General features: G+C 40.0%; 2 protein-coding genes and 2 long non-coding RNA genes across 5 annotated transcripts; 1 reads left to right on the top strand and 3 right to left on the bottom strand.

Moving 5' to 3' along the window:
• Positions 1-908: 908 nt before the first annotated feature.
• Positions 909-2,664, bottom strand: LOC146978245 (uncharacterized). The gene is made up of 3 exons (XM_085790572.1): positions 2,555-2,664; positions 1,800-2,078; positions 909-1,175 (listed from the first exon to the last, which is right to left on the bottom strand). The coding sequence occupies exons 1-3, from the start codon at positions 2,640-2,642 to the stop codon at positions 928-930; spliced, it is 615 nt and encodes a 204-aa protein (XP_085646698.1). The 5' UTR covers positions 2,643-2,664; the 3' UTR covers positions 909-927.
• Positions 2,665-11,644: 8,980 nt separating this feature from the next.
• LOC146978244 (uncharacterized) lies at positions 11,645-12,716 on the bottom strand. The gene is made up of 3 exons (XR_015036959.1): positions 12,653-12,716; positions 12,214-12,547; positions 11,645-11,744 (listed from the first exon to the last, which is right to left on the bottom strand). It is a non-coding gene; the product is annotated as an uncharacterized LOC146978244 (long non-coding RNA).
• A 12,517-nt stretch (positions 12,717-25,233) lies between these two features.
• LOC146978243 (uncharacterized) lies at positions 25,234-26,849 on the bottom strand. Its single transcript, XR_015036958.1, has 3 exons — positions 26,739-26,849; positions 26,289-26,573; positions 25,234-25,296 (listed from the first exon to the last, which is right to left on the bottom strand). It is a non-coding gene; the product is annotated as an uncharacterized LOC146978243 (long non-coding RNA).
• A 2,386-nt stretch (positions 26,850-29,235) lies between these two features.
• Positions 29,236-49,610, top strand: atf6b (activating transcription factor 6 beta). Of its 2 annotated transcripts, none has more exons than XM_085790936.1 (17): positions 29,236-29,545; positions 35,272-35,351; positions 37,248-37,332; positions 38,481-38,540; positions 38,637-38,716; positions 39,064-39,274; positions 40,550-40,711; positions 41,706-41,878; positions 42,300-42,479; positions 43,640-43,722; positions 44,346-44,534; positions 45,437-45,544; positions 46,094-46,193; positions 46,348-46,415; positions 46,774-46,873; positions 47,081-47,165; positions 47,912-49,610. In XM_085790936.1, the coding sequence occupies exons 1-17, from the start codon at positions 29,473-29,475 to the stop codon at positions 48,241-48,243; spliced, it is 2,169 nt and encodes a 722-aa protein (XP_085647062.1). In that variant the 5' UTR covers positions 29,236-29,472; the 3' UTR covers positions 48,244-49,610. The 2 variants fall into 2 exon arrangements, with proteins under 2 accessions (XP_085647062.1, XP_085647061.1); XM_085790935.1 differs by having other exon boundaries at positions 46,345-46,415.
• Positions 49,611-69,225: the final 19,615 nt, after the last annotated feature.

Below are 69,225 nucleotides of genomic sequence, written 5' to 3'. Positions count from 1 at the left end.
CTGTCTCTTCTCCAGGGCCACCAATCTGACCAGGGCAGTAGACTCCCTGAATTTGTCAGCTGGTGTGATGACAGCTTCCTTGACTTAAATGTGTCAAAGGAACAAATTGTGCAAACGTACAAGTATCTATACATGTTTTGACTCGAAACTGAAATTTAGTGACAAGACTGATAGCATCATTTGCTGAGGAAACTCAGCTCATTGGTCTGTAAGGATATTTCTTATGTACCTTTTTCCAAACTTTTTAACATTTTCTTCAATTTCTGTGCAAAGTTGACCTTGGACCTCTGAGTTTGAACTATCTAAACTGCTGCAGCACAACCTGTAGGTGCCATTTAGCAAGGATATGTGTGTGGCTCCCTCTAAAGCTCAGGAACAGTGTTGCACTGCATACCAATTGATTTCCCCTCAATATGGTACATGTGCACTAAGAGCATGTAGTCTGCTTTGGGCATAGCGCCTCCCTGTGGACATTCATTCAGCTCTGCATGTTTTACAGTTCATACAAGTCCACTCTGTACCGACCACATGTCATCAACATTTGGGAAACTGAACAAAGTACTGTATGTAACACAGGTCTTGTTAACTGTAGACATTGTAATATGTGGAAAGTACACACAAGTACACAAGTGTATTTCAGAAAACATGGTTTATTAGCATATTGATACATTCATTCATAATTTATATAATTAATATACTTATTAACAAATAACAATAATAATAGTAATAATAATTATAACTCTTACTGTTGAAAGGAAAAAAGACAAAACTATTCATTTACATTAAACACATTTTGATACATTAATGTGATAATAAAATAATTGCATGCAATAGTTAAAAGTTACAGCATTTTCATATCATATGTAGCTTTTAAAAGTTGAAGCTTCATTTGCCTGTTCTGCAGGTGCACAATAATGAGCAAGTAGACTATTGCCATCGTGCAGGCGGCTCATCTCTGGTCACATTCAGATAAATGAGTGGTATCCCCTCACAGCTGTACAGCCCGGCGTCACTCAGCTGCACATTTGGTATACTCAGGCTCGACCTGTTGCTGAAAATAAGAGAGCTTTTCCCACCAAAGTCTCTGCTCCACTTGAAAACATCAGATCCTTTGACGTCAGGAGGGCACATAAGATTGAAGTCACTCCTCTCCTTCACAGTCATCACGTCTGTCTCTGTGCACAAGGGACACATTAAGTGATTAGTGACAATACGTGTTTTATAATGCACACAAGAGTCTACTCTCAATTCAAATTTCCCATACAACATATGCTGTATGCCCCTATTAACAATGATGTTGCTAAATACGTCACAAATGTTATCATATATGCATCCAATGGATATACAAAGATACAAATATTTGATATAACATGAGAAAATCCCATAGTACAATGTGTATATTAACCCCTTAACACACACTGGCCTGTACAGGGCCCAGCAGGTCCAGCATTAAATGATTAAATGTGAATAATTCAATTAAATACTCTGCTGTATTCAAATGAATTAAAATAACTTTTAAAAATGTTTTTAAAATGATCAATGCTAGCAGAAAATGAATCATCACAGTTACTCACAGTGCTAACAGTTACCATCACGTCATTATTTTTATGCCAAATGCAATGAGGCCTTTGACAGTTTCTAGACAACACCTGTCACTTTTTTTGGTAACCGTAAAATGAAATCACATTTGCATTAAACAAGTATATGTGTCCATTATTACACATGAATTACTCATCTCTTTTAGGGTAGTTTTGAACAAATTAATTTGCAGTGGACAACAACAACTACTCTGATGTTACCTGATGGGATCACTGTCACCATGCTGGCAAGTTGATCATTGCAGTAGTATCTTCCACTGAGTGAGGTATGGGCCTTGAAAATGTGCAGCGACTTATCTGCTAACGAGCTGTATGGTTTGGATCGGTAATGAATGTGTCTTATGTCATTGTCACCCTTAATTGAAAGTATGTTGACTCTGTGTCGACCATTCTCTCTGCTCCATACGACATCGCCCTCATGAGGGTGAGGACAGGGCAAAACAGTGGATTCCCCCTTCCGGATGATCTGATTGTTTATCTCTGGAAAAGATGATGCTGTTTGTGATACTGTGAGAAAGAAAAACATTTACCAATCAAAAATTAGGAGCTTACAATTAATACAGAAACAGAAAATAATATCATGGAATTTAACCAAAAGTTCTTGAACAACAATTATAACATCATATAATTTAGGTAACTTTTTGGTTCCTTTTCCTTTTTAGAAAGCTGTAACTGTCCGCATGGTTATTTGTAACATTTTCAGAATATTAAAGGGATAGATCAACATTTTGGAAAATTTGCCCATTGCCATAATCCCTATAGTCATAGCAGTAGGTTCATTACCTTTATTTGTCAGTGGAAGCTATTTTTAGAACTCGCACCGACAAATAAGGGTAACAAACCTACTCCTAAAATTATAGAGATTATGGCGATGGGCCAATTTGTCAAAATGTTGAACTATCCCTGTAAGTTGCCGAAACAAGAATCTTATAATTGAAATTCTTTGGAATTGTTACCCGCAGTAGCAGTAGAGGCCAGAACCAATGTGAACAGGCAGCTGTAGATCATCATCCCCATCTTGTTGTAGACTGACCTTGGCACCATCTGAACAGTAACTGTTGAAGTGTCTTAATAAAGTCCCACAGAATGGAGAAGTCACAACCACAACATAACTTTTTATGGTCATTGTCATGGTGATCCTTTCCCTTGAATTGTGTAAGTGTCACTAACAACAAATAATGTAATAATGCAACTATTGTACATTATCATATATAATTTCCCACATGACATCATGTAGCCCTAAAATAGCAGCCTTTTGCTGGACAGCTCATTGACTGGTGACATGTAGTTGAATCCCACTGGTTCCAGGACATCCCCCAGCACTGGTTCATGGTTTTCATTTATAAGACATTTTCATATTTGTGTTTTGTTCACTTTGTATCTGAACATTTCTTTCATTGTTATTTTCATCATTCAATTTGTCTATAGCCTATTTGTTGTGTTGTTGATTTATCCTTTGTAACGTCTGATCTTGATATGTGCCATATAAATTAACTTGCTTGTGTTGCTCGTTCAGTTCCTATTTTACAGGAAATGTTATATCATTTGTTTATTTTAAGTAACTGTCTGACATTGTCATTGGGCATCTCACTTTGTCGCTACAATATTGCTAATTCAATTTCACCCCAGGACTAATAAAGAACTGACTCATGACAAGTCATGGTGCTGCTGCTTACCAATATTAGATTCATATGATTCAGTAAGGTTCAGGAAAGTGTTGAAATCATTATGTAATAATTAGGAGTGAATGAATGAATGAATGAATCAATCAATCAATCAATCAATCAATCAACTTTATTTATATTGGCACTTTTCAAATTAGACTTAAAAGTGCTTTTTAACACACAACAAATTAAAAGCAACAGAGAAGGGATCCCTCATGTGGAAAAGACTCCAAGTGCTTAGATATGGGTGTCCACTTTGTCTGAGCCAAGAATAATGACCTCATTTTTATTCATGTTTAACTTAAGAAAGTTCTGGATCATCCAGCTTTTGAGGTTGTTAATAGAGCTATGTCTTTACAGTTTGTGATCTGAATTGTTGTGGTTAAGAGATGTCACAAACTGGCTCAGTGAATGTGACAAAGAACACACAAAGTTAAACTTAGAACAAAACATTTATTGTAACTAACCAACTAAACATACAATGAGGTGTAGAAGTATGTAAGATTTAACATGAATGCAGTGCATGAATGAGTGGTCTTTGTGCTGTGGAGGTGTTGTATAGGTGCAGAACTAAAACTGAAAGGATGTCAGCAGGTGGGAGGCAGAGAGCGTGAAAGCACATGGCCCAGTTTTCATGTGGGGGCATCTGACGACCCTCAAGCCTGCAACCATTGGCTGCAACAACATCTAAGACAGCGCGGAGGTCATCTCAGATATTACTGGTTGTCTTCCCCAAACAGCAGCATGTAAATGGAAAACAGGGGTGGGCCGAGAATTGATGCCTGAGGTACCCCACACATCAAGTTCACACTGGAAGATTATACATTTCTAATACTAAATAGGAATAAAAACCTTTTTACTGGAATTTCTAAGTCCTTTGTTGGAGGAGAGATATGCATTCTGATGTGAGAGACTCTATTGACTCTATTGAATCCTCAGATTTTTCTGTTGAGGAGGCCATAGCAGTTGTGGGGGACGGCATCACTTAAAAGACTAGATTACTTGGAATAAAACTCTGGGGCGTTTTTTTTTTTTTTTTTTTTTTAAAATAAACTGCTTTCTTAACCTCTGTGTTAAAATTCCTTATAAGTTCTTTCAAATTTCAAGATTTACCATCAGTTTGGAAGCTGTCCATTTCCATTAAAGGGAGGCAGTTTCTATAAGTTGACCATTTTCAGTTACTTGTTAACCAGCACTTTATTAGGCCCTGTTCGTGTCTTTCAGTTCACTTATTGCCACTTTTGGCTTTCTACAGTACTTCTGCCGAATAAACCACTTATTTGTCAGACCTTTTTACATCAGGTTGTTTTTTGTTTTTTTTATGTTTCTTCCTCCCTTCACCTTCCAAACCAAGCCAGGTCAGAGGGGTATGAAAGCATCAGAAAATTAGATTCAAGGGGAGTCAAAGACGGGAGAGCGACCACTGTTTGGCGGCTTATTGCTCCACTGAATGTTTTGCAACACAGACGTAAACATGATGCACTTGTGGTCAGACAGTTTAGATCTATGCCCAGATTGTGGTAGATGTTGAAACACCATATGACTGTGCAAGATTGAAAGTTTGGCCTTTTCAGTGAATTGGCCCAGAGACATTTCTACTGAAATCAAAAATCAGTATATTAATTTATTAAGTTATTTATTGTTAAAGCAGAAGTAAGTGATATATTTGTGTTAATATAAGTCTTAAATAGTTATATCTTCCGACAGCAATCACTTACATAGAGTGTTTGGTCTGAAACACGGGTCTGTCAGTCCCTCTGCTCTGCTCTGAGCCGAGGAGAAAACATTTATCGTATCCTACAGTTTTTATCCAATGAGGAGAGAGAACGGCATGCAGGGCTGTGTGTGCAGCCAAGGGACGCCGTGAATGTGGTGACGTAGGGACGAGGACTGTTATGGTGCGTTCAAGGAAACTCGTAACTCGTGTTTTTCCGACCTGTGAAGTCGTACCAGTTCAATCTGGTTCGAGTTCACGGGTCGGAAGTTATGAGTGGCCGTTATAGTGACTTTCACAGGTAAAACAGGTCGGAAAAACACAAGTGGGTTGCCTGGAACGCTACAAAGTCGTAAGTCGTGACTTGAAGCTGTAATTTACGGTTTCAAAAGCCTGCCTGGAACGCAGCATTACCCAAAACGACCGGATCGCTTACTCCTGCTTTAATTGTTATAGGGACTACAGATGGAAATTAGCTGGGAGCTAAATCTGGTGCAACCATCTTTTCATTTTTTCCTTTAAATGATTAATGTAATTGCACATTGTCCCTTATTAAACTAATAAACTGAACTAAACTAAACTAATCAGTAGTGCAACAAAAATGGTTCAAGACAACATTTTATCCAGCTGTGTCCTTTGTGTGAAGTCTTTATTTAAGAGAAACATCATTATTATCCACATTATTCAGATAACATAAGATCTAATGATCTGAAGCAAATGTGTAGATATGCAAATACAAACAAAGCTTTTTTTTTCTTTTCTTTTTTAACAGTTCTTGTACATGTCCAGTGTGAAATATTAAGGTAAAACAATTTAATGCATTGGTTTTTGTTGTTTCCAGGTGGCTTGGGTTGCATCATGTGGCGAACCTGTGGATTAAGAAAAAAACATTAGGGATATTGACTGACATTCAATATTTGAGTTGTTTTTTTCAATGAAAGTTTTACTATTTCCCTCTAGTAACAAGGTATCTCAAAGGTGACATGGAGAACTGATGATTAAAGTCACCTTTGTTATTTTTTCCAGGCAGGGTGGCCGATAACAGAATATGGAGGTGCCATTTGATTTGGAGGAACGCCTGTAAGAGGAATCAAAGTACAAGTGACATATACTGCAAACAATCTGTGTTTAAGAACATAATTTGTTCAGTCGTTTGTTGATCAGAGCTTGGACTTTACCACTGTTGTTTCTTGTTTGTGGAGGAGTACCAGAGATGTTGGAATACGTAGGGTTAATAAGGATTGTTCCACCTGTGTATTACCAAAGACAACTTATTAACTTTTGTTTGACTTTGAATTGATATAATGCTTTTACTTTGTAATAGAAAGAATTCTAATGTGAGAAAGAAAGATGAACAATTAGTAAAATCATCCAATGTTTCAACCAGTGGTTCCCAAAATTTAACCAAATGAGCTAAATCTTTTTGTTGTTGGTGGTGGTGGTGTTGGTTTGTCTGGTGTCATATTGGATTTTTTTTTTTTGCAATGCTGATACATACTGTATATCAGCATAACATGTTGTGTGAACACATGTCATGTCTCACCATGTGTGGGCTGACACACAAACCCATCCTTTATCTCATCGTAGACTGGAGGTCTTTCTTCACTTGCTGCTGAAAAAATGTGAACACCACAGTGTAAGGGGTCAGCTGAGTAAATATACAAACAATCTAAATGTTGTTTATATCTCCTATTTCAGGCTTCATGGAGTTTTACTAACAACTGGTCAGTGAGCCAATCAGTGGAGAGGGAAGCTCTCTCTCCTGATTGGCTGAATGGTCTCAGTATTCACATAACATAAAGCAGATTTAGAAAAACACTCAGAAACCTAATCCTCATAGTGGTTCTAACGTTTTGTTGTGACATCACAAAGTTACAGAAATTCTCACAACTTGAGAAGAGAACACACACACACACACACACACACACACAAACAGTATAGCTGCTATATATTGAAACAGACATGGAAATCGTCCTATATAAAATATTAACATGATTTCATCCAATCAATTTGCTATCCATCAAACAAGTTTGTCAGTAGGATGAACATTTTATTTTATGTTAACCGTGTTTTCCAGATAAAAAGTAGGCTACCGCTCACCTTGTTTGTTGCGCCTACATTTGTGCGAGAACACAATGATGATGATGACCATGGCAATGAAGAGAAGGAGGAATGTGGAAGCTATTCCTAATACCAAACTAAGCAACTGTTGGTGGCCTTTGCGAACAAAGGGAAGACAAAAGAAAAAAAAAAATAAAACAGCTTGCAAGAAAAGTTAATAGAGGTAGTGATTACAGTAAATCAAAAAGTGGAAATATTGATTTATCTGATGTTACTCACGTAAGATTGGAAGTCGATCGCTCGTATGGGGATCTGTTGATGATGATCAGACATATATGAAAAAGTATGGTAGAATTTGTTGTCCATTAGCAGTTATTTTACAGTGTTGGATAATGTACAAATGTTAATGTTTTTACTTGTAATCTAAACTCTTAGTTTTCATACCTGTAGTTGGTGTGGATGGTGCAGTCGTCTGTGAAGTTGTTGTAGTTGTTACCGGTCGTCTTTTACCAGATGGGATCACTGTCAGCCGCACAACTGATTGATTGTTACAGAAGTATGTTCCTTCGTCTGACGGTATCAGTTTCAAAATGTGCAGTGACTTATCAGCTATTGTACTGTAATGTTTGTCTGGGTCAGAAATGTGTTTTATTTCTCTGTCATCATAAACTGTAAGGATGTCAACTTTAGTCCCTTTAAACTCTCTGCTCCATGTCACATTACTCTCTACAGGGTGAGGACAAGATATAGTGAAGGGTTCCTTCTCTTTAAGTACGTTATATTCTGTTCCTGTGAAAAAAAGGAAAGAAAATCCCATCATTGACAATAAAATAAGAATGCATTTAAGATACTCAAGACTCATATTGTAATACCGTATGTTAAAAACAAAGGGTCACTGATTAATAAAAATGTTCCTACCTGTAGTGCAGCTGCACCCCAGAACAAGGACTAACAGGCAGCAGTAGATCTCCACCTCCATCCTGATACACACTGAAACCTCATACAAACTTCTCCAACAGGAAACACAGTTTATAACTGGTTTGAAAACAGGAAATCTGTCACTGTTTTCAAAGCAAAGCCCAAGTTCTGCAGATATTTATGTCTCTTTGTGGTTAACAGACACTGATGATGATGTTGATGACGATGATGTTGACGATAAATTCAGTCACAGCCAATACAGTGCTGTTACAAAAGAGACATGACTGACTCAAAAAAACTTATCTTGTCTGTCTGTCTGTCTGTGTGTCTGTCTGTCTGTCTGTCTGTCTGTCTGTCTGTCTGTCTGTCTGTCTGTCTGTCTGTCTGTCTGTCTGTCTGTCTGTCTGTCTGTCTGTCTATCTATCTATCTATCTATCTATCTATCTATCTATCTATCTATCTATCTATCTATCTATCTATCTATCTCACATACAACATGTTAATCTAGATATACACATTTTTTTATAAAGATGATGGATTTTAAGATAACAATAAACAACATAATGTGAAAATCGTGTAGCTATCGTGATTCATTTCTTATTTATTTTAAACCTGTCAGAGTTTTGTTGAGGAAAGACTTCACAATGGACTTCTTGCTGTGAGGGGACGGTGTTAGCCACTGTCCCACAGCAATGCCCAAGTCTGCAACCAACAAACCCAAAAATGGAGAAAAAAAATGTCAATGAGTGAACATTAAGGAAACATTGCAGAAATTACATAGAATTTTAACAGATACAAAAAACCAGACCTGTTACAAAACAAAAACAAAACCACTTCTTGAGGAAGTTCAGGCTGATGTGGGAGTTCTCAGACACCAACCAGACAAACCACGCAAATGACAATGATCATGTTGGAAAACATGATGTCATAATGATACAACGTTAAGGTCTCCTCCCCCAACCTGTGACCCACACTCACACGGGTGAAGCTAGCTAACTGCAACAACAACAGTCTTCTTCTTACTTGGTTTGCCCCTTCAGTTTAAGTTTTGTGTAAATCAGCAAACACAACAATAATGGTTGACATGGACAGGAGAGTATGAAACACAATAACCCCATGTTACTTGGGGTTATTTCAAAACCGGCTGTTGAAGTCTGCAGTCCTTTGTTAGCCTATGTGAACACGGCTCGATTTCGATCCACTCAAACTGCCCGGTGTATGTCACACGGTTGAGCTAAATAGTCTCCTGCAGTTAGCTCCTGCAGCTGCACTTCTAAATCTATCATTTGCAGAGAGTGGTAGATGCACCTGATATAAAATTAAATGACTGGCTCCATTGTAGAGGTTTAGCGTTACTTCTCAAAATTTCATTTTTACAATCACATCCGGTCAGGCGTCATGGAAACACGACGTTCTGCCATTGGTGCAGCGTTTAAACCAGAGTGAAAACAAAAGTGTATCAATTTACATAAAGAAGCAACAGGGAAGTGAAGTTTTGGTCAACGAGAGACAGAGAGACAGAGCAAGAGCAACAGAACAACAGAGACTTTTACCTAGTGCTCGACAAAATGACCAGTCATATTTTGATTTCTGTTATGGTTTTTTGGTTTTGATGTTCTGATAGTATAGTTATTTAAGTTTTACAGTAATAAATACATTATTTAATTTTGAAACAGTGGTCTTATGGTACTGCGCTATATAAAAAAAGATTTGCCCCCTGGTATTTTTTAACCGCCCCCTCAGTTACTTCATCCTGGCGTCGGGCCTGCCCCAGTATTGCCAGACAGTCACTGCAACCAGACAGACTGTTTTCGCAGATATCTGATATTCTGATCTTAATGACGCAGGTTATTAGATATCATGTAGGAGACGTGCACATTTCAGCTCTGAACCATGACATGTCATTTTAGCAGCAGGTGATGCAACAGCAACACGATAACTGTGTTTGTTACTGTAATCAGACTTCTGTTGTGATAAAACAACAGTAAATAAATAAATACATTTCATATAAGATTTGCTTTTTAGATCCTCCCTCCTCCATCCTCTCTCCATATTGTTATCGTCATTACTCTTTATCATTAGTATAGTATTGTTGTTGATATTAATATTACTATTGTAACGTCACTCTTTTTTTTTTATTACCCCCCCCCCTCCCTCATGTGTATTATTAACTACTTATCTATTTTATTTCCCTTTAACCTAATTGAAGTATTACTATTATTATTATCATTACTGTTACCAACCTGCATAGATATCTATCATAGATAGCTTCAAAGCACAAATTAAAAAAAATTATGCAGTCTTGTTTCATGCACTTGAAAATAATATCAAGGAAATAAGACCCTTTTTATCTGCCCATGATCTTAACAGACTTGTCAATGCCTTAAAGCAGAAGTAAGCGGAATATTTGTGTTACAGTAATATCTTAAATAGTTATATCTTCCGACGGCAATCACTTACATAAAGTGTTTGGTCCGAAACATGGGTCTGTCAGTCACTCTGCTCTGCTGTAAGCCGAGGTGAAAACTTTTATTTTATTTCCTTGTATCCTACAAGCTTTATCCAATGAGGAGAGAGAACGGCATGAAGGGCTGTGTGCAGCCAAGGGATGCACGTGAATGTGGCGACGTAGGGACGAGGACCAATAGATCCATGACGAGGGTGGGGGCTGCTAACTCCATCGGCTGACAAGAAGTTAGCCAAAACGACCGGATCGCTTCTGCTTTAACCTCTTAACTACTGTAGATTACTCTGATCCCCTTATTTCTGCATTCAACCAAGCTTCATTACATCGTCTTCAGCCGGTTCAAAATGCTGCTGCTGGAAGACATGAATGCATTACTCTTGTTTTAGCTTCACTTCACTGGTTGCCTGTGAAATTAAGAATTGATTTGAAGATTTTTTTTTTTTTTAACTCATGTTTAAAAGGTGAATTCTGGTCATTTTTGACCCCTAAATCATTTTCATGATGGTCACCCAGTGTTGGGGGGGGGGGGGGGCAAAAAACGCGACAAAAATTGATGCAGGCAAACCAGAGTTACACCATGGCTAGACGGCGCTAGGGATAGCGACAATGCTAAAGTATGGGGGCAATTCTTTCAACAACAACAAACACTCAGAAAACAATCAAATATCTATGGTACATGACTTGAATCCTTATGACACACCACTGAACTCATAAACTGTACAGTATAAACAGTATAACTTTGTGTTTTTGCATGTAGTCAGTCACCTCAGACAGCCTATCTCTGAAACATCCTGGAAAGACATTACTATCCGATCGCAGAGCGCCTGCTCTCCCCGCCACAGAAACAAACACTTTTCCTTGTTGTGATGATTTCTTTACAAAAATAAACGGTCGGAGATATTTTGGACATTACCGCTGCACTGCTCGTGCATGGGCCATGAAATTTTACTTATATCTTTTCATTGGATAGGGCGACATTTTTTACTGTTTTCTCCTCATTTTAAGTGTCTTACAGCACTTTGTAACTTTGTTAAAAAGTCTGAAACATATGTTATATGAATAAAGTGTATTTTAAGTTTATTCTTTTGTTGTGGTGGATCTTCTGTAGAAACATGACAAGTAACTGCAGACCTGATAGACTGAAGAAGCCTTTATTACACATCAGCTTTACAGGAAACAATGATGCAGGAGGGTCATTATTCATACACCACAATGGAAACTTCTTAACTCTAAATTTATATAGTTGCTTTCATGCGCAGGAGGAGGAGTTCGGAGAGGAGGTGCAAGAGATTCTTCAAATGTTTCCTTCTGTATCTGTTGAGCTGCAAAAGACAGAGAACAAACATGGAGATGATGGATGATAGTTTTAATTCACCTCTGTAGCAACTTTTCATCCACTGCACACTCATAAATCAGCACAGTGTCTCTATGTTTGTAGGAGTTGTTAGCAACAGTACCACCAAGTGGCCATTCAAAGAGCTTACGATGTTGGAGTTATGACTCCACAATGATCATTAATAAAACTGCATGATTTTTGCTCTTTGAAAATATCTTACACACAGGAAAGTAAAAGCTTTTGTCAACATCACACAAAGAAATGGGTTGTTGGTCTTTAGTAACAAACAGGAAAAAAAATACATCTTGCAAGGAAAGTTGCAAAGGTAGTAAGCAAAGCAAAAGGTGGAAATATTGATGTAAAGGTTAAAACTTAGGTGTTGTCCATTAGTGGTTACTTTACATATTAATGTTTCCAAGGGTAATTTGTAATCTAAACTCTGTTGGTTGTCGTACCTGTTTGCTGAGGACGGTGTGGTCGTCGGTTGAGCTTTTGCAGTTCGTCTTTTACCTAATGGGATCACTGACAGCCGCACAACTGACTGATCGTTACAGAAGTAGGTTCCATCATCTGACAGAGACAGACTGTGAATGAACAGTGACTTGTCACCTGTTGCACTGTAATTTTTGTCTGGGTCAGGAATGTGTTTTGTCTCTCTGTCACCATCAAATGTAAGGATGTCAACTTTAGTCCCTTTAAACTCCCTGCTCCATGTCACATTACCCTCTACGGGGTGAGGACAAGATATAGTGAAGGGTTGCTTCTCTTTACGCACTTTATATTCCATTCCTGTGACAAAAAGAAAAAATGTAGCCTATAATTGACAGTAAATAAGAATGCCTTTAAGAAGATACTCAAGATTCCAGGGTCACTGATTAATTAAAATGTCCGTACCTGTAGTGGAACTGCACCCCAGAACAAGGACTAACAGGCAGCAGTAGATCTCCAACTCCATCCTGATACACTAACTTCTCCAACAGGAGACACAGTTTTTAACTGTTCTGAAAACAGGAAATCTGTCTCATGTTCTGCTTTTTTTTTTTTGTCTTTTTACTTATGATAATGATTCACAGCCAATGCAGGGCTGTTAGTTTAGTTTATTCGTTTATTATGGACAATCCCAATTAATTGACTAGTAATAGCAATAAAAATGGCAGGTTTAGCCAACATCTTGAATATCCTGCTGTCCCTGGTCCGATGACAATAGGCACCCTAAAAAAAACCATTACAGCACATTAATTTAAAAGAGAGTTTAGACAGGGGATAAACCAGGTAGATCAATAAAGATATAAGAGAACTGTAAAACATCAACTCAATCTTGCAGAGACAGCACGTATATAATCCAAACATACAAAAGCAGCACATACTCTATAATCATGTTAGCCACTGTCCCACAGCAATGCCCAAGCCTGCAACCAACAAACCCAAAAATTGAGAAAAAAAAATGTTACAAATGACATAGAATTTGTTACAAAACAAAAGCAAAACCACTTTATGAGGAAGTTCAGGCTGATGTGGCAGTTCTCGGACACCAACCAGACAAACCACACACATGACAATGATCATATCGGAAAACATGCTGTCATGATAAACAAGTGTTACGATCTGGAGTCATTTGGTGGCTTTTCTTAAAGCTAGTTGGTAAGTCGATGGAATTGCAAGAGATTCTTCAAATGTTTCCTTCTGTATCTGTTGAGCTGCAAAAGGCAGAGAACAAACATGGAGATGATGGATGACCTCTGTAGCAACCTTTCATCCACTGCACAGGCATGAATCAGCACAGTGTCTCTATGTTTGTAGGAGCTGTTAGCAGCACCACTAAGTGGCCATTCAAAGAGCTTACAATGTTGGAGGTATGACTCCACAATGATCATTAATAAAACTGCAAGATTTTTGCTCTTTGAAATATCTTACACACAGGAAGGTAAAAGCTTTTGTCAACATCAAACAAACACACTCTGAGGAACACTCTGACACCGACCTTTACCAAGAACAAAACACAAGACCAGACTAAACCACACTAAATTCTGAGGAAGTTTCAGGCTGATTTCAGAGTTATCAGATGCCAACCAAACCACTGATGATGACAATGTCAGAGTGTTACTAGCTTTCGTCGTCTTTCTTAACTTGACAAACACTAAATGTATGAGTCAATATAAACAGTGGAAGGGAACCACAGATGGTATGACAATAAAAGTGGTGTATTTCCCATTCTAAAGGCTCCATATTGTACATTTTTCCAGGGTTTTGTTCCATCTTGCAAGAGGGATTTGTGAAGTGTGATGTCACATAATAGGAGGTAGGTTTTTATAACCTGCAACGAATATTAAGTAAAGATGAACAAGTTGTGCGTTGATGTGTGTGTATGTGCAAGGAGACATTTAATCAGACTTGTGTTGTGGTGGAGGTTTAATTGATAGATTGCAGGTAACTGCAGACCTGATGACTGTAGAAGCCTTTATTACAGTAATGATGATTTACCAACAACTTTACCAACTGCATCATTATTAAATATTAACTCAGATCATGTCTTACCACATCACTTCAACAGGATACAATGATGCAGGAGAGTCATTATTCACACAATGAAAACTTCCTCACTCTACATTTACATAGTTGCTTTCATCCACAGGAGGAGTTTGGAGAGGAGGTGCAAGAGATTCTTCAAGTTTCTCCTTCTGTATCTGTTGAGCTGCAAGATACAGAGAACAAACATGGAGATGATGGATGATAGTTTTAATTCAACTCTGTTGCAACTTCTCTGTCAGTGCCAAGGGGGCAGTTGTCGGTCTGAGAAGTGAAGCTCACTTCCGCGTTCAAAAAACTGCAATCCCCTCGGCTGTCGCTGGGGGCTGGCTCCAGAAGGGAGCAACTCCAATTGAGCCCCATGTTAAAATAGCCGATTTTACAGCTTAAAAAAACATATTTACAGCCTGGTACATTTTATTTTTTTGGTCTCAACCGATAGTTTCTACCCCCGCACACACTCTGAGGGGGGTGAATTTTTTTTAAGCTCTACTGTTTTACTGTTATTAGGTTTAAAATTCTGGCCAATCAGGACGCGGAAACGTTGAGTGACAGGTCCTGAGACCGCTGCTTCGAGGCCAGTGGGCGGGCCCTCGGCCGGCTAACGGCCGCACCGCTCCTAATATGGCAAGTAGAATCCAACATGGCGCGGTTCAAACCCCCGTAGTAGTGGCACAAAACAGACTCCCCCAAACCAATGGGTGACGTCACGAGTGCTACGTCCATTCCTTTTACAGTCTATGGTCAGTGCACACATAAACAGCAGTGTCTCTATTTTTAGAGTAATTGTTAGCAACAGCACCACCAAGTGGCCGTTTAAAGAACTTGCAGCATTGGAGGTATGACTCCGAGAAGCAGAAAATCTGATGCAACAAACATCAAGTGTCTCTACATTAGTACATTTTAAATTTCAAAATGCATGAAACCAAACACAGGTAAACTGTGTATATTCACCTTTTCTCTGGGTAACGACAATGACGCTGATCATGGTGATAAGGGAGAGTATCACAAGCACTGTAAAAACAGGCATTTGCCACAGGTAACAAGAAGCTGAAGAAGTTGGAGCTGTTGGTGAAAGACATAAACAAAGGAAAGAGACAAATTTACCTTTCTTTATTTTTGCCTAATGCAGTGGACATTGAGTGTGATTTTGGGTTGCCTTCAGGTGGCTGAGTTCAACTGAGCAAATGAAACAGATGTAATCATTATTCACTTTAATATAACATCTTGCAAGGAAAGTTGCAGGTAGTAAGCAAAGCAAAAAGTGGAAATATTGATGTAAAGATTAAAACTTACTAAGCATTGCAATACATAGTGCATCTGTGCAACATTAGCAGCACCAACACCTCATAGGCCATCATCGATCATATTTTCCTCCGTTTTACCTTTGTTTTCTCATTGTAAGAGTGAAATGCTGTCTGCTTCGCTGCCTAACCTGATGGTTATGTTGAACAGCTTGCTGGACCATGTGCATTTCATTAATAAAAAGAACAAACACATACCCCAAAGCAGATAATTACAGAGGTAACTGTGGTATTATGAATGACAGTCAACACGCCACTGTATGGACCACCCTCAGAGAGAGTGATCCATACAATGGCGAGTTGACCAAATATGAAACTGAACAGCTAACTTAACATGCTGCTCTGTGCTTGCTGTTTGTTTTTGCAGGTCAGGAGGGAGGGATTTCCTCTCCTACTTTGACCAATCAATGAGCATCCCTTTCAAATATGTGGGATTCGTCAGAAAGTTTGGCTGAAATGGCAAAGTAAAAGCAGAACAGTAGCAAGTGATAAAAAATGACCTTAGCTATCATACCTGTGGTTGGTGGTGTGGATGGTGCAGTCAGGTACGTTTTTGTAGTTGTTAGCACTAGTCTTTTACCAGATAGGATCACTGACAGCATCACAACTGATTGATTGTTACAAAAGTATGTTCCTTCATCTGACGGGGTCAGTTTGAAAATGAACAGTGACTTATCATCTATTGTACTGTAATGTTTGTCTGGGTCAGGAATGTGTTGTGTTTCTCTGTTGCCATTAACTGTAAGGATGTCAACTTTAGTCCCTTTAAACTCTCTGCTCCATGTCACATTACTCTCTACGGGGTGAGGACAAGGTATAGTGAAGGGTTCATTCTCTTTACGTATTTTAAGTTCTATTCCTGTGAAAAAAAGGAAAGAAAATCCCATCACTGACAGTAAAATAAGAATGCATTTAAGAAGATACTCAAGATTCATATTGCAATATGTTAAAAACAAAGGGTCACTGATTAATTCAGATGTTCTTACCTGTAGTGCAGCTGCACCCCAGAACAAGGACTAACAGGCAGCAGTAGATCTCCACCTCCATCCTGATACACACTGAAACTTCTCCAACAGGAAACACAGTTTTTATCTGGTTTGAAAACAGGAAATCAGTTACTGCTCTCAAAGCAAAGCCCACGTTCTGCAGATATTTATGTCTCTTTGTGGTTAACAGACACTGATGATGATGTTGATGACGATGAGAAAAACGTATCTTGTCTATCTATCTATCTATCTATCTATCTATCTATCTATCTATCTATCTATCTATCTATCTATCTATCTATCTATCTATCTATCTATCTATCTATCTATCTATCTATCTATCTATCTATCTATCTATCTCACATACAAAATATTACAGTAATCTAGATACAATGTGAAAATCCTGTAGCTATGTTTATCATGATTCATTTCTTAACCAAAGAGCTGGTTACTTAGTAAGCAAGCTTGCACACATTGTTACTGTAACTTACATGTGAGTGTGTATGTAAATGTTTTCTGGTTATTACAGTAATATGTGCATGAGTGTGGTTATTAGATGAGGGTGAGGATGGGGAAGGAGATAGTTGGACTGTTGTCTGTGTGCTTGTGTTTGAATGTGTGATGAGAATACTGTAAGAGAGAGTATGTGCTGTTCATTTACTGTAATTCTATTGTGCATTTCATGATTTGGCACTCTTGTTCCCTGCTTTTGCTATAGGCTGTCTATTTTAAAAAATATTTCAGATCATGTCACTTTTATTCAACATTCTTAATATATTGTTATCTGTCTGTTTCTTACCTGCCCAGGGACTACAGGTGGAAATTATCAAATGTTGCTACAACCTGGCTCAAGGCATCTTCTCTTGTTTTACAAGATTAATGTTTTTGTGCATTGTCCCTGTTTTACAGTAAATAAATAAATTCCTAAAATTCCTAAATTCATTTTACGTAAACCTGTCAGAGTTTTGTTGAGGAAAGACTTCACATTGGACTTCTTGCTGTGAGGGGACAGTGTTAGCCACTGTCCCAAAGCAATGCCCAAGCCTGCAACCAACAAACCCAAAAATGGAGAGAAAAAGATGTAAGTGGGCGAACATTAAGGAAACATTGCAGAAATTACATAGAATTTTAACAGATATGAAAAACCAGACCTGTTACAAAACAAAAACAAAACCACATTTTGAGGAAGTTCAGGCTGATGTGGGAGTTAACCAGACAAACCACACACATGACGATGATCATGTTGGAAAACATGCTGTCATGATAAACAAGTGTTACTACCTTGAGTCATTTGGTGGCTTTTCTTAAAGCTACAGTTGGTAAGTCGATGGAATTCCAAGACTTTGTCGGAAATTTCAAAACGATACAACGTTCAGGTCTCCTCCCCCAACCTGAGAGTGACCCACACTCACACGGGTGAAGCTAGCTAACTGCAAACACAACAATAATATAATGGTTGACATGTGTCACAGACAGGAGAGTGTGAAACACCATAACCCCATGTTACTTGGGGTTCTTTCAAAACCAGCTGTTGAAGTCAGTCCTTTGTCAGCCTATGTGAACACGGCAGGATCTCGATCCACTCAAACTGCCCGGTGTATGTCACACGTTTAAGCTAAATAGTCTCCTGTAGTTAGCTCCTGCAGCTGCACTTCTAAATATATCATTTGCAGAGAGTGGTAGATGCACCTGATATAAAATTAAATGACTGGCTCCATTGTAGAGCTTTAGCGTTACTTCTCAAAATTTCATTTTTACAATCACATCTGGTCAGGCGTCATGGAAACACGACGTTCTGCCATTGGTGCAGCGTTTAAACCAGAGTGAAAACAAAAGTGTATCAATTTACAGAAAGAAGCAACAGGCAGCGAAGTGAAGTTGTGGTCAACGAGAGACGGAAAGACAGCACAAGAGCAACAGAACAACAGAGACTTTTACCTAGTGCTCGACAAAATGACCAGTCTTATTTTGATTCTAGAAATGACCACGTTCTGTTATGGTTTTTTGGTTTTGATTTTCTGATAGTATAGTCTGTTAAGTTTGACAGTAATAAATACATTATTTAATTTTGAAACAGTGGTCTTGCTGCGCAATATAAAAAAAGATTTTCCCCCTGGTATTTTTTAACTGCCCCCTCAGTTACTTCATCCTGGCGTCGGGCCTATTGCCAGACAGTCGCTGCAACCAGACAGACTGTTTTCGCAGATATCTGATATTCTGATCAGGTAATGACGCAGGTTATTAGATATCATGTAGGAGACGTGCACATTTCAGCTCTGAACCACGACATGTCATTTTAGCAGCAGGTGATGCAACAGCAACACGATAACTGTGTTTGTTACTGTAATCAGACTGGAAGTTGGAAGTTGTTGTTTTTTAGATAAATTAGTGTAGAAGCATTTACGTTTTTATGATGATTTACCAACATGTGTGTGTATCATTACTAAATATAAACACAGACCATGTTATTACCACCTCAATTCAAGAGGATAATGTTTATTCTTTTGTTGTGGTGGAAGTTCTGAAGAAACATCACAAGTAACTGCAGACATGATAGACTGAAGTGGCCTTTATTAATGATTTAGTAACATTTTAGTTGGTTTACCAACATTTATAACTGTATCATTGTTAAATATAAACTCAGATCATGTTTTTACCACATCACTTAAACAGGATACAGTGATGCAGGAGAGTCATTATTCACACACCACAATGAAAACTTCCTCACTCTACATTTACATAGTTGCTTTCATCCACAGGAGGAGGAGTTTGGAGAGGAGGTGCAAGAGATTCTTCACGTCTCCCCTTCTGTATCTGTTGAGCTGCAAAGGACAGATAACAAACACAGAGATGCTGGATGATAGTTTTAATTCAACTCTGTTGCAACTTCTCTGTCAGTGCACACATAAAACAGCAGTGTCTCTATGTTTAGAGTAGTTGTTAGCAACAGCACCACCAAGTGGTCATTAAAAGAACTCGCAACATTGGAGGTCAGACTCCACAATGATGACATGTGTACATTTTAGATTTTAAAATGCATAAAACCAAACACAGGTAAACTGTGTATATTCACCTTTTCTCTGGGTAATGATAATGATGCTGATCATGGTGATAAGAGAGAGTATCACAAGCACCGTAAAAACAGGCATTTGCCACAGGTAAGAAGAAGCTGGAGAAGCTGGAGCTGTTGGTGATGTTGTCGTCGCGGAAAGAGACAAACAAAGGAAAGAGACAAATTTACCTTTCTTCATTTTTTGTAGGTAAATAAACATGTTCATGTCTAACGCAGTGAGATGACATTGAATGTGATCCAAAAAGTACAGTTCAGATTTTGGGTTGCCTTCATGTGGCTGAGTTCAACTGAGCAAATGAAACCAATGTAATCAGTATTCACTTTCTTTTTTTTTGCGCTGTGATTATTAAGAAATCAGAATGATTTTTGCTCTTTGAACTGTCCTAAACACACAAAGGTAGAAGCTTTTCCTAACATCAAACAAAGAAATGGGTTGTTGGTCTTTGGTAACAAACAGAAGACAACAGGAAAAATATATAACATCTTGCAAGGAAAGTTGCAGAGGTAGTAAGCAAAGCAAAAAGTGGAAATATTGATGTAGCCTAAAGATTAAAACTAACAAGTGCAGAAAACAAGTAAACCATGGTGTGGTTTGTATGGAGTGTGAACACTCACCGGACCAAACACAGGACCAAATGTAGAAAGTGTTGCAATACACAGTGCATCTGTGCAACATTAGCAGCACCAACACCTCGTAGTCCGTCATTGATCATATTTTTCTCCGTTTTACCTTTATTTTCTCATTGTAAGAGGTAACTGTGATGTGAGGGTCTAAGGGCAGAGGATGTTGTTATGATGTCATGTAAAGCCCTTTGAGACAAACTGTTTGTAAAAACGGGCTATACAAATAAAATTGCCTTGCCTTGCTTTTGCAGGTCAGGAGGGAAGGATTTCTCTCCTACTTTGTCCAGTCGACAAGCGCCCCTTTCAAATGCATGTCGTTATTCAGAAAGTTTTGCCCGCTTTAGAAATGGCAAAGCAAAAAGCAGAATAGAAGCAAGTGATAAATGCAATTTTCAGCCCCCCAATCAAACAAAAGTCCTCTTGGTCAGGTGTGAAAACGACTTTAGTTGTCATACCTGTGGTTGGTGTGGACGGTGCAGTCGTCAGTGAAGTGTTTGCAGTTGTTACCAGTCGTCTTTTACCAGATGGGATCACTGACAGCCGCACAACTGGTTGATTGTTACAAAAGTATGTTCCTTTGTCTGACGGAGACAGTGTGTGAATGAACAGTGACTTGTCACCTGTTGTACTATAATGTTTGTCTGGGTCAGGAATGTGTTTTGTTTCTCTGTTGCCATTAACTGTAAGGATGTCAACTTTAGTCCCTTTAAACTCTCTGCTCCATGTCACACTACCCTCTACGGGGTGAGGACAAGATATGGTGAAGGGTCCCTTCTCTTTACGTACGTTATATTCTGTTCCTGTGACAAAAAGGGGAAAAAAATATAAAAATGCATTTAAGAAGATACTCAAGATTTATGTTGTGATATGTTAAAACAAAGGGTCACTGGTTAATTCAGATGTTCTTACCTGCAGTGGAACTGCACCTCAGAACAAGGACTAACAGGCAGCAGTAGATCTCCACCTCCATTCTGATACACACTGAAACTTCTCCAACAAGAAACACAGTTTTTAACTGGTCTGAGAACAGGAAATCTGTCTCATGTTCTCCTTTTTTTTGTCTTTTTACTGATGATGATGATTTAGAGCCAATACAGGTCTGTTAGTTTAGTTCATTTGTTTATTATATCGTGGACAATCCCAATTAATTGACTGTAGTAATAACAGTAAAAAGGGCAGCTTTAGCCAACATGGCTTATATTCTGCTTTAGGCCCGATGACAAAATAAAAAACAATACATTACAGCACATTAATTTAAAGAGAGTTAAGACAGAGAAGAAACCAGATAGATCAATATAAGAGAACAGTAAAACATCAATACAATCATGCAGAGACAGCACATATAATCAAAACACACACATACTGTATAATCGCACACAATTGTTTGTTAAGTGGATGTTTGTGTTTTTATTGCGTGGCAAAGCAGTTTCCCCTTGGGGATCAATAAAGTTTTCTAATCTAATCTAATAACACATACAATCATATTAAGGGATGCAGACAGACATCATACTGTAGGCTATAGACAGGCAGCATCCACGATCATCCAAATACAAAAGAGACATGACTGATTCAGAAAAGGTTGTCAATGATAAACCCTTTATAAACTTTGAAAAAGTAAGATATGACACACAGTGTATGTGTATGTTCCACTATCAAGAGTAGAGTTTATGCCTTAAGTCACATTTAAGGGGATATCATTATTACATAACAACATATTAATCTAGATATAGCCTACACATAATAAAATTTGTGTGTGCTAGCAATATATATTTTCAATATAATGTGAAAAAAATCGGCAGTATGGTGGTGCAGTGGTTAGCACTATCGGTTAATTGGCGACTCTAAATTGCCCATAGGTGTGAATGGGAGTGTGAATGGTCTGTATATGTTAGCCCTGCGATAGACTGGCGACCTGTCCAGGGTGTACCCCGCCTCTCTTGCCTGAAGTCAGCTGAGATAGGCTCCAACTCACTCGCGACCCTAGTGCAGGTTCAGTGGAAAGAAATAGAAAAAGAATGAATGAATAATGTGAAAAAAATGACTCATCTGTCCACAAAGCTTTTGGGAGAATGTCCTTTGGTCCTTTACTCTTTTTTGACAATTTTGTCGATGTCTGTATATATAACATAATGTGAAAACCCTGCATGTTTATTAAAATTAATTTCTTATTTATTTTAAACATGTCAGAGTCTTGTTGATGAGAGACTTGACATTGGCCTTCTTGACTTCTTGGTGAGAGTGTTTAGCCACTGTCCAACAGCAACACAAGCTACAACCCACAAACCCCAAAAATAGAAAAAAAATAAAAGAAAGCCAGCAAGCGAACGTAAAGGAAATTTGGTGGAAATGACACAGAATTTTACCAGGAACGAAACACAAGAACAGACCTGTTACAAAATAAAAACTAAACCACACTAAATATTGAGGAAGTTTCAAGCTGATGTCAGAGCTCTCAGACGCCACCCAGACAAACCACACAAATGATGATGAAACTTTTGATGTTTTTTCTTAACTTAATAACATTTGATGAAAGAACACTTTATGTATTTAGAGTCAACATAAACAGTGAAAGAGAACCACAGCGGATGGTATGACAATAAAAGTGGTGTATTTGCAGTTCTAAAGGCTCCATGTTGTACACTTTTCACGATGTTACACAGTAGCAGACCCGCAACAAATAAAGTGTAAAAGTAAACAAGTAGGGGCGGAGTTTAGCTCAGTTGGTAGAGCACCCGCCCCATGTGTTGAGGCTATAGTCCTCGCTGCAGGCGGCCCCGGTTCGAGTCCCGCGTCGGACGGCCCTATCCTGCATGTCATTCCCCCCATCTCTGCCTCCCATTTCCTGTCACACTCTCAACTGTCCTATCAAATAAAGGCATGAAAAGCCAAAAAATATACTTTAAAAAAAAAAAAAAGTAAACAAGTAAAGGTGAACAAGTTGTGTGTTAAGTGTGTGTGCATCTACAATAAGTGTAATTTCATTTTGAAGGAGACAATTTAACTCCTCCACACTGCTTAAAGCCCCTGTATGGAGCTTTTAACTGGACACGCAAAAGTCTCTGGTTTCTGCTGATGTGTCTCCGTTACCTACAACAGCAAATAAGCCCATCAGTGTGAAGATACGCTATTTCTAAGTAGTCTAATTCTATACCTCTGGAAGGCATGGTCGGGTCGGACCACTGACGAAACGATACGAATAGATACATTACGCTGCTAATAAAAAATTTTAAAAAGCAAGTCCCGTCTTCTTTCCGACATTTCCAAAACAAATCTACACGTGCCGGCCAGACAAACGTCTTCATGACAGTGGGAAATGCAGTCTTCAAAATCAACACTAAATGAAAAGTCTGTACAAGGGCTTTAATGACATATAACTGTAGAACAATCCGCAAACATATCTTTAACTGGCTTTACTCAGAGCAAGTGGCATATTATTGGTAAAGATAGAGTAGAGCAATAGATCCAAGCAACTGGGGGACACCACATTGTACTGTCTTGACATTAGAAAAACTACCATTCAACTGCAGACCTGATGACTGTAGAAGCCTTTCTTAATGATGATTTACCAACATTTATAACCATATCGTTATTAAATATGTGTGCAGGAGGATGCAATGGTGCGGGAGAGTTATTATTAACACAATGGAAACCTCCTCACTCTATGGTACATTTACATAGATGCCTTCATCCACAGGAGGAGGAGTTTGGGGAGGAGGCGCAAGAGATTTTTCAAGTTTCTCCTTCTGTATCTGTTCAGCTGCAAAAGACAGAGAAAGAGAGCCAACATAGAGATGATGAATGATAGTTTTATTTCATTTCCGTTGCAACTTTTCAGCCAGTGCATTGTTTACGTAAAACAGCACAGTCTATGCGGTAATATGAGTTGTTAGCAACAGCACCACCAAGTGGCCGTTCAAAGAGCTTACAACATTGGAGGTACAGTATGACTCCACAATGATGAGGGGGTATAAGCAGAAAATCCAACATCTATAGTGTCTCAGCTTCAGCACATTTTACATTGTCAAACACACAAAACCAAACACAAGTCAAACTACTGTATATTCACCTTTTCTCCGGATAATGACGATGATGCTGATCATGGTGATTAGGTAGAGCATCACAAGCACCGTGCGAAGAAGCATCAGCCACAGGTCAGGAGAAGCTGGAGAAGGTGAAGCAGGTGATGCTGTCGTCGCTGTTATTGTCGGTTCTGTTGTTGTCCGTTCTGCTGTTGTTTCACCTTTTGTGTGGAGAAATTAACACAAGAAGTAGAGGTGTTCAGACTTTTCCTTTATTTGTAAATGTGCTTTTTTTAGTTTAGTTTTTTTGCTCTGTGAAATGTCTCAAACATCAGAACAACTTTAATGTAGTCTGCTGTTACCTAAGGGGATCACCGTCAGTCTCACAGCCTCATCGTTGCAGTAGTATGTCCCACTGTCCGAGACAACAGCGCTTTTAATGATCAGTGACTTTTCTGGCGATGAACTGTGTCGTCGCTGTAGTTCATTGTGTCTGATCCAGTGATCACTCCTGGCTGTAATTAAGAGAACTCTTTGTCCATTACTCTCTCTGCTCCACTTCACTGAACCCTCCACAGGTCCTGGACAAGGCAGGTAGACCCGCTGTTTCTGAACAACTATTTTATGACTTAAACCTGTAAAAACACAGATCTATGTGTTAATAAACATGCAACTGTCAAACACAGTGAGAAAACACATGGATGTCACTGTTTTTAAGTTGTTTTTTTGGTACAAAGTGATAATACTACTATGAACATTGAGCACAGAAACATATCCAGTAACAGTGCTCCTGTCTTTATGAATTATCATTAAGAAGTCTCTTAATACAACTTTTTTTAAATTGTCATTTTACCTGAATTTCTACCTGTTCTTTTTGTGGTTGTTCTTTTCCTTGTCGTTGGTTTCATTGTTGTTGTTGTTCTTTTCCTTGTCGTTGGTTTCATTGTTGTTGTTGTTCTTTTCCTTGTCGTTGGTTTCATTGTTGTTGTCATCGTTGTCGTTTTCCCTTTTGGGGGAGAAATTGAAATACACTTCACAGTAACAGATTTGATATGCACTGAGAAAAAAATCAATCATTTGTAAAACGAGAGAGACGGAACTGGGCCACGCCTACTTTTGTAACAAGGTGTCAACAACAAAAGTGGTGTTGGATAAAATTCAGACTCAGGGAAAATTGTTGAACACGATAACCAACTGAGGAAGTTAAAGGTTTTCTGCTAAAAATGTAGTTAAAAATGTCACCATTCTTATTTTAATAGGGAAATACACAAACAGCAGCTGGTTAGCTTAGTTCAACATAGATTATCAGGGTTCTTACGGATCCTTAAAAAGTCTTAGAAGGCATTGAATTCATTCATCTAAAAACAAGGCTTTAATTGGCATTAAAATGTCTTAAATCAATTTTTCAAAGGTCTTAAAAATGTTAACACATGGTGAGTGGGATTTTATGATTGTAATTAGTCTCAAATCTCAAAATAATTGGTAACATTCTGACATAGAGAAGTTAGTGGCGGCCGTCAACGCTAAATTTCTCACCGCTTCCAGCTCCCAAATCAGTTTTTCCCCCCAATCATTCATGTAGCAGTCACTTTACCTTGGACCACATAGGAAAGTGGGTAAAATTGTCCCTAACCCTATGTAATAGATGTGGTGATGTTTTTTTGTTTGTTTTTTTTTCATTTGTGTTTATTGTGAAGTCGGTCTTACATTTAATTTCAAGTGGCATTAAAAACGTCTTAAAAAGTCTTAAATTTAAGTTGGTTTAAGCTGTAGGAACCCTGATTATGGAACTGTGATTAAATCATTCAAAAATGTACATTATTACATTTTAAGCTGCTACAAAATACTTTACATTCACATCAAAAATGTAGCATTTCAGTAAGATGATATTTTATTTGACATGGAATTCAGTTAGCATGTTAGATGAAAACATTTCAAATATAAATTGGACATTTGGAAAGAAAAATCAGAGCAAAACTGCTAAAGTCTGATGTTTACCTGATGGGTTCACGGTCAGTTCTGCTGCTAACTCATTGTTGCAGAAGTATCTTCCAGTATCTGAGGCAAGAGCGCTGCGAATGATCAGTAACCTGAATTTGTCTGCGTTTGAAGTGTATCGATCATCTGGGTCATTGTGCTTGTCGATCTCCTTTATTTCATCAGTTCTTAGTATGTCAATTCTGTTTCCATTGCTCTCTCTGCTCCAATTTGCGAAACCCTTGACAGGTTGAGGACAAGGTAGAAAGACAGTCGCTTTCTCCTCAGCTACTTTATGAATCATTCCTGCAAAACACAGATTTATTTTATTTTATGTTATTTACCACTCCAAATTGCTTCAAGGTTGTTTCATGTCCAAATCAACCAATGGCTGAGTTCAGCTGAGTATAAGTGAAACAGCCATAATCAATAAGAATGTATTGATTTGATAAACACAATAAAAGGTCTTACCTGCAGTGACATTAAAGCCAAGAACAAAGGCCAGCAGGCAGCAGTAGATATTCATCCTCATCCTGACACAGACTGAAATCAGTCAGGGCACATCGTGATGTCCAACCTCAATATCTGCTGTCCTGTCTGAACAGGAACTGAGTGGTGACATCCTCACCACTGTCTGTCTCTTTGTGGTCGATGCACGTCAGTTAGCAGGTAAGCATTCTTTCGCCACAATAAGTTTGGAGTAGCCTATCAACTTTCAGTTATAGACTGTATAGACAATTTCCCAATTGTAGCTTTGTCTTACAGTAAAATTATAAATTGCATTTTATTTGTAGACTTCACAATTTGAGAAACACAATGAATTTCTTCACTGTGTTAAACAACTTCTGTATCACTGTTACTGGTGAAATACATGATATTGCTTAAATGTCTTTGTGTGGCAACCTAAAACAACAGGATGTCAAGGCTGACATCATTGCCCTACCAACAAATAACTATGTAGGCCTAACAGCCACCTCGCTTTATTTTTTTTCCTGTGTAACTTACATTGTTTTGTGTTAAATTGTTATTATGGCTATTGAACGACCCATGGTAAACAATCTACAGGGCAGAGGTCAAATATCCATCTTTTATCGTTTGCTATTAGCAGGTTCTAAAGAAAACTCTCTCTCTTATCTATCTGCATGGAAAAATGATCTTCAATCAGACATTAGTGTAGAGGACTGGGAGAAGGCATGTCTTCTGGCTCAAACTCAAACTATAAACACAAGATGCAAACTCCTACAGTATAAATGGTTGCTTAGAACTTATATCACACCTGTTAAACTGCACCACTTTGATCCCAATATTCCTGACTACTGCACCAAATGTATGGAAGAAGTTGGTACCCTGATACATTGTATGTGGAGCTGTCAAAAACTGCAGATATTCTGGAAAGAGGTTCTTGACTTAATTTCTAAACTCACAGAAAAGGTCTCAGGTTATCCTGAGAATTTCCCAGTGACTGTAAAAAAAACGTAAACTAATTAATTTCTGTCTGTTGATGCCTTAAAATGGAAGGAGATTCAAGGACCTACCGTGGGCCAATGGATTACAGAGCTGTCATCTAATTTGGCACTGGAAAAACTGACGTACGAGGAAAAGTTGAGGACTTTAACAAGATGTGGTCGTCTTTCCTAACCTTCATGAATAATCTGAATGTGCAACCTAGAACTGGACAAGATCTGTTCAATAATGGTTGGAGTATTAGTACTGTGAAGTAGAAATAGAGATGAAGAGAAGGACTGAATTGTGGACCTATGTTGTTTTGAATAAATGTTTCTGTGCATATTGATGTTCACAGGAATGTATACAGGCTAAATATGTAATGCACATTTTGATACTATTATCAAAACTTTATTTACCGTAGATCTTATTGTGGGTGGGATGAAGGTGGGTTAGAAGGGTTTCTGTTTCTGTTTTTTATGTGTTATATTGTTGTTGTTGTGTATGAACGTTTGTTCATTAAAATGGAAAATCAATAAAGAAATTGTGAAAAAAAAATGTTATTATGGATCTCAATATTTTAAGTTTATTATCAACCATTTTATCAATTGCTTGACTGTCTTTACTTTTGTTTTGTTTTTTATCCTAATTTTGAGCACATAGGCCTACAGAGAAGATAGATAGATAGATAGATAGATAGATAGATAGATAGATAGATAGATAGATAGATAGATAGATAGATAGATAGATAGATATTAAGGTAGAATCAAGGTGGCTGTGTATCTCAAGGGGAAACTCACGTTGTTATTGTTAGGCTACACGTTATTCTGTGTAAGTGTCTCTAGATGGCACTATTTTTGTTTTCTTCCAAATACTTCAGTGGACTAAAAGCAAAGCTGCAGGTCTGTGTTCATCCACTTTCTTTAGTGCACAACACCATCCAATCCTCAAGTGGCACATCCTATCTCTGACCTAAACACAAGTTACTGAGTCAAACTTAGAGGGTTAACGCTGTTGTTTTCACGTTGTCCTCATTCACCCCTTCTCTGGAGTTATGTAATAACTATCCCCTTATAATTCCATGGAATTAGGCGTAGAAATAAAAGTCAAAGCAGTGGACTGGTATGCAAAGTCAACGTGTAGCTTGGTTTAGTTATATAAAGCACGTGTTTACTTTATTTTGGCGTAAAGGACGACAAAAACATTGCTTTATTTTCTAATGCTCGAATCAACGTGATTTTCAGCAAAATATTTTTTTTTCTTTGCCTTGCCAGACTGTGATTGGCCAGTGTATTTGTCAATGAAAAACGACGCTGCGGTTCCCTCATTTTGATTGGTCAAATGCACGTCAATCAGATTGCGACCGTTGGATTGGGTTGAATCATCTTTAAAACCCTCTCCCCAACGACAGAGTCCCTGACTGATCTCATTGGCTCATCCTCTTGTCCGTCACGCCAGCTTTACTCTCATTGGCTGCTCGGTGCAAGTGGGCGGTGACGTTCTGGGGAAAAACGTTTCCTTGTCTGTCATATGCGAAGCAAGAAGGGGAGACCGGATAAATCCTTGTGGGGACACTAACTGCCTACAAATATCACCTTTTGCGTCAAAGGGAAGCCCTCGTAATTTGAATAATAAATGGAAATCTTTGCCTAGTATCGGATAGCTCTCTTAATGCTAAAGATAGTAGCGGTATTCGGTCTGTGTTCGCCGTTATCACGTCGCTATCCGAGTCTTCAAACACACCGCCGCCGCCTTTGTGGCGATGAGCACGGAATTACTATCAGAGTTGGACAGCCGGTTCTTCGCTGATAACCTCCTGACCAGCGAAGACTGGGGTGAGTAAACATTTAAATCCTCCAGAAGTGGAAGTTAAACTGATATTCAAGCGGCTACAGCAGAGCAGAGCCGGGCTGTGATAACGAGAGCGTGGATGGAGGCGAGGCAACCGGGGCCAGGGAGGTTATAAAACAGTAGGTGAAGCCGCACTGTGCGCGACGACTTCGCCGAATGCCGCGTCGCTCACATTGAGATTACATTGGGTCGCGCCGTCATGTATCCCAGCATGCTTAGCGCAGCGAAGGGATCGCCTTCGCGGCGCGACCCAATGTAATCTCAATGTGAGCGACGCGTATGGTTCGGCTTCACCTTTATTTCTCCGTATTTTCGCTCACTTTTGCGCGTTTATTTCGTGTTTATGTGTTGATTTGCGCGTGGAATGTGCGTTACAGTACAGTGGATGGGGGGGTTTGGTGTATTTATTATTCGTGTGTGTGTCTGTTTCCTCCGGATATGTCAGTTTATCTTTAACACAGTGGGTGGAAGCGTGATCACACATTAATACAACCACGTCTCCCCCTCCTCCTCCTCCTTTCACTTTGCATTTTATCTTCCTGTGTTAACATGTTTCTGGTTAAAATGGCCTCTAACATAACTTGGTGGATTTGATGAGCTGCAATTAACGATTAATTTATCATCGATTACCTAATCTCAGTCACTTATGTTTACAGTCGAATCTCGTTAGAGAATTAAAGGTTATTACCGCAGCTGAATAAAAGGTGAAATCACAATTATTCTCACTCTAAATTGTATATTATATCAATACAAATGAATGAATGCACTAACTACTCTCAGTTCTGGGATGTATGCTTAATGAAACCAAATTGCATCATCCAAACACAGAGCAAAACAAATCAGATCACCTTCAGTAGCTGAGGAAGCAACTGCCCAAGACCCCCAAAGTCTATATGTGTAGAAGTTGGTTGTACTAAATTTGCTTATTTTAAATTAATTTATTAACACAACATGATTGCACAGATCACCTGTCCTCCATGCTCTGTCCTTAACCTGGTCACAGACAGTGTCAAAATCTTTGAAGACATGATTGGTTAATTAGTTGACATTAAGCTAATTCAGTTAAAAGTTTTGTTTTTACAAATCATGTCCATTTTTTTTCTGTTTGAAGTGAGTGACAGGCAGAAAACCACATAGGAGCATTATTTCATCATAAGGCTGCAACCAACAGTTTGTCATCAGTTATTTGTATTGACTGACTGATTAATCAGGGTATAAATAGTCAGAAATGTGTGACAACAAATGACCATCACTGACTTAACCATCACAGTAAACTGGGAAAAGCAGCAGGTATTTTTTTGTATGAAAAATAACTTTATTATAAGTGTGTGTACGCATATTAACAATATAAGCCATGAAGCTAATTCAAATAAAAAAATGCAGAACTAATAAGTCACAAAGGGGGAAAAAGACATAAAAATTGCATTAAGTGTAAATGAAATGCCACATATTATATATGTGACCATGACAACAAGAATGTATTGTATATAAATTATAATAACTGATCATATTGAATCGTAACCCAGGCCTGCAGACACGTGCTCCGATCTCTGAGCCATTTTATCTGGCAAAGAGGAAGTAAGTCTAAAGCTGACACATTCATTTACACTCACTGGGTTCAGACAGAGACAAACAGTACGAAATTAACCACAAACACCAATGAGCTGAATGTTGAATGAGCCACTTGGGAAAGTTTTCAAATATAAATTGGTTTGTGACAGTGAACATTGACGTAGGTTTGATAAACCACCTGCTGCGATTGGTTCACTAAGGTGTTTAATTGCTCCGTTGTTGGTCGTCTGCAGTCGCGCAATAAACTCGATTAGATCAGATTAGATGAAACTTTAATGATCCTTGTGAGGAAAGTGGGTCAATGGAGCAGCAAGAGCCAAAGCACTGGAGTCAAAACACATAACAGACATTCACACGTTGTGAAAAACATCATTAAACAAGGTTGTTTTGTTTTGTTTTTCTAACTGGTCCATGAAGGACAAGGCTGGGTATGTTTTCACTATCGTCAAAACCAACAACAAATAACAGAAAACTCCAGGAACGATTAAAAAGAAGTTTGATAAATTAACCTTTGAGTGAACTACTAGTAAATTTAAATTCAAGTCCCACCAAAAATTACATTTTCAGATCTGAAATGCAAAAAAGACCATTGCAACTAAAACTGTACCTCATATCATTATCACAATATCTGCCAAAAGGATTGCAACATTATTTTCTTTGCATGTGTTTCACCCCTGGTTTAACATCATGTGATTATACCATAATGCACTGAACCATGTCCGTGTCTTATCATCCGCAGAACGGAAATGTGAGAACGAATTTTGTGTGCAGAGCAAATAATGAACTGATAAAAAAACAACAACTTGCAGCTTCGATACACACCTGCTCTCTGACAGAGCCTCGCCTCAGTAAATGGCCTCGGTGTGGCCTGTTTGTTCCAGTTTCAAAGTCCAGATTTGTGTTGCGTGCAGTGCACCTCCATCAAAACATGAGCAAGGCATGATGGGAAATGATGGCCCGCAGGGTCACGGTTACAGCCAGTCAGCGTGTTGGTTTCCTCTCTATTCAGATACAGACAGGGTTAGCAGTGAGAGAGGGGGAATACCAGCACAATAACATTCAAAAGCTACATATGTGCATTTAACACAGTATAATACATAAGCATGCTGTATGTGGAATAATGAGACATGTGCTGTGTGACTCCCATGCTACCTCAGTGCTTTAACAAGGGAGAATTACAAGGTTCAAGGTGGAATTTATCACCACTCTCTCCATACAGATTGCAAAATACAAAGAAGTACAATAAAAAAGACATAAAACCAAGTCTATAAAACAAAACAGGTGTCAGGCTGAGTGAAGTGCAGTGTTGTCATGACATACACTCAAATGGCGCATTTCCACTAGCGCGCTTCGGCTCGGCTCGGCTCGGCTCGGCGCGCTATTTGCGTGTTTCCACTAGCACGTAGTACCTGCAACCAGGTACACTTTTGGTATCACCTCAGCCCTGGTTTCAAGCGAGCCGAAGCGTTACTAAGACGCAACGTCAGCCGACTGCCTTCCACTGATTGGCCGATGAGTGTCGTCACTGCAGCGACGACCGACAACAGAAATGTTCCTGCTAAAGCCTGAAGCCTGTTATTACCAGAGAATTTCTAATATTGAGACTGGCTCTGTTATTACGTGGCTTTATGAAGTTTTAATATTTTTTCATGCGAGAAAGTAACTGTTTAGATCCCCATGTGCGGTTAGTTTATCCAAACGACGGCTGTTTAGAAGTTTGCCCCGATGTTTTTCGGAGAAGTGAAGCTCCAGGTCCGAGCAGCGATAGAGGCAGCAGCCCGGCTCCTGACGTGCTCCGCCGGCCAGCCTACGGTCGTCACCCCGAGGAGAAAACGACCGCTAATTAACTTACCCGATGGCTTTTAGAGGTTTACCTCTTTTTAGGGGATAAATGTTGGTCTCATTGATGAAATCTAACAATTGTGGCTGTAGCAGAAGTTTGTTTGTGGTTAGACAGAAGAGCAGCACTGCCTTGGGGTGCCTATGCACAGAAAACACCACATTTACATCAATAAATAAATGTTTTACAATGAACCAGGCCGATCTCAGAGCTGGCAAGACTCTCCGGTAAGGCATATTGAACTGGAAGTGCGTTGCTCACTACGGCTAGCTTTAGTAACGCCGACTTCGTCGAAAAACAAAATTGTAAACAGCTGGTATTTTGTCCGATTTTCAACACGTTGGGGATCTAAACGACTACTTTCTCGCCTGAAAATGTTTCAAATGTTGCTAAAGTTATATATTTACAGAGTTTAGAGCGTTGCTCGGCGCCGTGTAAATGACGTCACGGCGGCACTAGTGATACTCAGTTGTAATGGAAACACAACCGAGCCGAGCCGTGCCGAGCCGTGCTAGTGGAAATGCGCCAAAACTCTCACAGAATCAAAGGAATTAGTTAAATAGCGATTTTTTGACACTGATGTTGATAATTAACCATCAAACCTAAACTGTGGACATTCTGAAGAGCTGAAGAAAATATTATAGTGAGAATAATATTAATTTAACTTGATCATCCCATCAGTATCGGTTCAATAAATCTCTAATGTTTTGAACTGGATGAACTTAGAGGAGGCAACTGATCAAAATAAACAAGGTCCTCCTTAAACACATGGGCTGGGTGATCCGTCTAAAATCCTAACGCCACAGTTTTATCTTGAAAGTTATGAAGCACAAGTTGTGACTTTTTTTCTTTTTATCGACATTAATGCTTCATGATTCATCTGAAAAGTAGAGCGTCCGTGTCAGTGAGGTTATTGTGCATTTGTGCACATCATCAGTCTTTTTTAATAGGAAGCACATGTAGAGTCTGAGCAAAACGAAAAAAAACAAAACAACAATTTATAATATTTATTAAAACATCTGTTGGTTGCAGAACTTCCGTGACGTAAATATCAACCTCATTTCACCCAAAAGAAATGTAGATAAGACAAATCCTAATAATAACTTTGAGGGTATAAATAGACGACATAGTGATAGGAGTAGTTGTATCCATTAGCAGCCTGGTACAAGTCACAGGTTTGTCGCTGTGGTTGTTGTGTGTGTGTGTTTATATCTGTGTATCTGTGCTGGTGTGTGACAGGAAGCCGGTGTCATGGTATGAGTGTGCAGTGGTTGGCAGTGGCCCCTCAGCCCCGGGGGGGACGGTGGGGGGGCGTAGGAGCAGCACAGTCAGATCATCGTTTAGCCTAATCTGTTAACAGAAAATGAACATTTACTTATCACAAGCAGCCAAATATGGTGATGGTGTGTTTCTGTTTTTAGTGTACAGTTTCGGTTTCAGACAGCAGACATTTCACCACGGTGCCTGAAATTCACCTTTTGCAGTTTATAATGAAAACAATTTTCTGTGTTCGTGTGTGTGTGAGTGAGTGACTTAAAAAAACAGATGGACGTGTTTTTGACTGACTTGCACTGACGGAGATGGAGCTTGAGTGACATTTTTCTAACCTGTCGCATACATTTTTATGATTTATGTGATTTAAAGGGAAACTATGCAAGTCTGGCCGCTTTTCTGCTGTTTTGCTAACCCTCCTCTCGGCCATGTGCATTTGTTTTCAATGGCGCTGGTGAAAAATCAATCAATAGAGCCGTAAATAACGTTATATATCATATACGATGTTACAACGTCGTGTATTTGTGTAGTCTTATCTCTCGTAAACAAGAAATTATGGGTTGAGGCTCAGGCTACAGTCCTCATTGCAGGCAGCCCCGGCTCGAGCAGCCCTGTCCTGCATGTCATTCCCCCTCTCTTCTGCCTCCCCATTTCCTGTCTCTCTCTCGACTGTGCTGTCGATTAAAGGCAATAAAAAGCCAAAAAAATATTACTTTAAAATTTGGGTTACGGGGCGCGTTTGTGTCAAAACGCTGTGACAAGAGCTGGGACACCGGGGCGGCGGCACCGATCTTGCAAAGTTGTTTTTCAGCCAAGAGACTCTACAGAGAGCCTCCATTCTCTGTTATAACAAGTTACGGGTCATTTATTAAACCATCACAACTCCAAAGCTGTTTAATTCAGGTAAAAATGTAGCATATTTAAGCTAAAACATCCTGAATAGTTCCTCTTTAAGGTCACACTCTGCTGTGTTTTGTCCCTGCTCACATGTTTAAACTGTCTTTGTCCTGTGTGTGTCCTCCTCAGATGCCTGCCTGTACCAGTGTGACAGCATGGAGGAGGGAGAGGACGCCGACTTCGGCCGAGGGTTGAAATACGACACGCTGGTATGGACACAAAATGAAAGCGTTGGTTTGCCGCTTTGTCGCTCTCAGATCAGCTCTGGTTTCTGCCTGGGAGGCTGAGAGAGTGTAACTGATGCTCGGACCAACACACACACACACACACACTCACTCCACCTTCGAACAGGTCACGGTTCATTAGGGTTTGCAGGAAAAGTCAAAAAGTAACTCGACTCAGGAGAAGCTGTTTACTTAATTTGTCTGTCAGTGGAAGTTTTCATCACAGTTGAAGCATCTGAATGTGTCGGTGGATGTTTGTATATCCAATATCTTGACTAGGGGGAAGTAACAAGTACCAAGTCGTCTGAGAGCAGGATGGTTTCGTGTACGTGTTGTAGCACCATACATGCACGATGCCATAGAGTGGCAATGTACCGCCCTTCTGTTTCCGGTACGTGCGTCCTCAAAAGAGAAAAATGATCAATGAGATTCAATGGGTAGATTAAATTAAAATTATTTTCTGGTCCCGTTTGAATTGTGCTATGGATTTCACATGTTTGTGATATTTAACAATATTTTTTATGCAAAGAAGACGACAATTTAGCGTGAATAATTTCGATAATGTTAGGTTTTGTGCGAGCGGCTTTGTGGACTACAGCTCTTCGCTGCTCTCGACGCGAATTATATGTCACCACCCGCACTTGAACTCTGCAACAGACATCGATCTCTCTGCTCCACTTATCGCCTTTTTCCAAGGGCAGGAGGATGAGACATAAAAAGAGGAGGAAATCATTATAAGTCGGGGCATGTGGAGAGTTGAATCACTGTGGATGGAGAAGGAAGGGAGGGAAAGGGTCGTGACGACACGACATAACATGTTGCCTTTCTTATTGTGTTTCCTCAACAGCGTTTAACTGAACAATGGCGCAATAAACGATCAAACTCTTGACATGAAAACATATCATTTAAGCCTATAAACAGCATTTGTGTAATCCACTCTATTGTGATCACTCTGAGCTTCCAGAGCAACATGAGGTGAGGAGTTTGTTCCTCTTTTATGATCTGTGGAGAGTCCCTTGCAAAGCGTCCTCGTGGCCTTTTCTTGTCTGTGTTATCAACTCGTCTAAACTTAACTGCAAATTCACAACTTCTCAGTTGGTTTGTGCAGCCAGAGCTTCAACAACAAGTTGTGAAACCAGACAATTTGTGTAGCTTGTGGTCTTCAAATAACACATTCACAAAGGGACAGTTTGTTCTTGTTTTATGATCGGCCTGAAGACGCGGCCGCCAGCTGAAACGTGCTTGTCACACACAGTCAGGTTGTTCTTTAGGCTACAAGTTCTCAAACCTTCACGTCGTCAGGCTGCATGCTGCCTCGAGGATGTTGAATCTGGCTGTGCCAGGTCTGAATGTCCCACTATGGCCACCGTACAGAGGATAAATCTTTATAATTTAAAACCTTTCCTCTGGTTGTACGAGCAGGACAAACCTCAAAGTTCCCTCTGTGAACTCTCCTTGTTATTTATTAAGGAAGCTAATTAACCATGAAGGGTTAAATAGGTTGTGTTGGCTGTTATTTATTGGTGATCTCAGGCTGAGACTCTGGTTTTCTTAGTGATTTGAATAAAAATAATTAAATATTTCAGGTTAAAACATCCAGAGAAACCAGGTGCTTGTTATTTTCCGGATGCTGAGTCAGCTGTGTAACTGGACGTATTCATATTCTCATCCATCAGTAGGTACAGATGATGGGTCAGAGGATAATCAGGCTAATTGTCTGCCGGTTGGATGAGTGACACACACACACACACACACACACACACACACACAAATCCAGCAGTTGTTTGGCCTAATTTTTCATCCTCTTCTTCCTCCCCCTCCCTCCTTCTTTCTCTCTCCCCCTCCCTCCCTCTCACTTCTTCTTTTTCCACCTTCTCACAGTTCGACAACGACCTTGTGCTCACCCTCGATCCTGACAACCCCACGTCGCCGTGGCAACACAGTGACGACAAAAACCTGCTCACAAGTACGTACGGGCCGGGCTGGGAATCTTAAACCTTAAACCAACCTCTGCTGCTGTTGTTTTTTAGTGCTGCGAATTAAAAAACGACCCTGAGACAAGAGACACTTTATCCACACAGGACGGAGGGAGTCTGTCGGGAAAATCAGAGTCATGTGCATGCACCGTTACACAATTAAAGCAGAAAATAAATTAAAATAGCTACACTGACAACAAGTAGCACACAAATACATTTTATAAACATCTTTTGTATGATAACGACGAAACAAATCTCCAAAAAGAAACAAACTGACAATATGTTAGTGTAGCAAACATGAAACAAACATTAGGGTAATATCGCAGTGATAATAGGGACTACTTTCCACGGCGGATTAATCCACATTTGGTGCTGCAGTGAGTATTTGTGGCAGCAGGATGGTGTATGTGTACATGAGTCAGAATAAACTACAAGTGTGTGTGTTTGCAGCACTGATGTGTTTTTAATAGCTTCTGGAAGGAGATGCATCACACTTGTTAGTAGGAGACCACTGGTGCTGGTTTAGGTCTCATAATGGAGAAGATTAGATTATCATCACACTGGTTCTTTAATAAGCCGAGGCTAATTGCAGATACATTAACGAACCTCCCAGCCCAGCGTTTTATTGTACTGCATAAACTTTTATCCTGCCCAAAGGTTAACTTTAAAGACGAGCCGCCTCCAGTGCTGTTAAGATCTTGCTGTTTTGACTAATTGGGAACTTCAATAACAGCAGAGCGAAAGCAAAGCCTCATTTAACTCGTTAGCTTTTTACAAGCATGTCACACTTTCCTTCCCCATTAAAACTTCTGGCGGGAAGTCAAGACAGTCGGTAGCCGTGGAGACGACTTCCTGTTTCTGTTACTGCTGCTGTTAGACAAGAAAAGTCAGATAGTTGGTGTTTATTATAAGAGTCAGTCTCTTTGTTTAAAAAAAATTACATCATTATGCATTTATTAACAAATCACTGTTATTGGGGCTGTGCCCAGACAAGAGTGAATCTCTTAAAGAGACAGTGTTTCATTTTTTATTGCTCATATATCTCATCTGTTTGGTCATTTAAATCCTCTGAATTTTAACCACTTCTCACTTTTAAATCACCTCTGACTGTGTGTCTGATTGTGTTTTTCCTCTGAAGGCGACGCTCCGGTGATAAAAAACGAAATGACGATAACTCAGCCGTTACCGGTGGAGATGTGTAAGTTTGAATCACCCGTAACGATCAGCTGTTAAACAGCTGTCACTGTTTATTTTTGTTCCTCTGTTTAACTTTGGCCTGCTTGTCTGTGTGCAGTGTTTCAGGTGAAAGCGGAGCCTCTCTCTCCTGCGTCGTCACTCAGCTCCGACTGCTCCATGTCGTCACCGGACCCTCAGGTGTGTGTTCAAACACCAAGAACTGCAGCGAGGGAGTGTGTGTGTGGGGGGTGGGGGGTGGTTGATTTATCTTATCGTGCCACGTCCTCGCTGCTGAAGTTGTCCTTCGATCTGTGGCCTTTTAGTGCTACTTTCATTTTCAGCCACATGTTCTGCATAGTTGGTTAATCTGCCTGGTGACCTAAAATAACCTGCCATGCCCTCCATTTTGACTGAAGAGTGTTAAACAGACAGTAAAAGTGTGAAAATCATCATTAAAACTCATTATTCTGTGAGAAGTTGTTTAGTTTATTAGATTTTAATCATTCCCGCTGACGTCGCTCACTGAGTTTCCTTCTCCCGACCAGATCACAGTCAAAGGCGAAAACCCTCCGACTCCTCCCTACATGTACGGAGACGTGCTATCGCCTCCGCTGGGGGCCATGGAGGTAACCGTGGCGACGACGGCCGTGCCCCCACAACAGACCCCGGTACCCTCTCTGACACAGACGCAGCTCCAGACGCCGCTGACGACACAGATTCCTGCCGTCATCAGTGGATTACAGACGCCGGGCGCAGGTACGCTGATGCTGCCAGGACAGCGACCAATAGGATTAATGGTTTCTCTTTTAAAGGCTGCACAACTGACAGTACGTTCACATGCACAGCTTAATCGAGCTCTGCTCACAGCTCGATTTTGGCGTCTAATCGGACTTCTGTCCTTGTCCCAGTTTACATGCAACAGAGAAATTCGAATAACTGATGGTATCCTTCTTCTTATGCGTCGTTTCAGCGGGTTAATGCGGCCCCGTCCTGTTGACTTTTCTGTCACAGAGTAAAAAACTGAATATAAACAACTTAATAAGATAATGAATTCTCAACTACAGTCCAGGCTGAGAATAGGATACTAAGGGCGGTCCAAGCACTTGCTTTTTCTCTCTCTCTTATGTTTTTATAAAACACAAGTTCTCGCTGGTCGCACTGTGTGAAATGCACTGATTCGGCACTGATGCGGTTTTTTATTCTTTACTTGTCCGGGTTCGGGCCACTTTGTGCCGTTAGTCGGACTAACGTGTTTACGTGCACTTCAGTTGTCCAGTTATAGTCGGATTAAGGCAATAATTTGTTTTTTCATTTCATTCAATTAAGTGTCATGTAAACGTACTGTGTGGGAGTGGGGTGCAGTGAACTTCCTGTTACTGTCACTGACAGAAAAGATAGGCTGGTTGCAGCAGGGATGAACTGCTGGGACCCACAGAGAAAGTTTTTTTTGGCAGGTTCAACTGTTCAACAACCTTTCAGACCTGTTGTGGAGGGTGGGGGTGGAAAACATAGGAACGATTCAGAGAGAAACGATAAGACTTCCTTTCCCATGAGGCTGAAAGTGGAGGTTGTTGACGTGAGAGCTGAAAGCAAATCCTCTCAGTCACTGTTCTGTGCAGAGACCTCGGGGCAGACCCTGAACACAACGCAGGGATCATGTCCCATCTGGTGTGGGAGCCCCTCTTGTCTGATTGTTCATATTTTTTTCACCTCAGATTTTGATGACACCTTTGTATTTGTATTATGATGTAATGTTCACTGCCTCAGGAGGAACGTACTGAGTGGTGGCGGCTGATGACGATATGTGTGGTGTGCTCTGTCACAGCAGCTCAGACCTGGACTCATGTCACATGTAGTCTGGTAGAGAGATTGTGTTTGTGTGAGGAAGCTCCAGTAGAAACCACAGCTGTTTGTCTTTGTGTCATTCAAATGATTTAAATGGAAGAGCTCATTTGTCTAAGCTCAAATAACTGAAGCGTGTGCATGTGACTGTCCTAAGTGACCGCTCTTCTTCTTCTCCTCCTCCTTCAGTCCTGCCAGGTCCCACACTAAAGGCCAACACCATCCTGAGCACTAAACCTCCCATCCAGCCCAGACCCGTGTGCGTCACCACGCTACCTGTCCCCCAGACCCCGGCACCGGCCAAGACCCTCATCCTACAGGGCCTCCCCTCCATGGACCAGAGCAGACCCGGTAAGAGAAAAGAGAGTCTGGGCTTTTTACTACTTGTGCAGACGAATAAAAACCAAAACAAATCTGATAGACTGAGCCCTCACTGAGCTAGAAGAGAACTCACTTATAGAAGACAAAAGAATTCATTTTTGGTCTTCCACAGAACTCATATCCTACATCTGTCACTATCAATAACACAAACATTGAACAAGTCTTTTCTATTTAGGCATCCATGTGGACGCTGCTCTATCATGGAGCGCACACATTGATTATATTTGTAGTAAAATACAGCAACGTATTTATTTCCTTAGGAGACTAAAGTCTTTTAAGCCTATTCTGTTGTTCTGTCAATCTATTGTTTTTAGTGTTCTGCAGTATGGAGTCAGTGCATGCAGTTATCTCTCAGTGCAACGTAAAGCTCGACTGGGGAGACTGCTAAGCATCTGCTCAAAGACTGTAGGCCAAACACTTGAGCCAATTTTTAGAGCTGCATACACTAGACATATGCTGTCCCTGGCAGACAATATTTTGTCCGACCGGACACGTGTTTTATTTGAAGAATACCAGTTGCTGCCATCCAACAGGAGATATAGAGCTAGATTAAATAGACTGAAGAACTATTTTATTCCTCAGTCTGTGAAAATGTTGAATCAGTTTGTTAGGGCCTGAATAGCTGTTAGCGTAGGGACTTGGAGACACTGCAGCCACTTTGATGCTACGTATGTAGCACGTCACATGTCTGATATTTTGTTATATTTTTCTAATGTTTTTGTTATTGCCTGATGTGATATGTTGTTTGATGTTTGTTTGGTGTTACATTGTGTTATATTTTGTAATGTTTTTTGTTTCGGACGCAAGAAAAAATTCAGAAGAGATTCTGACAAATAAAAGTACTCAAGTCAACTAAAAATAGTTTGACCCAAGTGCTTTAGCAGCGTTGGTGCAGCTAGACCGGTCCGACCTGCAGTATCAGATCAGTGAAGACCCTCTGTCTCTCGTCTCCTCCCTCCTGCAGTCGTCCTGTCTCAGTCCGTCTGTCTCGGCTCGGCTCCGGCCATCGTCAAAATGGAGCCGGTCTCTCCCAGCATCCCCCAGCACTGCTCCAGCCCCACCACGGCCCCGCCCGCCAGCAAGCCCATCGTCCCGGCGACCCCGTCTTTACCCGGCAACAACTCCAACGATATCGACGTGAGTAGGCCTGAAAGCACAGACTCACACAGACTCAACACTGTTTGTCAAAAGACGCCCACAAACTGCTCCTGCATGTGTGAGAGGAGAGCGTGAGGTTTTATAACACCAGACCTGAGCTCAGCACTTCGTTTGACACATTATGTAACTTCTGTGATATATGAACTCAGTCTCCCTCAGGCTTTGGGATTACATCATACATATGCTGAAGTTTTGTTTTGTTTTGTTTCCATTCTCTCTCTCCTCCTCTGTCTTGTCTCTTTAATCCCTCTGCTGTTGCGCTGTTTCAACATCCTCCTCCTCTTCTTTCTGTTAATTTTATATTTTTATCTCAACCTCGTCTGGCTCATTGATTTTGCAAAACCTCTCTTCCATAACATTCTTCCTCCTCCTCCTCCTCCTCCTCCTCCTGTTGGTGCAGATGAAGGTGCTGAAGCGGCAGCAGAGGATGATAAAGAACCGGGAGTCGGCGTGCCAGTCGAGGAAGAAGAAGAAGGAGTACCTGCAGAACCTGGAGGCTCAGCTCCGGGAGGCGCAGCAGGAGAACGAGCGCCTCCGCAGGGAGAACCAGGCGCTGAGGGAGAGACTGGCCGGGAAGGAGGTGAGGCAGAAGAATAATAATTTTATTTGTAGAGCACCTTTCAAAACAAAGTTACAAGGTGCTTAACAATAAAATGGTTGTGGTGCAGATTAAAATACATAACAGTAAAATAACATTAAAATACAGGAATACAAAATAAAAACTAAAAGAGTCCGAAGAAGAAGAAGGAGGAGGACTCAGCCACCCCAGATTTGTATCAATCATCCAAAGAAAAACAATGTCAACAAAGGGCTCTTCTTCTCCTTCACCTCCTCCTCCTCCTCCTCCTCCTTCTTATTCCCCTCCTCCTTCCTTTCTTCCTCCTCCTCCTCCTGCTTCTTCTTATTCTCCTCCTCTTCCTCTTCCTCCTGCTTCTTCTCCTTCTCCACCTCCTCCTCCTCCTTCTTATTCTCCTCCTTCTCCTCTTCCTCCTCCCCCTCCTGCTTCTTCTTCTCCTCCTCCTCCTTCTTCTTCTTCCAGGTATCACTCGTCTCTAGCATCCATCTTTTCTCTGGATCTTATTTCATTATTTATCAAATATCTAGATTTTATCTGCAGACCAAACAAAACAAGGGACAACAACATTAAACCATAAAGGGAAGATACATCACAAAAAAAAAATCTAAAATAACTACATAATTATAATGCTGGCAGATTATATTCTATTTAAATAATAATTATAAAGGGGGAGGTATTTCATGGGTGAGTGAATAAATGTATAAACACCAGGTTACACGGACCCTGTCCTCTGAAATGAAGGGAGATGTGATTACAGTAAAGAAGCAGCAGATTTCCCTGTGGAGGGATGAGGAGTCAGTGAAATGAACAACAGGCTGAGCTGCAGGAATTAAAACCACGTGAACAGCGGAACGTGTGTTCAAACCTGTAAGACCTGTTAGAAAATGACAGCGACTGTGTCAAACAGGGATTCAGACACTGACTACAGTCATGTGTCAGCTGTTATTTGATAAGGGAGCAAATTAGAACAAGAGCGTGTTGGATTAAAATAACCTGCAGCTATTTTGTCTCACAAAACCACAGAGGTTTAAAAATATAATTTAAATAGGAACAGATATGATGTCAGTTATTGTTTATTGTTTTCATATTTATATTTGTATATTTACAGTATTATTTCCTGGACAGATAAACTGACTCAGTGTTGTTGTGCTTTTCTCTCTCAGGGAAGTGACTCGGCGAATAACAAGAGAGCCGTTTGCGTCATGGCCGTCCTGTTGTTCATGACCTTCAGCTTCGGACCCGTCAGGTAACCGCACACTGAACATCTCTTCTACTTTTACATGATTATCTAACTTTATTTTTTCAGTTTTTACATTTTGTGTCTGATTTGATAGAAAGAGAATACACAAAACAGATTGTGTGGAGAAATGCAATCAATCAGTGCCTTTATTTGTCCCCAGTGGGGTAATTTATACAAATACACAAATGATACACATAGCATAATAAATAACATTATGCACAAGCCTAATAAATAATGTACATAAGAAAACACTCACTCATACTCAGGTAAAAAGGATATTCCACCCTAATGGGTAAACTACCTTTTCCTCCTGGTGTTTAGAAGAGAGACAGCATTTATACTTCTTTACACTTCCACTGTGTTTTGTCCACAGAAACAAAATCATTTGGGTGTAGTTTCACATTTTGTAATTAAAAACATATATGGAAATCCTACTTTATGGGACAATAAGGGACCTTTAATTTTTTTTTCCCCACATGAATTAAGTTTATTGATTTGCATTTGTAGCTTTGTGATGGGGGACATTTCTGAAGAGTTATAAAACGTATAAACAGATTCTGTCTCTGCTACCGATACTGATTCTCGATCAGTGTAATTTGACGCTGTTGAAACCGTCCTCATCCCTGCAGCATCACAGACAAGAAGCTGTCGACGGGTCTGCAGGACAGCGTGATGTCATACACTGGACGACGGCTGCTGGAGATCGAGCAGCAGCAGCAGCAGCAGGAGGCCGCTCAGCCTCCCAGCAGAGTGGAGGACAGGACGGAGACGGAGGAGGACGGAGGAGACGCAGAGAGATACGACTCGTATCACTTCAGGTCAGAAGATCTTATCGTACTCGCTGGCCTGAACATGAACAGTGTTCATCTGAGCATACTAATACAGTAGGCTACATTAATTAATGTGTTTCCTAATCCTAAGTAATACATAATAATGATTGTTAATATATCTGTAAACAGTTAATTAATGCTTAATAATGTACTAACTAACGTTAATTAAGGGACACTTATTGTAAAGTGTTACCCCAGAATCTTTCTACAAATGGAGCAAATATGTTTCACACCATGTTTGAACTTTATCAACCTCTATTATGTTTGTTTGTTTTTTATATACTTTATTTAAAGGCAAATCAAACTCCCAAGTTTTTATAATTTATGTCATTCAACTGGGGCAACAAATAATAATAACCACTGTGGTGTTTTCATCACTGATTAACCCACTCAGCCGGCTAAAGATAACCCAGACTAGAGTAACAGTCCTGTAGTGAATCCTCCTTCAAGTTTCTAATGTTCAGACTCCACAACACCTGGACCTGGGCAGTTTATCGAGGTCCCTCACAGAACAATGTCTGTCCACCAAAGTAAATCTACTGCGTGACTCTGTGTCTAGATTCTACGTCTTAGTTGAAGTGAAGCGAAGCACAGCCCAAACTTCCTCCTGCAGCTCTGATCAGCAGGATGAGCTGGTTTCAGGTCACCTTTCTTACAGATATCTACTGAGAATGACTCTTTCATCATCATCATCACCTGTTACAGAGCAGTTACGGAAAAATGTCTAAACAAAGCAGGTTCTCCAGTATAGAAGTCACACACCTTAACAGTCTCAGAGAGAAATATGTGGAACAAACACCTGGTAATTAGAAAGAAAGGGCTTTGAATAGAACCACAAACACTAAATCCAACCTGTTGTGTGTGTGTCTGTGTGTCTGTGTGTGTTGCAGGAACCTGAGTGACGTCTTCAGCGATATGAAGGACCTGGTTCTCCAGGACATCGATCGTTATTTCACCTCCTCAGACTGCAGGCAGTTCAACCGCTCCGAGTCCCTCAGGTCGGTCAAACACTTGAAGCTGCAGCTGATCGGTCTGTTCTCTGACCTTTCTTCATCCCCTCCTCATCTTCCTTCAGATTCTTTTAATTTTATTCAGCTCATATAAACACACGTTAATTTATACAAAGACAGTTCCAACACTTTTCAAACCTGAATTATTCTCAGGTGAATCTAAAGCTATAAAACATGGCAGCTGGAGCTCAAAACAGATCAAATATTATAGAAAACGGCTTCAGCATCAGTCTGAATGTTTTTAATGATATACAAATAATAACCAGTAAATGCACAAAAATGATTTATTATACACCCCTTAAGAAATACTGAAATCCTAATCAGCCAGGGACTGAATTTCATGAAGTAACTCGTTTAAAATCCTGACTTCAGCGTCTGTTTTTGAAAATGACGGTCAGATAAACTGCAGGTGTTTTCTGTTTTTTTTTTTAATATATATTTCATTTGTTAGTCTTTAAATGAACTGTATACGTCTCATTTTGACCTTTACCTGCTGCCAAACAAGCTGACTAACCGGACCTGCTTCTGGTTTTTCAGGCTGGCAGACGAGCTCAGAGGCTGGGTTCACCGACACCAGATCGACAGGAAGAAGTCTGGAGGGAAACCAAAGATCGCGAAGAAGGCCAAGATCGCCCAGGTACGAAAACATCCACCTCTTTTTTTTGGTTTTTTTTACAAAGCTGTGACATGTGTGATTTCTATTATGTCCTGTCAAAATAAACTCATCAGATTTGTATATGAATCATTAATCGATTGAGTAATGGTTTTCCTGTCGCGTTGCTCTGCAGCAGAAAGCTCAGCTGAGGAAGACCAACTTCTCCAGATATCTGCCCATCCAGGCTCATCCCTCCATAGAGAGGTACAGCACCCGGTGACTTGTTGCATGAATGAAGATGTTTTTTATCAGGTGGCTAGAAAAAGGCAAATTTTTGTGAAACTGAAAAAATATAGTGAAAAATGAAACTAAAATTATGAGTAAAACTAATTTTTTACAAGAAAAAACTGAAAACATGAAGCCCAGAGTAAAGTGGGGATTTGTGACTTCTCTGACAACTTATTTAAATATTCCTACATGTTCAGAGTCTCTTATTTACTTACATTTAACAGGTGGAATGCAGAATTTATAAACGTAGCAGTGTTAAGTGCCAAATGAAGTGTTAAGTTTTGTTTTTCTAAACTTGCTCCTTCTTTCTCCCGGCTCTTGTGTGTCCCTGCAGTCAGCTGCAGGTGCTTCCTGGTCCTGAGGTCACATACAGCGACTTCCTGGACGCCATCGACCGCAGAGAGGACACGTTCTACGTCGTCTCCTTCAGACGGGTACGAACAGATGAGCGGTGACTCAGCCCCACGTCTGATTCATACTTTAGGACTTTTGTTTTAGTGAATGTGTGATTTCTGTTAAACACAATTGCACAGATTCAGCTGAATGCAGGTCAGACATCCTGTAGGTCGTTGTGAAAATACAGGAAGTGACTTTGATGTGGGGTAGTTGATCCAGAACGTCTCGTGTGTTTCCCTCCTCAGGACCACCTGCTGTTACCGGCCATCAGCCACAATAAGACCAGCAGACCCAAAATGTCTCTGGTGATGCCGGCCATGTCTGTCAACGGTGAGTTCATCCGGATGTGTAACTGCTCTGTCACTATTGTTAAATAGAATCAGCTGAGACTGTTTCCTCATTTCTGAACACAGGAATAATTTTAATCGGATAGAAAAGAAATCCATCAGCCAGCCAATCAGAAGAGAGGAGGCTCTGAGCCTCATGATGATGATGAAAAAAAAAAAAAGTAAATAAAAAATGGAAAAAGATTGACAATCAAAGAGCGAAAACTTCCTGTTCAACATTCACATTTGTTGTGAATGAATGTTCATCACAATTTCCCAAATTCTTCTAAATTGTTCAGTTTTATATCATAAAGACAAAGAAAAAAAAATGCTCGAATGAATTTTCAAAATTTTATGAAAATAACTAAATGAATCAATTTTTTGTCAATCAGTACCTAACTTTATGATTCATGAGTCTTATGTCTTCAGATTTATTCATGCAACAGTCCCAGTGATAGATGGGGGTTGGTGACTGCTTTGTTGTGACATCACAAAGTTACAGAAATCCCGACGGCTGGTTTTAAAGCTCACATTCTTCAGGCTGTGTGCATTTCTCTGTGGACTGAAGCTTTTACACTTAAACAATATTAATATTGAACCAGGTAGACCTGGAAAAAACACACATGAGAATCTACTGTAACACTATGTGGGACCTTTAATGAAGGTGTATTGTCCTTAGGGGCCACCATACAGCTCTTATGTGTTACTACAAGTATCATTTTTAACACTGTTTTCCCTCTCCGTCCTCAGAGAGTCTGTACAACTCCTCTCAGGGCTACGAGATGATGATGCAGGTCGACTGTGAGGTCATGGACACCCGGATCGTCCCCATCAAGTCCTCCGCTGTCCCGCCGTCTCTCCGCGACCCTCCCCCGCCTCCTCCCTCCTCCCACCACAACCCCAACCACCACCACCACCATCACCACGGCAACCACACCTCGCTCCGAGGACGCCACCACCAGCATCACCCGTCCTCCTCCTCCTCCTCTTCTTCTCCGTCCTCCTCTCCATCTCCGAGGCAACCCTTACCCGCACGCCGACGGACAGCTGGATACTTCATCAGCCAATCAGAAGGGGTCTGAGTAGGAGAGGATGGTAGACAAAAGAGGCGAACAGAAAACATGGAGATTAACGTGAGAGGAAGGAACCAGCTGACGATCGATCCCTCCAGCCGGTTTCTCCTCGTCTCTCCCCGCGGACGACAAAACGTCCTGCAGGTTGTTCTGGACTAAAAACCTCCGTGAGAATCAGCCAATACTGTCTCGGCCCCATCCACACCTTGTTACTGTCACTAACTCCTCTCTGGAAAATCTAAATCTAAGAGCCTCTTTACAATATAATATCCTAATATATAAGAAGATATTTCTAAAAGATAAAAGATAAAATAGTTAAAGTCAGATGCAGACACAGCAGCACACTGCACTTAGAATTAGTGCTGCGTTTTAATATTTAAATATAAATAAAAAAATGTACAGTTGGAGTGTAGAGTGAGTGAGCGGTTCATGTGAGGTGCTGAGGTAGAAGTTGAGTGGCAGCGCTGCGTGTCGACCGACAGGGGGCGCTGCAGGGCTGCACAGTCACACTTTCACACACACACTTACACTTGTTTTCTGTCCTTGGGCAGATCAGCAATAAAACAGAATAATAAACCACAGGAGCTAAAAAAAAATGTGAAGCAGTTGTGACCGTGCAGCTCAAACACACAAACACTCGACGCTACCGATGCTCTCGCTCTGTGGTTTTCTGTGGAGTTTGTATATTTGTGTTGTTTTGTAATCAGATTACACAGAACAATGTAGTCTGGACGTTCGATATCAGAAACTGACGGCCGCCGCCTGAAGGGATCTCCGTCCCTGAGTCAAGAAATATATTGCATCACCAGATATTCACTTCAGCGTCACTACTTTATCCACTAACAGATCTGATTTGGATTCTTTTCATATCGACGTCGATCGTTAATCTGTCGTCAATAAACCACAAATCCAGAGATCAGCAGCAGAAACCACTCAACAGAGTCACAGAGATCCGGCTTCACACGGCGTCCGTCAGGTTCATACTTGTTTGTTTTTTGTGTTTTTTTAATACGGAAATTATGTTTGTGTTTTGAATGGGGATTATTTAATAGCTGTAAAATATGAGTGTTATAACTCTGTAGATATTTTGTTTGTTTTTGTGACTTTTTATAATTTTTTTATTGTTTGTCTTTTCGCAACTAAAAGTAAAAACTAAAAAAATAATAATACTTTTGATCCTCATGAAGCTCACAGTTTTTTTTCGTTCATTGGACCAACCACATTCATTCATTCATTCATCCTGTGCTCACAGTTTAACCTCAGGATCGTCTGTCCTGGTACTAAATATATTTATGGAAATATAAAAATGTAGCTTTTTTTTATTGTACAGAATTAACATGTAGGAAGCTGCAGTCCCTCATAAAGTCAAACAAAGTTGATTTTTTTTCTGCCAAAATAAGACACGATATTTGAGCCTTTCTGACTGGATGACATGATGACTGAATACTTTTATTTTGAAAATTGAGTTTATATAAAAAATCCTCTGAATTGGAACATGGTGTTTTTTTTTTCCATCAGACCAAAAACTTTTTTTCCCTGTTTTTGAGTTTTTGCCACTGTGTGTATGTGTGTGTGAGTGTGTGAGAGAGTTTCAGCAGCATTTCATCACATCTGAATCTATCAATTCTGTTTTGCGTACTGTATTGATGCTGTACGAGTTAAAGGGCCAGGCCAACAATTTTGATATTTCCCATTACTTATGGGAATGTACTTATGAGATGTGTATTTCTCAGATGAGGATGGTTTAGCAAAAGATCCACGTTGCATTATGGGAAATGTAGGAACCAGTTAAGTGGAGATGAAAGTCAGGGCATTTCAACTTTTTTTCTCTGGTCGTACGTCAGTGAGCTTGTTGGAGTGCCTCTTTAAGATTTTGGGGATTTTATTCAACAAAACTTAAAACGAAAACAAAGATTGACAATCAAAGAGCGGAAACTTCCAGTTCAACATTCACATTTGTTGTGAATACCTGAATGTTCATAGAAGTTAAAGATTCAGTAAGTGAAATGTGGCATTAGACTTTTTTTTTTTAATCCAGTATACAACAAAATCCAATCATACATGAAGGTGAAAAGCTGCTGAAGAGTGTTTGTGTTTTTTAATTGTCGTGTGTGTGTGTCCTGCTGCACTGCTGCTCCTCATGTCTGGAAAAGAGAAAAATATTGCTACCTTTTTTTATTGTTATTATTCTTTTTTATATTGAATGAATTTGTTACTTTTGTGTAAAGAAATGCAAAGATGGAAAAAAAAAAGTTAACATGGCGTTTTTGCAACATGATCCTGTTTTTTGGGCAATAATGATGATGATGTTTTTCATCAGGTCGGTGGTTCTTGGATATTGAGTTAGTGCAGATAAATTCCTCATTATCATTTCATCAATCACAATTTCTTCTAAATTGTTCCATTTTATATCATAAAGACAGAGAAAACTAAAACTTCTTCACATTTTACAAAATTAAACACTTTTTGTGAAAAAGAAATGCTGGAATAAATTTTCAAAATTGTATGAAAATAACTAAATAAAGCAATTTTCAGTATCAATAATCAATACCTAACTTTATGATTCATGAATCTAATGTCTTCAAATCTCTTCATGCAACAGTCAAAAATACAAATATGGACCAAGAAAACAGGCTGATTAGTTTTCTGTTATTTAAAGAACAAATTGTTTGTTCATTATGAGCGAACTGTAATCATATTCATTGTAAAATAACAACCTTTTGACTTTTATCTTTCAGTAGAAAAACTAAATAATAATACTGAAATTTGACATGAATTTGAATACAGTTTCAGAGGCAGTTTTAAGAACGACCGACCTGATCGATCAGATTTCAGTGTCTTCAGCTTCAACATGTTTGTTTGTTTGTTTGTTTTATCTTCATTTACACAGCTGAGTGTGACAGCATGCAGTCTGTGGGGGAACCATGAAATGTAAATATGATTCATACAGTGCTTTTGTCTTTTTTGTTGTTGTTTTTTGTATTTAAAATGGATTAAACTGTGTAAATAGATCTTTGTAATTCCCTCCTGATGAGACGAGCTGTTTGAACTGCTGCCTTTTATGTTTGTAGGAAACCAAACGTTGACTTTGATAAAGATAATAAAGTAAAAAACCCAGACCTCCTGTCGTTTCTCCGTTCACTCACCTGCATCTGAAAGTCAACAAAATAAAAGCGGCAATAGACAATGCTGAATACAGTAAGAAGGCGTTAATCTTCTGTAACATGTTGGGGTGGTGGGTTTGGGTGGGATCGCCTGGAGGTCAGATGGTTTTGAAGGCCGGAGCTCAAAGAGGTGGAGCAGGATAAAGTTCAGTCATAAAAACAACGGTTGTGGTCACATGATGTCGCTGCAGGTTAATGAGCAGCCTGAACACACACCTGAGACAATGACGGTCTGAACAACAACTCTTTAGTCCGCTGGTAAACCCACCCACCCACAGCCTCAGGTGACCCTGTGGGGCACACATGACTCCACCAGTGACCCTCTGAAACAACCAAGTCCATTAATCCATTAGTCCAGTCATCAGGTGGATGTCGGCTACTTACAATCAATATTCTGTTGATTGAAACATTACAGATTTGGGATCTTGTTATGTGAAATGTGATACAATTTGGCGTTTTAACCTGCTTCACTTTGCTTCAGTTACTGTTTTATAAAATTTGCTCAATACATCAAATATTTTCCATATTTATGCAAAAAATATTTGAGGTTTCTGTTTAACAAATCAAGTGTAAAGCTTTTTTTTTTTGATAAATAAACATTAAATAGTTACAACCAACCTTCATGTTGCTGCATCACCTGCTTTTTTATACCTGTGTTGCCATGAAGTCTTAAATTTGATATGCTTTTTTAAATGGCTGTTTTTTTTTTATTATTGTGTCTTGTTTTTTAAATATTTTTTGTCAAATTGTCAATTTTTCTTTTCTTGAATGTAAAATTCTACACTTTTCAGTGGATACTTTTTGGCACCACTGCCAGCAAGAATAAAACCAAACCTCAAATACTGTTTGTATATGTAGATATATATAAACATGATATTTTTTATAACTTGTATACAGTAGTTTTACTGCTTTTATTTACGTAAGAGACAAATCTAATAAACTGACCGAACCTCAGTCATGTGCTGATCTGTGATCAAGTGTTTAAAGTTAAACTTAATCTAACAATCAGCTGTTTTTGGTTCAGAATTAACCAAAATGAAAATTATATCACTGAAAAAATGTATTTAAGGATTTATTCCTCCTGAAATAACTTTAAAGATCCCCCTCCTTTAATGTTTTAAGGTGGACTTTTCCTTTAGGGGGCGACAGAGCTCTGCGGAGAAACACAGTCTATCCTCATCATCATCATCATCCTGCTGCTGCAAACAGATGAAATATCTTAACATCACACATGACACAACTTGAGACAAATGTGTTTTATAATGAACAACTGTGCTGATTTGTTTCTGAATCATTATGACTTCTGACCTTTGACCCCTGACAGGGATCAAACATGTGTCATCATCATTATGTCATAGTAACATAAGGCCGTTTAACGACAAAATAATTATCTTGATGAATTATGAATTGGTTCATATGGAAGAAACACAGAGTTAGGATATGATATCATGCCGAGGATTAGTAATCAACTCATTGATGAGTTTCCCTGGCAGAAACCCCTCAGTGTGTGTGTGTGTGTGTGTGTGTGTGTGTGTGTGTGTGTGTGTGTCCTCTGACAGTTGTTTTCCTCCTCAGGAACGTGGAGACTTGGCAGCTTTTAAATCCACAGTCGATGACAGACACCGGAGAGAGAGAGAGGATACTCTGTCTTAGTTTCTCGCCCATCCTCCAGCTCTCTCCCTGTCTTTCTTTCTTTCTCTCTCTCTGACTCTGCTGACACAACGACACGATTGGTCACAAGTTAACACACTTCTTATCAATGTCACTAAAATAAAACTCACTATAACTGAACCTGAAACAGAGACTATAATAAAAATCAATATCAAAAACCCAGTGCAGTTTATTCTTCATGAATGAAACTAGAAACCTTTGTTTTGTAAATATTTAGTATCTTTGATGATATCTTGTTGAATCATCCAGGAAATGACTGAGAACTTCATCTAATCTTCTATTATTATTTTAATATTGTTCCTTTGATGTTTTGTTTTGTTCAGGTTACATCATCACCCTTATCCCCCCAAAAGTAATCATGTTTAAAAAAAACTTCATTAGACACCAGTGATGTTTTACGAACTACAGATTTAATCATGTTTAAATAATCAAACCGTGATAAAAACACACAAACACCACTTGAATTTTACTTTTCTTTTACTTGTGTATATAAGATCATGTGGTGTGGTGGATGTGTGTTTGTTTGTTTGGATCTGGAGCTCTTAACAAAATCCTGTTGTTGAGTTCAAAGCCTCTTTAAAGTGCAATGACTGTGTGCTGATCAAATTCAACCCCACAGAACTTGTTGAGGTCGTTGATGGATCAAAAATCAAGGTCCAGTGTTTGATCGATGGTGAACTGAACCATGAGACTGGAATATAACTGGAATTAAAATGAGTTTAAACAACAAAAAGGTTGTGTAACTAAAGATCAACAAGGAAAAATTGTCACCATTGTCACTAACTCTATAGTCCACAACTCAAATCCTTAGATAATTACAAAAACTGCTATTGTAAAAAGCATATATCAAAAAAATCTTTCAAAAAAGTAGGTAAATGACTTCTTATATATAGGATTACTGTTGACTGTCATCTCACTGTCACACCAGCTCTCAGCGTCTGTGCATCTATCTGAAAGCGTCTTATTGTGAAAGGTCGGAGTGACAGGGTGAAGGAAGGATGAATGGATGCTGGAGCAAGTCGAGAGGATTCCTGGTGTAAAGGGACACTGCTGCTGTTTACGCTGTTTTTTATAACTTCACTTGGAGCGGGGGTTTTTTAAGATGTTTCTGAACTTACGACGGCGGCGTAACGCTCCTCCACAGTTAACGTCCCACCGGAGCGTAGATTTACACCGACAGGTCTCGGTTACAGGGTCAGATTTAGAGCTTCTGTTCTGGGGGCCAGAAACATGAGTTCACTGCTCAGAGAGAGAAAAGCAGAGGAGGTAGGTTAGAGTAGGAGGGTTAGAGCTGCTGGTGTTTTCTCTTTGTGGATGAACTTGCATGAATATAATGTAAAATCTCTGCTGCAGCATCACGTTGAAAACACAGTTAAAGCTGCTGCCAGAGCCCCGAGTCCATAAACTCAGCTTTAACCCCTTTAATTGCTGTTTACTGTTTAAAACACTGGTAATTAAGCAGCTTGTTATTGGGATGAATTAAGAGCATTATCTTTTTATGAACAGTCAATTAGAGCTTTAAACGGCTCTGAGTATTTGACTGATGGCAGCAGTTTTTCCCCCCACGATTACCTCATAAGAGGAAGCGAAACCTCGTAAGGCTCAGACTGAGGGAGGCTTTATGTGTGGATATATATGAGTGAGGGCTGATGGACGGACAGAATGTGTATGCGCAGGTATTTTTCCAGTATAAACATGATGCAGCGATGGAGGTTTCACTTAAACGAGCAAATAAAGTGGTAAATTAGCTCCAAACTGGAGACAGGAGGAGAAACTGTCTTCACCGGGCCGAGCGAGGAGAGGGTTTATGAGACGCAGCTATACGGTACAGTGAGCTCATGAGGGTCTTACATACTGTATGTACATAATACATATAGAGGTATTAGAGAGCATGGAAAAATTGATGAATAAAGCAGTCTCAGTGTCGGGGAACAGGGCCGCTGCACAGGGGAGAAAGGGGATTATATTCTAGGGGCCCACAGCCCAGCGGACCTTTAGCTTTTGTCTCAGTTGCACATTCAGGAGGTTTTTACCTGGAGTCCAATCATCCACAGACATGTTCTCCTCTCGAAAACAAGTGATTAAAACCAGAAGAGACACCGAGTTAAAGGAGAATTCCGGTCATTTTTGACCCCTAAATCGTTGTCCTGATGGTCACCCAGTGTTGGGGGGAGCAAAAAACGCGACTAAAATTGATGCAGGCAAACCAGAGTTACACCATGGCCAGACACCGCTGAACTCATATAGTGTACAGTATAAACAGTATAAACTTTGTGTTTTTGCATGTAATCACTCACCTCAGACTGTGAAACGTCCTGGAAAGACATTACTATTCGATCACAGAGCGCCTGCAGAAACAAACACGTTTTCCTTGTTGTGATGATTTCTTTACAAAGATAAACGATCAGAGATATTTTGGACATTACCACTGCACTGCTCGACCGCTTATTTTTGTAAAGAAATCATTACAACAAGGAAAAATTGTTTGTGATCAATAGGGGTTGAGTGCTAAATGTCCATCTTTACAATGTGACTTAAAGCTGCATGAAACACAACACTGTCGTATAATTAACATCATCTCTGGTTTGAGAATTGATGGAAAGATTTATGATAATATTAAGAACTCAGCTCATCAACATCTACAACACTGGTTTCATTGCTTTTAGACATTTTAATGTGATAACATTTCATAATTTTGTATATTGTGAGTTACATTATTATCAACTTACTATTGGTTGGTGAAGGAAACTCCAGCCTGTGACTCTAAAACAGGAAGTACCTCTTCTTCATTCTTCGGCCCGTCCATTATATTGATTAGATAAGTGTACAGAATTTTACGTAAAAGCTTTCAAAGTTGACTTTTTATTGTGTTTTAGATAAAAAGTCATTAACGGATTCTATAGTTCTTATTAACAATGTTACAGCTCTTTATGTGTTTTCTTTTTAAAATGAAAAAAAAAAGACCTAAAGTGCTTTGTATAAGCTCTGTCTACGTGAGTGAGCTGCACCACAGGAGAAGATTTGGACGTTTTGCTCAAGGGCGCTTCAGTACCATCATGTATATGATCCCACTGTTGTTAGCTCATACCATCCCTCTGACAACTGCTGCACATTATAGCCAATGGTTGTAAATGGTGAAACGATGGCGCAGGTTTACAGCAGCCATTACACAGCACCCAGAGCAGTTTGTCTTTTCCTGCGTTAAACACTTTATGGACACAGCGAGGGCCTGTGTGCGCCGGGAGTTTATACCTCACAGGCCGCTCATCTGGAGGCGCGAGGGCGGCCATGTTTGTCTGACGTTTGATTGAGTCACTGATCAGATGGCAATGCTTCTGCAGGTAATTCACTCATGCATCTCCTCTTGGCATGTTTGTATAATATCTATCAGAGGTAATAATCAGTATGGTTGATCCTCTGAGGAGCCTGCATGGCGCCAACGTGCTCATTTGATTTTTATGTCTTTTGAACAATCAGACATGTTTTATTTCGGAGTGAAGGTCAGAGACTCGTTAAGTTTATCTTCATCCCCTCCACAGAAGAAGTAGCCTGACATCATCGTCCCTTCAGGCTCGGCTACTTGTGGGGTAAAATTAAAATATATGGACACCACCAGACCAGGAGCTCTGAGTTAAACCTCCAGCCGCGCGGCGCTGACAGTCAGCGGTCTGCCTCTGTCTCCCTGCCAGCAGAAACACGGAGATCAGTCACAATAACAAACGAGAACTTCCACATGTTGGTCGTATAATCTGTTCTCTCCTTTTACCTCGTTTTTTTTTTTTTTTTTTTTACAGCTCACGTGTGAAGCCACAGGAGAAGGAGGAGGAAACATCAGGACACCATGTACTGTTACTTGTTCACCTGTTTACCTGTTCACCTTCCCAACAGGTGTGACACAACAGACAAAATCTCTCCTTTGGGGATTAATAAAGTATTTTTGTTTCTTCTTGCAATCCTCTCACTTTGAAAACAAAGGAAGAAAAGGGATTTTTAACCTTTAAATCATCTCTCTCTTTTTTCTGCATGTTCACGAAGCAATAAAGTGTTTCATAGAGCGTCTCAGATGTCTCACACTTGTCTGTCCATCCATCCATCGATTGTACCACTTATCTGTGTACAACTGGAGCTGATCTTAGTCCCAGTCTGTCACATTCACACCTATATGTGCCTTTTCTTGTGCTTATGAATGAGCTCTTTGAATCTGCACTGTATAATCTTAATCCTATTTTATGCTCCATATTATTCTATCCTTTTGTTTTTTTTCTCCCTCTCTCGTTTGCTATTTGATTTTATTATTCGAATGCCTCCAGTTTTCACTACTGAATATTTATGTTCATATAAAACTCAAAGAATTACCCTTACGCATTAAATGTGCTATACAAATTATGATGCCTTGCTTTGCCTATTAATAAAGTTTTTATGTCTATGGAGAAAATGCAAACTAAACGACGAAAAGCCCCAAGTCTCAACTTGTAACTGAAATTAGGTACGTAAGGAATTTCACTGTAATTACTTGTAATTATATGCGACAATAAAGTAAACTTTAAATTTATTTCCCCTCATCTTAATTTCAGCGTCGTCTACATTACAGTGTGTTTCTGTTTGTCCTTTATTTGCCCGCAGATGTTCCCGCCGTCGGACACGTCGCTTCTCTTCTCCTCACAGCGCGACACAGACACAGAGACAGTTTAGACCTGGACCTGGATCCTCGGACCTGCTGACAACCTGACATTTCCTCCAACCTGGAAATGAGTTCATGGTAGGAAACCTGTGCTGTGTGTGTGTGTGTGTGTGTAAGCACAGAGTCTTATCTGCAGAGACAGAAGAAGGACAGGGCGTTCATTGTTCTGGCTGAGGTGGAATATCCCTGTCACTGCTGTAAAAAAAACCCCCCAAAAAACAGACTGAATGGAGACGCAGACGAGGAGAAGGAGGAAATAGAAGCTCGGTGGAAAAGAAGTCAGTGAACTTCTGGCAGCACGAGTGTGTAAATCGGTGCTAATCTGTTCCTGGGACGTTTAAAGAGGAAATGATGTCTGAGTTTTTCTGCCCTTTAGAACAAAAAATCATCACAGTTCATCTGCAGGAGACTCAAACCAAAGCTGCAGGTTTTCAGCTGGTGGCCACGCTTCACTCTGTTTGTCTCAGTGGCATTTAAAACAGATTCAGGTGGAGGCTGCTGAAGAAGAAGCTCCATCAGTCTGAGAAACCACATGGTCATCAGTAGGAGAAGAGTCACACCTGTGGACCCGAGCTCTAGGTGCAACACACAGCTGCACCTGATGGACGTAAAGAGCATCGTCGTCCAGTTCATTCCTCATGCCAAAAACATCCTGATCGGACCTGCTGCTCCTGGTGTTTCCCTCCCAGCCAGAGCTCCAGAGCTGAGACGATTAGATGGTCGATCGATTACGTGATCAAGAATAATCATAGGTACCAGCATTCTCGAATGTGAATATTGTGAATAATCACAGTGAACTTGAGATCTTACAGCGACGTTTTGCTTCAGGGTTTAATGAGCAGTCACTTTGTCTGTCCACAGAGGTCAATAAGTTGTGCAGCAGTGCAACACAGAGCACACCAACCAATCAAAAATACTAATTTGAATTGTTTTGTTTTGTTTTTCAAATTAAAGAAAAGAAAAAAGGAGAAAAAAAACTATTGTTATCTGTCATTGCTTGTTTTCATAGATGTAAAACACAAAAACAAAGATATCATTATAATAACCAGTATAATGAAAATACAAATGTTCTTTTCGCTTTCAAAGCTTCTGTAACTTACGTATGGTTCATGATCAGACTTTACAACCAAATAATCTTAATTTTCAACATATTTTAAGTCATTTTTCATGCAAAAAAAAAACACCAAACAAGAGTCTCAGTATCCTTCATTTTATAATGTTTTTAGATGCTTTTTAATTTTACTTAATTTTACATGATTAATATCTTAAAACAAGCAGGCCTACATGGTAAAAACTGCCTTATTGATCAGTGGATTTCATTTTTGAACCTCTGTTAATGATTTTTCGCTTGAATGACTGTGACTCAGTCGGGCACAGACCAGTTGCCAAGCGAGGCTGAAAACCTTCCTGAGGAATGTTGGATTGTGGGAGTTTGAGGATTTCTCTACTCTGACTCAGGAAGTGGGGTTGGATGAGGTCATCACAGAGGACCTGAGCGGTAACCGGGGACAACGCGAGCCAAAACAGCCTCAATGAACACTGGAGACGGAGAGACTCTCAGAGGGGTTTGTCCTCCACTTCCATTTACTCATCTTCTTTTCCTTCTTCTGTCATTTTAGTTTATTTTGACCAATGTGTTTTCATTGTATTGTGTATTCAGACCTGTTCTCACAAAATGTTGATCTAGTGAACGATCTCAGACACTATGTTCAAGAACAATTTCTGAAAAACATCAATTGTCCCCCCCAATAAAAATACCCTTAATTATTCAAAATTGAACAAATGTATTTTCAGACATCACATTCTTCACATTTTAGATTCACATCTAAAAAGAAATTATTGAAATTGTGGAACAAATGATATTGACGAATATATTTCTGACTCCCTATCCCATCTCTGGTCTCCTCCACTTCCACTAGTTTCTTGCACAGATGCTGATGACATCAGCAGGCGTTAAAAAAACAACAACCCCCTCAATCTTGGGGCTTCACATTTTGATATTCATCCACATCAATTAATCATGCATTAAGTAGTCCCGTACACTGGGAGAAAAGGAAGATGGTGAGAAGAATTGGGGATCTGGGAGGGTCGGAGGGAGGCGAAAGATAAGAATGTGAGACATTACATACCTGAGACCCTTAAAATTATGATTTAGCCTACTAATATAACAGTTCAGTAAACAGTGATCCGCGCTGTTGGCTGTTTGGGACAAATAACAAGAATACCTTGGAAACTTGTTTTACTTGTTATTATGAGCTTTTACTAGGTAGATTGTTATGTAAGTTTTGTTTTGAAAGTACTTACATGTTGCCTCTTTTTTTGGTTTTTAGGTTGCTTTTAACATCTGGCCAGGGACAACGGACGAAAACTAGCCTTGTTGGCTAACTCTGGCCCACTTACAGTTTTTCTTTTAACTCTGTTGATTAGTGGTGCACTGTCCCTATGAAATAAACTAATAAATGGTATGCACAATAAATGATTCTCTGTGTAGTGCCTACTCTTTGAATGATATGGCAAGCCTCTATGAAGTTGTGATTTACAGTGGCATGGTATGAGTTACATACGGGCAAAAAAAATAAATAAATAAAAATCACTTTTGTGTCCCCCCCAGTCCCGACATCGGATCTGCACCCCTGGATACACACTTAAAATCAGTGTCATAATCCTCTTTATTCAAAGTGTTTCTTGCTTAGACCAACATCCATTCAGGAGGTCAGAGGCAGCTGCTGCAGCAACACAGACGGTATCGCACGGTGCTCAGGTGTTGATGTGGTGTCATGTTCCCTGCACCGCTCAGGTGAGCAGCCGTGAACCATAAAACCTGCAGAACCGACCGACTGAGCTCCTTTAGCCAAATATCACACGACACAAAACAAACAGGAGCCAAGTTTCCATCCAAACACCTCGTCATCACCATCCATCACCCCTCAATGATCTGATGCGGAGGCACATGCATCAAGTGCGTCAGACTTTTTAGTCACTGTCTGTTTCCACTTTGTTTGACACCATTGTTTCCACATCAGCCAAGAAGATTTTTCATTTTTTATTTAAGATTTTCTACATTTTTTTTCTCTAGCTTCTTGAAAATGGGCCTAAAGACAGGTGGATGGAAACTGGCCACGTGTCCACACTTCACCTATTACAATATGAAAAACAAAGTTCTGTGAGCTCTCACTTACTGATGGCCATAAATCTCACGGTGTTTTTAAAGGAATATCTGGAAATCTTTAAGAGTGGAAGAATCATGCTTTTATTTGTTTGGACTGTGATTGACAAGAGGCAGAACTTGTGTTTGGACGTTGGGTTGTTCATTCATGGTAGAGAAGGAAAATAAGAAGGAAACATTGACAGTGACGGACTGGAATATGAAAACAAAGTCCGTCTTCTCGAATGTTTCAAAAACAAATAACAAAACGTTCAAGTCCAATTCTAAAGAGTCAAATTGAATCCTTTGTGACTCCACAGCGAACAGGATGAGGATGTGATTGTCTTTAGTCAGATGCTGAGCTTCATGATGGAACAAACCTCTTCATTTCATGGCACCGGTTCCTCCCTAAATTGGATCCATCCCATTACTGACCCATTCAAAGCTCATTCTTCCCTTTCAACTGCTTTTATTAGTCAGCCTAATCACCAGCATTGCTCCCTCCATCTCATGCATCATTACCAGAATTTGGGAGGACGTTTCCAGACGATGAGCGTGGGGCTCTGCCCGTTACTGTCGCTCAAATGAAAACCACTGCACCGCAGCCACCTCGCCTGTACCCACGTCCTTTTATTTTTCCACTGCAGCTCCGACCGCTGTGACCACTTCACTGTTTCCCCCCTCGAAAAAAAAAAAGAAGCCATTTCGTCTCATCACAGCGTAGCTCCATCATGCAGCACCATCATTATCTAAGAACCATACCACATCTGCTTTAAATTCATTATGGGCGAAAATTACTTCAAGTTACTTCAACGCTGATTAAACAGAATGAGCCAAATAATCCAAAGTGTTTCACATGCCACCTTACGTTACTTTGGATTTAGTACAATGACCAATGCATGCAGACAAAAAAAGAAAAAAAAAAAGTAGACTACATGGTGCTACGTGTTGTAACAGGTACAGAAAGTGCAGGTGCACAGTCTGTGTGTGTCATCTGCACTAGGTCTGGATCCGTACAAGGAGCACCAGAAGCATCGGTACAGAACCTGATAGATTTGATGTTGTGGATGGGCCTTCTACAAAAACATGTTAAATATCCACAATAAAAGTAATATACAATGAAGTTTATACTATATTAATGTTTTCTGTACTTTATCTTGCTGTCAAACCACTGCCCCTTCCTTTGGAACTATGTTTTGGCAATAGTTCAGTAGTTTAAATACCGTATAGTCTGCAGTTTATCTGCTGGACGCATATGGTTACCTTTTATGAAGAAATAAGGGACTTTGAGGATGACCCCATCCACTGCAGCTCATCAATCAGCTTCTGTGCTGGTGCTGCTCTTCTAAACCTCAAAACTCACTGCACTGACTATAGAAAACTGATATTGATACCCAATTCAGGGGCTGGATCCTTCGGAGACACAGCGGACGGCCATATCAACCGTTGGTAAATGGGGCAGTCCAGCCTTTGGAACATTTCCTGGTTGTGCCTGAACGCATCAACGTCCTAACATTAAACAGTTGAAAGTTGTGGCTTTTTTTTATACTCTTCCAACAGCCTTCAAATGCATTCGTTAAAGGAAGGATGTCAAGCAATTCAAGCAATTCACTTCAAAGTATTGTTATATTTTAGCTAAAAGCCAGTCTAATGTAAACTATATTCATATGCTGCTGACTCCAAAATAAATATTATAATATATCCCAGTATTCAACTCAAGTCATTTGTAACGGTGATTAAAAAATGTGAAACATAATCAAAGAGGTTTGGTTCAACTGTAAGAGACAAACGGAGGTAAACACACATGGATGGGGGGGGCTTTCACCTGGGAACCATTAACCTGACAGCTGTGTTTCCAGGGTGGGGGAAGGGGGGAGGGGGCTCGCGGTGCAGTCATGTGTCCCCAATAAATGTGTTCCCTCTTCAGCCAGATGTTCAGGTTTGCATTGATGGTTTTAACAGCTGCGAGTGAAATATGCATCACTAATGTAACACAGGGACCTGCAGACGGCCGTGTGTGTCCAGCTCTCAATATAGTTCTCAATAACTGTCAGTCACACAAACACACACGAGCTCGGCCGGGTCCACGACGTCCGTCTGCTGCTTCAGCCCGGTCACTGCAGAGAAGCTGCAAAACACAATTAGCTTAATTACAGTTTAATTTCAACATTTCATTGATTTATCATAGAGAAAAGTATCATGGTGAATGGTACAATAATATTAGATATAATCATATCAATAAGCTGATTTGTTGTTTACCTGTATATTGTATATAAATCTTATTCAAAGATATTTAGGCCTCAGTTTTTTTTAATATGTTTTAATTGATAAATGAAAATGAAAGAATAATGGAAAGAATGTGAAATTCATAGCTAGCCTACTCATTTTAGCTTTTAAGCTAATCTTGCATTTTAAAAGTTGTAATGTTGTAATGCATCTTTCTATTTAATAAGTTACATGTATAGTAAGATATCAGTTAAAATTTTGTACAAATTATGTATTTCTTAACTGATTACAAATTATTGTTTGTTATTGGTAATGCTTGAACTTTTTGCATTACAAAGTTTTGCCTTTTCCACTGAAGAAAAAAGAAAAATATGGACTCATTTTGCAAATCTGCATTTCATAATCAGGGTTTATCAGTGTCACGATTTTATAATTCATATTAAATGCAACTGTGGAAATCACTTTTAGTTCATATTCAACTTCACACATTAACTTGATTTTATTGCTTGTCTATAAAGTGAGAACACCCTGTTCTTCATATTTCTCTCTGACGTTTCCATTTTTCATATTTCTGTAAACGATTCAGTGAATTCTTCAGTGCCTTGCTCATGAGTAGCACCTGCTGATAGAAAGGGAATGTACCTCCCCCCCGCTTTGTTTTCACACCATCACAGACTATTTGAGTGGAAGAAGCAGGAGAATTTATCACGTCATAAATCCATGTTTTGAAATTCTCCAGACAGGACGCTGAGCCAGTTGGCTGCGGTCGACATGTTTGAAAACAGGAAGCAGATTCAAGATGGAGATGCAGCTGCAGAGCTAAAGCTGTGATTCAGGTCCGCTGTGAATCCACCACCAATACACACTCACACACACACTCACATGTTCAGTATCAGAGAGATTACAGGTTTTTTTGGTGCGGTCTCCAAGGACTTGACCGCTTGACTTGACAAGGGCTCCCGAGACATGACAAGATTAATAATATAAGCAAATGTAAGAGAAACAAGGGAAAAAAATACTGTTTCAGTTTGACTTCACCTCTTTAAAAAAAAAAAATCTGATCACTCTTTGGTTGGATGAGTCTGTGAGATCATGATAAAAAAGTAGATAAAAATCAATACTGAACAGAACAACTTGAAAAACATCGGACACACAGTTTAATTGTACTAGCATAACTCAGTTATTTTTGTAAGGTTATAAAGTGGCAGCAAATACCTGTTTAGCCTACTTTTCTTTCAGTTGGGTGTTTTCCGTCACAGGTTGCTTCAGGTTATGTACTTTCATGTGTGTTTGTGACAGATTTTAGCTATTCATCATGGTGTCCTGAAAATAAAGTCAATATTAGCTATAAGGCTGTTTCCTTTTCCTTTTCAAGTGTACACACGTTAGATTCACTGTTTGTCTGTCACCTCTGGAAAAGCTGCAGGAGTCTGAACAGAGACGTGTTGTGCTCACTGAACAAACAGAGCTGTGGATTCAAGGTTTAAATGAATGAAGTTTGATGAGTTTTGACAATATCAAGAATTTTAAATGTAAGAGTTTGACTTTAACACGCAAACTCCTTTCATCACATCTACAAAACGATGCACCTGCACAGTTGCACGGTTGGATATCAAATCCTCTCCTGCTCCATGGATCTGTCAGTAAGCCAAAGTCAACGGTAGACCCCGCGTCCTCCTAAAATTACCTTTGCAACAACCAGACTACGGAAACTGGGTTACTGTCTTGGAGCTAGACCAAAGGTGGGGGAGGCGTACGCACAGCTGGAGGAAATGTCATGGAGCCGCCTCCCTGTGGGCCCACCACCACCTGCAGGAGTAGCTACACATCAGTGCAGTGGAGTGCAGAGTAAGCAGGGGGCCTAGGGGTCAGAGTGTTATAAAACCTTCATCATAAATTAATCAGATGCTCCATCCATCCATCGATTTAAAGCCCATCATGTCTTGTCATCTTCTTCTTCGAGTGTCTCCTGGAATAACGCACCTACAGCAGTGCCAGTTGTCACGGTTACCACAATAAACACATTTCCATAGTGGTGCACCCATCATCACTGTTGTTCTTGTACTAGCGGTCATGGTTTGATTTGGTGCAAGCACAAATCGGCTACTACTTTTTCGAGGCTAATGCAGAGACTGCTTGCCAAAAAACTGCCCTCGATGGGAACGCACATCAGTGGTTTTGCATGAATTTGCCTCGAAAACAACTCTGTCTCGTAACGTGACATTATTATCTCATAGCGTGGTGAATGTGCAGGTCACAACTTGTCCACCAGAGCGTTTTGGAGTTGTTGGATTGTGTATTTGATGAGTTTGATGAGGGAAACCAAGAAATCCCATTAGCCTCCGTAGCGTAGCTCTGAGCAGCTCGCAGCTCTGCTCCGCCGTTCTAAAAACAGCTTGCACCGACAATTAAAGGTAACAAACCTCCTAAAACTATAGGGATTATGGCAATGGGCCAATTTGCCAAAATGTTGAACTATCCCTTTGAGTCCTATGTTTCACAAACCCATTCATCCACCATCCACTATCGATATACAGTAGCCTACTACAACATGACTATATGTACTATAACTTAAAGGTTTGTTTTTTCGACAGGAGGACAATAAAACCCCCAGAAATAAAGTCAGAGAACCACTGAACCACTTGCACCAGCTGAGGTGGGGGAATTCAAACTAGCAACCCTGCATCCACAGGCTGCTGCTCTGTGCACACAGGATGAATGAACATGATTAAGGCTGCGACGGCGCTTGCCAGCTTTCCTGTCATGAATCGAACAAGTACCTGCACTGTGCTTCGGTTCATTTATTAAGGCAGGAAATTCTCTGCTCCTGGTGGGAGAAGTGTGAGTATAACTGAATCAAAAATATTTGAAATGTAAATCCTCTTTCTTACTTTAGATATAAAAGAAGTTGTGTGAGCTGAGAGAGACAGGACGCGTATTCAGTTTGCTCAGTGCGCAGCTTTTCAGGAACTGGTGGGGGGAGAAAAAAAAGCTTGTTTTACCTACTGACTCTCATGAGTTTGATTTTTAAAGGCCAAAATAAAGATGAGGTTCATTTATATTGAGAGTCAAATGACAGATTTAAGAGCTCTGAATGTGTGAAATGACACATGAGAGAAAAGGTGGGTTTCAAGGATCTGTCAGAGCAGAGAGAGAACAGGATATGAAAAGAAACTATGAGTTTCAGAGTTAATTTTGCATCCTTCATGGTGCCTGTGGAGGATTTTCACTGTACGTCATCGGCTCTCACCACCTTAATGGTTGCATTTCAGTTACATTTACTTGCTTCCTACAAAAACATGAGCTATTAATATGAGAGGAAACCCAATACTTATACTAAAAAATGTAATCCTTAGACACTTCCAGTCCTGTTAGGTGCTATATTATTTTCAATAAATCTTTGGATTGGTTATGCCATGAAGGATCCACTCATTGGGCCTGTGTTTCCATGGAAAAGAGGGATATAGCCGCATCCTCACATGCAGCCTCCAAAGGATGCAAAGCAGTTACTAATTGATAACCTGTTTGTTGAGTGAAATAGTTGAAGTGGAGTGAGTTATCGCTCTGTTGGGGTGCACTCAGTCACTGCAATGGAGATTTTCCTGACTTCCACATCAGTCAGTCCTCGTGGGAATGGGGAAAAAGCATGTACAGGTGAGAGGTGACGTGTTTTGGCTTTTTTTGTTTTTTTTACCAAATCCCAAAGTGCAGCTCAATGTCTGAAAGTCAACTGTGCATGACAGTGAACAGTGAGCGGGGACTTGAGGTTTGGCTACTGGTGTTTTCTTACCAGTGGAAACCAGTTTTCTTCTTGTTGTGGTTGTGCAGATGCAATCCTAAGGAAGAAAGAAAGGAATAAATTAAGACAGAAAGTACTCTAAATCCCTCTTTTTTCTTTATTTCCAGTTTTTCCTTACTGACGATTGTTATTTGAGAGAGGACGGAAAGAAAGAAACAAGTTGCGGTGGTGAAGGGGGACGCGTCACACCCCTTGTCCTCTGACCTTTGACCTCAGCGCACAAGGACAGCTCGAGGAGCTTGAGTCTTGAATCCCTGCAGGATCCAGGAGAATAGCTCACAGAGGGGAAGCATCCAAGTCCTGCGCTCTGAGGATCAAGTGTGTAGGCGATTTTTATCACAGTAACAGAGTTTTGTCCAGCAGCACCGAGGAAGATGAAGATGGGAGACGAAGATGATAATGATGATGTCTTTGGATCCCTCCCGCTCCCCGCTGAACCTGCGATGACATCAGTGTTTCTCCTTCTCCCTGCGGTGTCCTTCCAGCAGTACTTACCTTCAAATATTTAGTTACCAGATCCCCTGATGATAAAACAAACTCACATCACAGATGTGGCTTCACAAGCTGTTGATGTGGATCTGCTCCTGTTGGCTACCGAAAACACCACACTGTTGTGTTTTTTTTTTTTTTAAACCAGCCTGGCTCTCCGATGGCAGTCTAAGTTTCACATTTGGATCTGAGACTGGAACCGTTCAGGACGACCTGCTTCGGAGATGATCCTCTTTTTCTGTATTTTGTTTTTTTCATCTGTAGACGCTGAGATGATGCTGATGTGGATTGTAAAAAAAAAAAAAAAAAATTCCTTTCAATAGAGAGATGCTCTTCGTCTGTAGGATTAAAAATGGCTGCTAGAAATGATTCATCCTTATGTTTAGAGGAGCTGATTGTTATTGCCTCTATCAGCATTAACAGCTCTTTACTGGACCAGTCTGGAATAAATGATGGTAATTCAGCGTCAACCTCCGTTCCTCGACTTTACCAACAGCTGTCTCCAATTCCGCGATGCAAGACTGGTAAATCTCTTGCTGTTTCTCTTTGTGTCCCATGCAACATGTTGAGGAGATGTCTAAAGCGACGGCGGCCAAGCAAGCAGCCGGGTCCAATATTAAACTCTTTTTCAGTTGACCCATGTGTCACGTCCTCCGTATGTTGAGTTGTTTCCCCATTTTATTTTGAAGTCCAATGTCCTGTCTTCCTGTTGTCTCCTCTTGGGATTATGTGTCTCGCCTGTGTTGATTCCCTCACCTGTGCCTTATTTCTCCTCATGTATTTAAAGCAGAAGTAAGCAGAATATTTGTGTTAATATACGTCTTAAATAGTTATATCTTCCGACAGCAATCACTTACATAGAGTGTTTTTTTTTTTTAAGTATATTTTTTGGGCATTTTTGCCTTTTTTTTTTTTTATTTGACAGCACATAGTGAGATAGACAGGAAAGGGGGAGACAGAGAGAGGGGGAATGACATGCAGGAAAGGTCCGCCCTACGCGGGATTCGAACCGGGGACGCCTGCGTTGAGGACTGTAGCCTCTACATGGGGCGGCCGCCTTAACCACTGCGCCACGCACCGCCCCACTTACATAGAGTGTTTGGTCTGAAACACGGGTCTGTCAGACGTAGGGACAAGGCGGGGACTGCTAAATCCATCGGCTGACAGGAAGTTAGCCAAACTGACCGGATCGCTTACTTCTGCTTTAACCTCTGTGTTTTCCACTGTTGGATCATCTGCATCAGTTCCCTGTGTTTTCCTGGTTGTGTTTCCTCCGTGTGTGTTAAAATATATTGGTCTGCATTTGGGCCCATGCAGGCAACATATACTATGGCAATACAGCATTGACTGTGATTCATACCGCAGCCTCCCAATCCAATGGCAATGGACCTATCAAGCTGGAAGCGTTCGGCCCTCTGCTCCACCAAACCATCAGCTCCCTGTACTGAATGGTAGCCTGATAATAGTCAGTCAAATGTTCTGCTACTGATTACAGGAAAAATACTTGAATGCCTATTTGTTATATCAAGTTCTTCTTGAGCATTAGAGACTTAGCCCAAGTTCTTGAACAAATGACCAAACCCTGACTGGGATTTGAACCTCCACCTCCTCAGCAGGACTCAAAGTAGCTGGAAACCTGAGAACAGAGGATCACAGGAGAATTATAAACTTATGTGATAAATCCCAAGGATAAAGTGAGATCAGCAACAGATTAATTTGCCTCTCTGATGTTGTTTTGCTTACCCAAATGATCTCTCTCTTCACTGTCGTATCTAATAAAGTCATACAAAGAAAAAAACAAATTGTAGTCAATGTG

The sequence above is a fragment of the Trachurus japonicus genome, chromosome 11 (genome assembly GCF_045865225.1).
Source record: "Trachurus japonicus isolate A0001 chromosome 11, Traja_1.0".
NCBI lineage: Eukaryota > Metazoa > Chordata > Actinopteri > Carangiformes > Carangidae > Trachurus > Trachurus japonicus.
The sequence above is the reverse complement of the archived record's forward strand: the minus strand, read 5'-3'. Positions and strand labels throughout refer to the sequence as shown.

Bases quoted from the DNA above. Each gene is read 5' to 3' on its own strand.
- atf6b (XM_085790935.1), top strand. From the start codon at position 29,473: ATGAGCACGGAATTACTATCAGAGTTGGACAGCCGGTTCTTCGCTGAT. The intron at 35,352-37,247 runs GTATGGACACAA...ACCTTCTCACAG, and splicing joins GGTTGAAATACGACACGCTG to TTCGACAACGACCTTGTGCT. The intron at 43,723-44,345 runs GTAACCGCACAC...TCATCCCTGCAG, and splicing joins TTCAGCTTCGGACCCGTCAG to CATCACAGACAAGAAGCTGT.
- LOC146978245 (XM_085790572.1), bottom strand. From the start codon at position 2,642: ATGGTGCCAAGGTCAGTCTACAACAAGATGGGGATGATGATCTACAGC. The intron at 2,079-2,554 runs GTAACAATTCCA...CATCTTTTCCAG, and splicing joins GGCCTCTACTGCTACTGCGG to AGATAAACAATCAGATCATC. The intron at 1,176-1,799 runs GTAACATCAGAG...CCTTGTGCACAG, and splicing joins GGTGACAGTGATCCCATCAG to AGACAGACGTGATGACTGTG.